Below are 72089 nucleotides of genomic sequence, written 5' to 3'. Positions count from 1 at the left end.
AAAAATAAGAAAACCCTACCAAAACCCTAGAATTTTTCGAAAAATGCTTATCTTGGGGAGGAAGGAAAGGATTTCAATCTTTGCCATTTTTGAAACCTTGAGGGTTAAGGAAACCCTAATTCGAAAATTGTAGGGCAAGGGAAAGGGTTAAAACCCTTTCCTTATTTTCGAAACTTAGGGTTCAAGAAAACCCTAAAATCGAAAATCCCTAAGTCCAAAAAGATTTAATTGACATAAACCCTAATTGATCAAATTCAAACAATTGTAATCCGTTCAATAGAAAAAAGCCAAGGCTCTGATACCAGTGATGGGTTTTGAGCATAACAAACAAAAACCTATGTGTGCATGCAACCCTAATTCTTGATCTATGTTTTCTCTAATTGAACATACAAATTTTGAACTTTAAATGGAAAACCCTAGGAAGCATATACTAATTTCGAAATTAATAAGTAGGGTTAGAATACATACCTTTGATTGTTATTGAAGAATAACAAGAAACTCTTGTGTTGTAGAAGCTTAGAGAGCAAGCACCACAAATGTCGTGCCTCTAGTAGATCACATCCAACACTTGCAAGAGGATGAGAGAGAAGAGAGGAGAAGGAGCTTGAGAATTTCGGCTATCTCTCTAGGGTTATGAGTGGCCAAAAATCCTAAGGGGTAGAGGCCTATTTATAGTGCAGCTAGGATGCCCTGGATAACCCTAATCTGAATATAATATTAATATTTCAAATTGGTAATTATCCAGCTCCTTATTTATCCACATGGGATAATCTAGAAACCCTAGATTATCCATATAAAAACCGTCCACCTCCTTCCCTAGGAAGGTTCTGGAACCTCTTGCTCAATTATTGAACAATTGCACTTTAACTCATGCACTTTTAATTAGTTCTTTTAATCCCAAAATTAATTCCAATTATTTTTTGATTAAATATTACTATTTCTAGTTAATATATTATTCTCATAATATATTAACAAATTATTTATTTTAATTTATTAATCAAATAATAAATTCAACCTCCCTCTCCAAAAGTCATCATGTCTAGTTCTTAGTTTTGAGGGCAACTCAAAAGGAATGTGCTACTATCGATTCAAATATATACCAATTATAGTTATGGGCTTAGACACATAATCCAACATCAACTACATTTTTTTATTACTGCATCAAGAGGTGAGTCAGTAGGTGTTAACCGGGTCAGATGAAATTAGCATGTATCAAACATATTGACCAAACCAAGTCAGCCAAAAGTGCTTACATGACTAGTCTATAAGATATCAAACACTCCCTAAGTTAAAGGGCTAAAGGCACTTGTCATTTTACAATAATTAAAACATCATAAGGCTATAAAGGGTGGTCTACAACATACTTATCAAAAAGTGTGACACATCAGCTTCATTACATTCTTACTAGTCCTTACTCACATCAGGAAATACCCACTACTTCACATCATTTATATAATTTTGTTTTTTATTTATTTTAATTACATAATTTTAATAAAAACACAATCTTTTTTTTAAATAAGATAATTTTTTAATTACATAATTTTAATAAAAACACCACCTTTATTTTATTAAAAGAAGATAATTTTTCATTAAACCAAAAAAAAATTACTAAATGGAAATTAAAAATTACATTAAAACCTAAAAACGATAAAAAAATGTTACCCTAAAATTAAAAATTACATTAAAACCTAAAAATTGGAAACCTACTCGTCCTCATCATCTTGGTTATGTTGTCTCACGTAAATGTGCTCCATCAAATCTTTGCAAAGATTGTTGTGCGTTTCTGAGTTTTTTATTTCCAAAATTCTTGTGTAGTTTTCTAAGCTACCAACTTGTATTTGTGCATGTGGATGAAGTACATCATTCAGGTTATACATATAGACAGCCTGACCCTTATCTTTGAGTAACATATTATGCAAAATGACACAAACAATCAGTACCTTATCCATTTTCCCCTATCATGTGCTCGTATCGGGTGTTTTATGTAGTGTCATTTCTTCTTGGCACACCAAAAGCCTGTTCAACATCCTTCCTTGCCAATTCTTATGCTGACTTGAACAGTTTTCTTTTTTCATCTTGTGGATATATGTATGGCTTGAAAAATGTAGCATACTCCAGATATATCATATCTCCAAGGTAATAACCAAACTTGTATTCATTTCCATTCACAACATATGGAAAATAAGGTGTTTTATCCTGCAGAATGTCATTGAATATTGGCGACGCACCTATCACATTCAGGTCATTGCTTGACCCGGCCATGCCAAAGAAAGCATGTCAAAACCATAGATTGTTTGACACTACTACTTCTAGCATTATAGTCGGCACTCCATGGTCACCCCTTGTGAATTGACCTCGTCATGCATTCATATAATTTTCTCACTCCAAATGTGTACAATCAATGCTACCAAATATTCCTGGGAAATTGTATGTACTTTCATGTGCAAAATATAATTGTTTAACATTACTTCTCGTAGGCTTCCGTAAATATATTTCACTGTATAGTTCTATAACACACTCATAAAAGTTGTATACACATTCTCGGGCGGTTCTTTCAGACATCATCAAATAATCATCTTGTGCATCGACAATGTTGCCATATGCCAAAATTCTAATTGTGGCAATACACTTTTATATAGGACTAAAATCTAGTTTACCTCTTCCATCGTATCTCCATTAAAAGTATTCGTAATTAGCTTCTAAATCATTCATTATACGCATGAATAGACGTTTGAATTGATCATTGTTATATATGCAATCATCGACAAAGTAATCACGTACAAGAAGTGTGTGTGTGTGTGTGCAGCCTCACCATTTATGTTGATTGAATTGTTGGTCCTCTTGATGGTGTTTGAGCTTTCGCATTCTTGATCCATCAATGTAACTGTCGCTTCCATCAACGTGTGGAAATACATATCATCGTCATCGGATGAAGATGACAAATTGTTTATCATTTTGGATGTCCGGTGACTTAATAATTTTTTCGGAGATAGAATATGTGTTTTGTGGTGTATGATTTAAATGATATAAATGGTATTTATAGAGAGAAGTAGGTAGTTTTTTTATTTAATTTTTTTATTGAAAAATTGCTAAAAGGTCATATGTAATGGCGAATTTAGAACAAAAAATCACATAATTCCTTATATAAATGAAACTGTAAAAATATGAAAATGTAGGTTTTTTTTTGACAAAAATAAGGTAGTTCCTTATTTTTTTATGTATATTTGTTGTATTAAAAAAAAGGTAGGTCCTAAGACCTACCTTATGCATGAGTAGCTAGGCCTTTGGTCATATGAACATTTTTTTTCTCTCTCTTCCTTGTATTGAAGCGTAGCAGCAGTCTCGAAGCCTTACACTCAGGATGCATGGGTCGGGTTGGTTAACTTCTTATGTGTAAGGTTACGCATGGAAATGTTATATACTCCATATAGCGACAAAATTGCAAGAATAGTCCATGTGGTATATCCAAAATTGCTACTTTGGGCCAAACAGGTTTGGACTAACATCAATAGTCCAAACGTTTTCATTTTGCTGCTGTTTTGGTCCAAATCAGTTTAAAAAATCTAAAAATGAAGGATTTGCCCTTTTCCATTTGTTTTTTGATTTTCTTTTTGTTATTTAATTATTTTCTATCTAAAAAAATAAAAAAATAAAAGAAAATCTCTCTCTCTCTCTCTCTCTCTCTCTCTCTCTCTCTCTCTCACCTTACTTTACTGTGTTGTCATTGTATCTCATTTTGATACTCCTGGATCCCGATTATCTCTTTTAAAAGATTTTATCAGAAAACTTCACCGAAGATACCATTATTTTTCGATTTTTCTCTCCGTTCTCCTTCTCTCTAAATAAAACGTCGATGTTCACACAGGTACTATCGGAATGGGTTGTCGGAGAGGTTCATTTGACAGAGACCTGGAAACGACTACACGTCTCTTCGATTTCATCTTCAAGTGTTTAGCTCTCTGCGACAACACTCTCCTCGCGAAAGGATTTGCAGTCGAGGAACACAAAGCCATTAAGCTTCTAGCTGAAAAATCAAACGATATCCTAGTTCAAATCAAGCCACCCCGAAGCACCAATCGTTTGTGTTTCTAATTCGATCAAACCCAAATTCCAGTACCCGACCCAGTTCTGTTTATCAATGGGTATGGTCATGGCATCGTTCTCCACCATCATCTCTGTCATTCTCGTCCTCAAACACATACAACAACAAAGAAACATCATAACAGTGAGTTCAATCAAACCCACCTTCGATGAGATGAATAACCTTGATTCCTTACTAGGTTCTTCTCATAGGACTTCAAATCAATGAGCTTTGATTTCGAAACAAAATCAAGATTAATTTCCAAAGGTTTTGATTTTCTGCTCAGGCGGAGGCGATCGTTTAGTTGACAGGTGATCCGATTGAAAACTGCTTTTCGATTTAGGGAAAAAAACCCAGCAGGAGATGTGGATTTAGTGTATGTATGTTTGTTTTTCAATTGATTGGATGAAAGATGCACAAATGATTTGGATGAAGGTTTAGATGATTTAGTGTGTGTATGTGTGTGTTTGTTTTTAGTGGATCCCGACCAAGATGCAGATGCATATTTCTTCAACCCAATAAATCTGCAAAAAATAATGGTGGAGAGAGAGAGAGAGAGAGAGAGATTTTATTTTATTTTATTTTATTATTTTTTTAGTTAGAAAATAATTAAATAACAAAAAGAAAAGCAAAAAACAAATGGAAATGGGCAAATCCGTCATTTTTAGATTTTTTAAACTGATTTGGACCAAAACTGCAACGAAATGAAAACTTTTGGACTATTTATGCTAGTCCAAACTTGTTTTGCCCAAAGTAACAATTTTGGGCATATCATAGGGACCATTCTTGCAATTTTGTCCCATATAGCCTAACAAGGGACTTACATACTTCACAATATTTAAAAGTAAAAGTGAAACGTTACTCGTTTTAGACACAAATATTTATATAACAATTTGTAATCGACATTGTCCTAGTTAATATAAACATTTAAACACTATTTGCAAATTAAAAATATACTCCTTCCGTCTCAAAATTATTGTCCACCTTACTATTTTAGTTTGTCTCAAAATTATTGTTCACTACCAAAAGTAGATATATAATTTTACCATATTACCCCTTACATTTAATAAAGTAAACTTGAATAATTACAAACGTACATTTCTCATTGGTTTTAGAAAAGGGCAAGAGGATCATTTTACTCAAAAAGACAAAACTAACGATTGTTTTTCTTAATCTATATGTTTTTTTTTTTTTTTATCTGTGGACAATAATTTTGGAACGGAAGGAGTATATATACAAATGTCATATTTGTATCTTTCAAATTTAATTCGATAAAATATTTGCAAATGGGTCAGAAGTTGACGGTACCAACGCAATTGCGTAAGGTACATGTACAGATTAAATTGGACAAAGTGCGCTTTTTGAGGCGTTTGATCCCATTTGTACAGCTCAGATACAAACAAACACCCCTAACTTACCACACTCGCTCGAACATAAACTATAACTCCACGCGTCATTAAAGTCAGACTTCAGAAGGGTAGTCTCGTGATTTTACTCGCTGTCGGACGCGTGTAAGCTGTAGAAAGCGAGTACACACTCATCATCCACTCGCCTTTCATATCCCGGAAAAAAAAAAAACGGTTAGCTTGTACAGTACAAGTCATAGATGCGTATGTGTAAAGCGGAATTACTGAAATGGTCCCTAAACTATTACATATAGGTTTTATAGAGTAAATTATAGATTTGGTCCCTGTGGTTTTCTCAAATTCGTATTATTAGTCCAACTTTGGAAAAGTGATCATGATTGGTACCTGTGGTTTGTAATTATTACACCGATGGTCCCTAAGACAGTTACCGTGCTCCGTTAAATTTTTTTAAATGGCGAAATTACCATCTTATTTATCTTTTTCTTATTTTCTTAATTTCTTTAAATTATTTTAAAACCACAACCAAGCACCACCACCACCCACCATTCACCACTACCTGTAACTCCGAAACTAAGAGAAAATTTGAAAAACTATGCCGCCATATTCCACCATCAATTACCAAAATCCCCTGAAAACCAAAAATCATTTACCATAATAGATACTTAAGGTTGCAATTTTGCCACAAAAATGTATATAAGCAAATAAAAAACCAAAAGATACAACACAATAATTAAATGATTGATTGTGCCCATCTTATGCCAACCACATGAGAAAATTCATAAAATCTGAGAATTTGGTGAAAACGTTCAACATCGGAAGCAAAAAAACAATAATAGATGGTGTTAATTGAGTTATATACAAGGTTTGTTCATTATACTCATACAAATATTGATATGCAAAGAATGATCACAAAAATTCAACACCAAGTTTTCGATTTGAGGTTGGAAAACTAACCTTTTCTGAAACAACATTGGCATCCTTCATGCAGTCTAAGATGAGGGGAATGGGGATCAACATGTGTTGAGGAGGAGGCGTGAGGGATAAGGGTCGAAGGTGTTGATGGTTAGGTTGTGGAAAAGATGAGGTGGGGGTGGATTTGTGGTGTAAGAGTGGAGTCGGAGTTGTAGGGAGAGAGGTAATAGTCATTTTATCTGAATACACTAAAGTAGACAGAGTTTTAAGAGAGAGAGAGAGAGAGAGAGAGAGAGAGAGAGAGGAGGATAGGAGAGAAAGAAAGAGAGAGAATGGACCGGTTCCGTTGAAGACGTGGTCATGGAGAAAAGTGTCGACGGAGAAGATGTGGTCGCGGAAGAGCAAATCGTCGATGACGAATTAAAAATCGAAATCTAAGACATATGGGGATGATGCATACCAATTCCAAAAGGGAGGACGACAGGCAGAGGGATGGTGTCGACATCTAAAGGCGGAGTCCGAACAAGAAAATGATGTTTGGAGTAGGATTCCGACAACGAGAGAGGTTCATGAACGATGGCTGTAGATTTAGGGTTTTAAATCCTTTACAAATAATTTCTACAAAGGTCCCTAAATTATACAAGTTTTGATATTTTTGGTCGGGTTAATACCCTAAAAGCCATTATTTATACTCCCTTGTTTCGATTTAACCCCAATGTTTTTTTGTTACTTATTTACCACCATTAAAGAGATGACTTCCCATTTATTAACCCTTACCAAGTTACCAACCGGTAATCAAGTACTTTCCGGTTGCCTCTTTTCACTCCAGTATAAATACTTGGGAACGTGCATATTAGCCACCCCCTTTATCAAATTGACTGAATAACTAGGGTTATCCAGATACGATCATCGTCAAAAGAGGGTTTTGGAAGAGGGTTTTCGAAAATTTTCAAGGGTTTGAAACACCATTGTAGAAGTGAAGGCGAGTTTGATGGCAGAATCATCACGGAGAAGGAAGAGTAAAGAATTAAAGACGACAAAGAAGACAAGGATTAGATACGTACGTGATGAAGAGTCTAATGATGATCTTCTTGACTTAGGATTGTTGGATGTTGAAGAAGATAACTTCAATCCTACATCTAATTTGTGTGACGACCCTTTTCTTAACATTTTATGTGATGATAAAATGTTAAAGAATAATCAATTTGAAAGGGACGATGAAGTTGATGTTGAAGATATCCACCAGGTAGAGCATGAGCATGAACACCTTGAAGATGAAAATGACCTGGAAGTGGGTGTCGAGTTTAGGGTGCACGATCCTCTTGTCAAGTGGAACAAAATGAAGCCTACAGTTGATGAGTTATACGAGTCTCCTGCTCAGTTAAGGTTTCACTAACTAACTACGATGTAGCTAATGGATGTTGACTTTGGTTCATGAAGAATGATAAAAGCGGGGTAATTGTTCGGTATGGAAAAAAATGCAAAAAAACCATGTCCTTTTAGGATCCATGTTTCATGGAAGTACAATGAACGTACTTTTCAGATAAAATCTATGATTGAAACACATCTTTGTGCAAGGAATTATAATTCTGAACATTTGGTTAGTTGTAATTGGTTAGCAAAACACTACATTAAGGACATATTAGGAAGCCCAAAATGACATTGCATGAGATGATGGACGATGTCCTTACAAAATACTATGTTAAAGTGTCAAAGGGGCAATATCATAGAGCTAGGGTAAGGGAAAGAGAAGTGATAGAAGGTAAACTAAAGGAACACTATGCTAAGGTATGGGATTATGCCAATGAAATCGTTAGATCTAACCCTGGAAGCACATGCAAAGTAGGAGTGACAGTAAATCCATATGGCAAGAACTAAGTTTTAAGGCATTGAAAGATGGCTGTAATAGAGGGTGCAGACGTGTGATTGGATTAAATGGATGTTTCATAAATGGACAAATCAAAGGGGGGATTTTGACTACTATTGGAAGAGATGCTAACAATCACGTCTATCTAATTGCATGGGCTGTAGTAAACGTAGATAACAAAGAAAATTGGACTTGGTTTTTACAGCTTTTGGTTGATTACTTTGGGTGTTTAGGGTGGAAGGGGTCTAGTTGTCATTTCAGATCAATACAAGGTAAACATAAATACTTTACAAAAAAATTCATGTATTCATTTATATTGTCTAACCAATATTAATGTTTTATTTACTTATTTCATGGGCTTCTAGAATCTTTGAAATCTATCCTTCCATATGTTGAACATAGGTAGTGTGCACGACACATTTATGCCAACTTCAGGAAGAGGCATACATGTTTAGAGTTGAAAAACTTATTCTATACTGCTGTAAGTAGTTCACATGAAGGAGATTTTGTGGCTAACATGGAAGAAATTAAGAAAATCACCCCAAATGGATATACTTGGTTGTGTCTAACAATCCATAATCATGATGTAGGGCATTTTTTGCACAAGGGTATGCATGTGAGGTAGTGGAAAATGGCACTTATGAGTTCTTCACCTCGATGATCATAAATATTAGGAAAAAACACTTCTAATAATGTTAGAGGAAATCAGAATCTATGTCATGGCTAGGTTTTACTATTTGGCTGATATTGCTTCTACATGGACAACTGAATCTTGTCCAGCTATCATAGAGAAAATGGAGGAGTTTGGAAAAGAGATAAGGTAAATACTTACCATTAAGTTGTTACTACTTACCATTAAGTTGTGCTTTGTACTTAACATTAAATTGTTATTTTTAATTTTTATCAATAGGAACTGGAAAGTGATAGATACTGGAGGGTATGTATTTGAGACAAGGTATGTGTATGCAACTTACAAAGTGGATTTGGAACAAAAATATTACACATGCAGACTTTGGGAGATATCTGGAATACCATGTGTGCATGGTTAAGCAGCAATAAACTACACTCACATGAATCCAACTAATTTTCTGAGCATTTGGTTCCAAAAGGAGAAATTTGTGGCTGCATATACCATAAATATATCACCGGTGAATGGACGCAACATGTGGACACCCGCTAACTATATAAAGCCATTACCTACCATTGACAAAGAGAATGCATGGTAGGCCAAAAACCAAGAGAATAAGGCATGTGTATGAGGTCAATGATTCCAAGTTACCAACTGTTAGAACTATAGTTTGTAAGACTGTTAGGTGTAACAAATGTTTACAATTGGGACATAGCTTGAAATCCTATAAGAATGAGCAAGTAATGAGGGACTCTATGCCACCTAAAAAAACAGGAAGGCTACCAAACAGGGATGGAGAGGGAACTGGAATACCAAAAAGGGATGGAGAAGGAACTTCAAAACAATGGAAAGTTAAGCTTATAATGAAAAGAAAGAAGAAGATAAACAATGATGGAGAAGGTGTTGGATATAGTGTCTAAGTCCATAACTATATTTGGTATGTACTTGACCCGACCCGGCATGGTCCATTTGGGTTGCACTTCACCCGAACAATTTATGGATAATCGTTTGAGAATAGTATAAGTTATGATTTATTAATATATTATAAGTCCTAATATATTAATATAAAATCATATTATTTAATTAGTATTGATCTATAATTAATTTAGAGATCAAAGTATGACTAATTAAATATGGGCTCTTGTATTTATATAGTGTGGGCTAATGCTTATTTGGAATGGGCTAGGCTTGCATGGAAAGTCCATGGATACTCCATGGAGCTTTAACCCATGGATCTCATGGAAATGAAAAGACATGGGTATTAGGGTTTACATGGATGTAACCCTAATCCACCACACTATATAAAGGAGGCTTTGGTTCTTGAAATTGCACTAGTTGATGTGTGTAAACCAAGAGGGCCGATTTCAAGAAGTTTGTGACTATTTTCTCAAGTTTCCAAGTTTGTGGTGATTTGTGACTTCCATTTGAGGCATCCACATTATTGGTGCTAGTCTCTCAAACTCCAAGCAATCAACTACTACTACAAGGTAAGTAATTCTACTAGTTTTATTTGATTCAAGTATCCCATGCCATGCTAGTTAGGATAAGAACCTTGGAAAAATAATTATTTGCATGTATCTTAGTCAAACATAGATCCAAGGTTTCTAGGGTTGCATGTACACCATAGGAGTGTTAGAATGCTCAAAACCCATCAGTGGTATCAGAGCCTGGTTTGTTTATTTGATACTTGATGCAAAAAAAAAAAACTTGAAAAATCGAAGTTTTGTTCAAAAGCTCGTATCAAAATTTCAAGTTTTGTATATGTACTTACGATTCTTGAAATTTTTTATATGAACACTCATAAACATATGAGTTTAGAAGATCATAGAAATTATGTGCTAATAATTGATTAGATTAATTCTTGATCTTTATATGTTTTAATGGAGTCCATAACTAGTTCTTAAGTTATGGATAAACAAAAGTCACATTTATAAATAACCATTAAAAGAACACATAGGTTACAAAAAATGAAGAGTCTTCATTTTTAATAACCATTAACTCATAAGTTATGAGAAATGAAAAGTTTTGAAAGTTTACAAAACTTGCCCTCAAGTTTTGGAACATGTAAAGTCATATTAAAAACTTTAGTTCCAACCCCTAGAATTTTAAAAGTTAAAATTCAACCCTTATACTTTATAATATTATAAGTTTAATAATATTTATATATGTATAAGATCAAGTCGTCTTACCGCTAGTACGCCTCATTCACAAAGCCGGTCTATAAGGGGGTATAAGGTTGTTGCCTATAAAATGACAACTTAATGGGTGTCCACTCTCACCCACCGCTTCCTTGATCGGTGGAGGGTCGTTAGCCGAACGGGTAGGACAAGGACTTATAAATTCTCATTAAAAGTATAATGATAATACTAAAGTAACTAAACTTTATTGAATTCCCAATCTTAGTTATTTTAGGAAAATGTGAATAAGGTGCTAATCCATGAAATTACACTTTACACTTTGTTTAAGTCGTTAGTGGAGCGTGTGTGGTTAACCGGCACACTAACTTGAACTTAACAAGGTAGGTAAAGGGTGACTTAATGTTTATCATAGTATCGATGGAGCGTGTGTGGTTAACCGGCACATCGATTGAGGGGTAATACATTAAGGGTACCAGGTAATTTGCATGGTTACTTCACACCTTGTTTTGTGTTCCTCGGCATCCCAGTCATAAAACTTGAAGGGCACACTCGAGATTGAAACATGCCATTGAAGAAAGTTCAATGAATCTCAAAGAATCTAGGAGTTTCTAAACCAATTAAAACCTAATTAAATATTTCGTTTTTCATGGTGGAAATTGGAGAATCGTCATTCACCTACCTTCAAATATCTTATAGCTTAGATTACGGCATCCCTCTTCTAAGTTATAAAATATTGTGTTGGATCCTAGCCTTAATATTACATTTGGGTGTTTTGTTAAGGACTATCTCTATATCTAATCTAATTTATTCCCTCTTTTTTTCAGATGTCTTCCAATAACAATACTTCTGGCTCAAACCCTACTAGCTCCTTCTCTCTCATGAATCTTTGTGGGAGAGTCATCTTTGATGGGTCCAACTTTACAGATTGGATCAGAAACATCAGGATGGTCACTCGGTATGAGAACAAAGAATATGTTCTCGACAAGGAGCTGAAGGTACCCGAGCCAACTGCTACTCCTGAAGAGCTTGCTGAATATGAGGTACATGAAAGAGATGCTACAAAAGTGGCATGCATCATGATGGCCACCATGACAGCCGAGCTCCAAAAGTCCTACGAGGACTATTATCCTTTTGAGATGCACCAGGACTTGATGGACCGCTACCATCAAAGTGCTCGTCAAGAGCGATATGAAATAATCTCCTCCATGATAACAACCCGAATGAAGGATGGTGAACCCATCACGGGCCACATGCAGAAAATGCAAAGGTATGTGGACCGTTTACTGAAGCTGAATGTGAACTTCCCTGAGGAGTTAGCAATAGACATCATTTTGCACTCCTTGCCATCGTGTTATGATCAATTCCGCATGACATATCACATGAACAAGGAAGAAGTCACCCTCAGCAAACTTCAAGGACTCTTGAAGACCGCCGAAAGTGGTCTAAAGGGTAAGTCGGTTGTTACTACTCCTACTCCTACTCCAACTGCGGCCAATGTCTTGGCAATCGGGCATGGCAAAGGGAAGAAGAGAAAGAACCCTTCTAAGGGTACCAAGGGTAAGACCCTTGAAGGCTCCTCTTCAAGCAAAACCAAGAAAGGTTTTGTCACTCCTTCTGCTAACCCTAATGAGGCTGAATGCTTCTATTGCCATGAAAAGTCGCACTGGAAGCGAAACTGCCCAAAGTACCAGCAAGATTTGAAGGATGGGAAAGTAAAACCCAACCATGCAGGTATATACACTATATTGTCTAATAACTCACCTCATTCTAAGTCTTGGGTCCTTGATACAGGTTGTGGTATTCACATATGTTGTGATTTGTAGGGACTAAAAAGAAGTGAGAATGTGGAGCAGGGAAAGATAAACTTGATCATGGGAAACAGGAAAGCTTCACCTGTCACCAAGATAGGAGTTTATTCCTTAGTGCTAAATAGTGGGTTTACATTAGATTTGAATAAATGTTATTATTCACCAGAAATGGCAAGAAATGTTATTTCCTTTCATGCATTGTATAAACAAGGTTTTACCTTTTATTTTGATAATAATAATGGTAGTATTAATGCTTTCTTTAATAATGTTCTTTATTTTAAAGCATTACCTTGTGATGGCGTGTATGAAACTGTATCTGGTGTAGATAATCTAGGAAATAATGTATTGTGTATTAACTCTTCCACTAGCTTAGATAAAGCATCCTTATGGCATTGTCGTCTTGGACATGTAAGCAAGAAACGTATAGGCCAACTCCAAAAGGATGGAGTCTTGGACTCATTTGACCTAAAGTCAGATGATAGTTGTGAATCTTGTTTGCTTGGTAAAATGACAAAGTCACCTTTTACTGGCACTTGTGCTAGGGGTGAAGGTTTGTTGGACCTCATACACACGGATGTGTGTGGACCCTTCAGAACCGCCACAAGAGATGCTAATCGGTTCTATGTGACTTTTACTGATGATTTTAGTAGATATGGATATGTCTACCTAATCAAGCATAAGTCAGAAACCTTTGAGAAATTCAAAGAGTTTAAGTAAGAAGTGGAGAATCAGTTGGGCAGGAACATTAAGATGCTTCGATCCGATCGTGGTGGTGAGTATCTTAGTACTGAGTTCCTTGACTATCTTAAGGAATGTGGGATTGTCTCACAATTGACACCTCCTAGGACACCACAGTTGAATGGTGTAGCTGAGAGGCGCAATCGGACCTTGTTGGACATGGTTCGTTCTATGATGAGTCGAGCTTCGCTACCAATCTCATTTTGGGGGTATGCCTTAGAGACTGCCGCCCATATCCTTAATTTAGTCCCTACAAAGAAGGTTGCCAAAACACCTCACGAGGTGTGGACTGGAAAAGTTCCCAATCTATACCACATCAAGATTTGGGGTTGCGAGGCTTTCGTGAGACGCAAGACTCACGATAAGCTCGAACCCCGAAGCGAAAGGTGTATTTTCATCGGCTACCCACAGAAATCCTTTGGTTACATCTTCTACAGACCCAGTGATAATGTGGTCTTTGTAGAAAGAAGAGGATTCTTTCGAGAGAGAGAATTCATGAGCCAAGGAGACAGTGGGAGGAAAATTAACCTTGAGGAAATTCAAGAGTCAAGTGGTGAAGGAACCTCAAACCCTAGCCCTCAACCTGAGGAGGAAACTCCTGTTGAGCCGACTGAAGAATCTATACCTCTGAGGCGTTCCACCAGAGTTAGGAATGCACCTGAGCATTATTATGGTTTTCATATTACTGCAGAAGGTGAGACACTTATCACTGATAACACACTGGTAAATCTGGATGAGCCTAACAGCTACACGGAAGCCATGGCAGGCCCTGAGGCTGCTAAATGGAAAGAGGCTATGGATAGCGAGATACAGTCCATGCATGACAATCAAGTTTGGAACTTGGTTGACAATGTACCTGATCGTAAGATAGTTGGGTGCAAATGGATCTTCAAGAAGAAGACCGACATGGATGGTAATGTACACACTTATAAGGCACGACTGGTTGCAAAGGGTTATTCTCAAACTCCGGGAGTTGATTATGATGAGACCTTTTCACCAGTGGCCAAGATTAAGTCTATTAGGGTTCTGTTAGCCATTGCTGCATTTCATGATTATGAAATATGGCAAATGGATGTCAAAACCGCTTTCCTTAATGGAAACTTGGCTGAAGATGTTTACATGGTTCAGCCAGAGGGTTTTGTCAATACAGAGTACCCCAGTAGAGTGTGTAAGCTCGAGAAATCCATTTATGGATTAAAACAGGCACCTCGCAGATGGAATCTTTGCTTTTATGAGAAAGTCAAAGAATTTGGCTTTTCAAGGAATGAAGATGAATCTTGTGTCTATATCAAGGCTAGTGGGAGTATAGTCATCTTTTTGGTATTGTATGTGGATGACATACTACTCATAGGAAATGACATCCCAACCCTGCAGGAAGTAAAGTCCTGGCTTGGGAAGTGTTTCTCTATGAAGGACCTTGGAGAAGCTGCCTATATCCTAGGGATAAGGATTTTGAGAAACAGGAGTAAAAGACTAATTGGACTTAGTCAAATCACCTATGTGGACAAAGTGTTGAAAAGGTTCAACATGCATAACTCCAAGAAAGGAGAGTTACCCATCCAGAGTAACGCCAGATTGAGTAAGACACAAAGCCCTAGTACTGAGGCTGAGATAACAGAAATGAGTCGAATACCTTATGCTTCAGCTGTAGGATCGATCATGTATGCTATGACGTGTACTCGACCTGATGTAGCCTTTGCTTTGAGCATGGTTAGCAGGTATCAGGGGAACCCTGGCAAGGCACACTGGACTGCGGTAAAGAATATCCTCAAGTACCTACGGAGGACTAAGGACTGGGTCCTTACCCTCGGTGGCAGTGAGGACTTGAGAGTTGTAGGGTATAGTGATGCTAGCTTTCAGACTGACAGGGATAATTTCCGCTCTCAGTCGGGCTGGGTCTTTACTCTAAACGGAGGGGCAATTACTTGGAAAAGTTCCAAGCAGGAGACAGTGGCTGATTCCACTTGTGAATCAGAGTATATAGCAGCAAGCGAGGCAGCAAAGGAGGCTATATGGCTAAAGAACTTCATCGGAGACCTTGGAGTTGTACCAGCTATAAAGGAGCCAATGGAGATTTTCTGTGACAGCAATAGTGCGGTTGCCTTAGCCAAGGAACCAAGAGATCATGGGAGATCCAGACACATTGACAGAAAATATCACTTCATCAGACATCGAATAGAAGAAGGAATCCTCGTGGCAAAGAGGGTATCATCGGATGAGAACCCAACAGATCCCCTCACGAAGGGACTGACTCGGGCTAAGCATCTCCAGCATGCTCGGAGCATAGGGCTGAAGGATGATATTAGTTTTAGTAGTTAGATAATCTTGAAATTTGTAAAATGTAATTGACATTTGATGATAAATAAAAGCTGTTATTTATGAGTAAAGTGTTGCTATCTCTTGTCAATCGTTTACTATTATTTCTTTTTGCATGTTTTGACTTCCAGAATAATTATGTTATGGTTTATATCATATTATTCAAACTCTCTACAGTCGGTCATATGTTGGAAGTAGATATGAATCAAGACTATCATGGGTTGGCTTGTAGAGGTCTAAGATGTTAGACAAAGCGGGGCTACAGCACTCATGAGTGCTCATAAGTTCTGAGTATTGGATTCAACCCACGCTCACTTGTATCACTTCATGGAATTTATCTCGAGTGATCGTGAAACGGTAATATCATATAAGTATTCAAACCTAGAGATATGATTTGTTGCCTATGAGTTGGTTATGCATTGATTGCACGAAAACGCATTGGTAACTCGATGTTATAAACCGTGCCTTTATGTGTAGTTCAACAAGTAGTAGAGCAAACATATGAGTCGAAGTTTATCTGTTCCTTCTAGGATTAGAAGCGATATCTGGGCCGCTCGATGATTTTGTTTTGACCTATGTACCGGGCCCGGTCAGAACTAAATTGATGTGTTCAGTTAAGTTCTATGTCAAACAAATCGGAAATCGGGAAACAAATGCTGGACAATAAGCAAGACCATGTTCCATGTATTTGTCCGGCTGATATCTAGAACAGAGAATTATATGATCACTTATCTAAAATGGCGCTTCATATTTCAACAGAGTTTAAAGAGCTACGATTGTTGATCGGTTCCTGAAGTCATACTTGCAACTATAGTTATTAGACTTATCCAAGTGGGAGACTGTTGGATATAGTGTCTAAGTCCATAACTATATTTGGTATGTACTTGACCCGACCCGGCATGGTCCATTTGGGTTGCACTTCACCCGAACAATTTATGGATAATCGTTTGAGAATAGTATAAGTTATGATTTATTAATATATTATAAGTCCTAATATATTAATATAAAATCATATTATTTAATTAGTATTGATCTATAATTAATTTAGAATTAATTTAGAGATCAAAATTATGACTAATTAAATATGGGCTCTTGTATTTATATAGTGTGGGCTAATGCTTATTTGGAATGGGCTAGGCTTGCATGGAAAGTCCATGGATACTCCATGGAGCTTTAACCCATGGATCTCATGGAAATGAAAAGACATGGGTATTAGGGTTTACATGGATGTAACCCTAATCCACCACACTATATAAAGGAGGCTTTGGTTCTTGAAATTGCACTAGTTGATGTGTGTAAACCAAGAGGGCCGATTTCAAGAAGTTTGTGACTATTCTCTCAAGTTTCCAAGTTTGTGGTGATTTGTGACTTCCATTTGAGGCATCCACATTATTGGTGCTAGGCTCTCAAACTCCAAGCAATCAACTACTACTACAAGGTAAGTAATTCTACTAGTTTTATTTGATTCAAGTATCCCATGCCATGCTAGTTAGGATAAGAACCTTGGAAAAATAATTATTTGCATGTATCTTAGTCAAACATAGATCCAAGGTTTCTAGGGTTGCATGTACACCATAGGAGTGTTAGAATGCTCAAAACCCATCAGAAGGATCCTCAAATCAAGCAACTGTTAAAGCAGGTACACATGCTGAAGATGTTCAAGCAACTGCACAGGACCAAGCTTTTGAAGTAGGGACACATGATGAAGATGTTTAAGTAACTACACAGGACCAAGCTTTTAAAGCAGGTACACATGCTGAAGATGTTCAAGCAACTGCACATGACCAAGCTTATGAAGCAAGTACGCAGGCTAAAGTTGTTATTCAAGTAACTGTAGATTTTGAAACCACTAAGGTTAATGCATGAGTTGAAGATGGTGTTCAAGCAAGTGGAAATGCTGATGTTCAAGAAAGGGTAGGTATTCAAGCAATTGCAGATGCTGCTATTTAGGAAACTGTACAAAAGGATGATCATTATCAAGAAACCCAATATGAAATGCTTTCGAAGCCCCCCCCCCCCCCCCAGAAAATGCAGCCCAACCTCCAATAATTGCTAGTCCAACCTCCAATCATTGCTTACAATGATGATGTATTGATGTTGCAGGAATGTGGTTATGAACCTCATGAGATCGCATAGGCTTTGGAAAGGGTAAATGTGATGCCTGACCCGCTGTCACCAGTGGAAATGGTATGCCAAACTCTATTTTTAAATTCTTATAAAATGCCTCATTTGTGTTTTAATTCATAAATGCATGATATGATACAAGATGTTGATGTTAATGAGATTAAAGATCACTTGAAAGCAGACTTAGAAGGGGATGTTAATGAGATTGAAGATAAATTGGAAATGATATGCCAGCCTTACTTTACATTTCTTATAATTAATATGTGATTTAAAAAAGGGTAATTAACTACATCATGTGTTACAGGGTGTAGATGTTAATAAAATTGAAGATCAATTGGAAGCAGTGCAAGGGGAAGTTGCTATACAAGATTTAGATGTTAATGCTTAGGTTATTGAAGATGATGAGGAAACTGATAGGGAGAATTACTTCATTGAAGACACACAAGTTATTGGGAGGCCTAGGAAAAGGAACATTTCTGAGAGAATTATGAAGATCAAGATGAAGAAAGCAGATTATGATAAGGATAGAGGGGGTTCTAGTATCGAGAAACCCGTTAATTTGGAGTATGAGTATTTAAGAGGGGGTATCATGGGCACTATGTATTTTGCATGCCCTTTTTGTTAACATTGCATTAGCTTTTGGTAACAACCATCCAATTGTATATCAACATCTAGAATGCAATTAGGCCTTTTTGAACATTGGTAGTTAATGGCCATTTGTAAGATTGTTGGGCAATTAGATGTTTGGTTCTAATTATAATACCCCCTTTTATATTATTAAGAATGCAAGTATTTAAAGTACGTTGCATTTACTTGTCATTTCACTTACCATAAGTTAATTGTCATTCCAGTTAATGTCCTTTACTTGCTTACACAAGTTTTAGTACATTACCATAACTACATTGTCATTGCAATGAATCACTATAATGCAATAACAAATCACATGGGTCATAAATAGCACTGGATTACCATCAAGATAATTTTACATAAACATCACAATCCGAAATCAACAATTAACCAACTAGTTCTTACATCAAACCAAAATAACAAACCTACAACACCTTTACAACAACTACTTTTACTGCAATGCCTTAACCCTACCAAAATAGAAAAAATTACAATTGTCTTAACCTAGGGGAATGCATTAAAATACAATCCTAATTATAAGAATTACCCCAATAATCACCAACATCACCAAAACAAACTTCAGCAACATGATCACTTGCAGTACCCCATTGGCAACAATTTCGTTATAGGGTTCCCTTTCATTAGCAAAAAATTCCAACTCCTTTGTGTCAAGCCACTTGAAATATTTACACCCTTTTTTGGTACCCTGCCAACAAAATCTTCATTTAATAACTTTTGAAAGATAACAAAATGGGAAAACAAAATCCATTCATTTTACCTTATAGTTAGAGCATGCCTTGAACTTTTGTCATGGGTTTTTATCGGTTCTTGAAACTGAGTGTTGCAGCTGATCACCACAATCATACTTGGTGCGATAAACCGATTTGATAGTTGAAGATGCTGAAGATGAAGCCATGGAGAAGAAGACGGGTGATATGTGAGGAAGAAGACCGAACCAAGAGTGAATGAGAGCTTTTGGGGCAAATAACGATTTTGGGTATATAAAGAGTTAGAGTTACCTGTTAAACCGATGACACCGGCTACCATTGACTTTTCATAACGAGTCAACACAATGAATGGCAACTAAGTAACAAACAAAAACATTGGGGTTAAATTGAAACGATGATGTATAAATAATTGATTTTAATGTATTAACCCTTTTTGGTCCAAGGATAAAAAGGTCTTTTAACATTATGTTTGACAGAGAAAATAAATGGAGTTTAGCCTCAGAGGTCACAAATGTAATTTCTTCAAACAATAGAGATAGAACATAGAGATAGAACATGTTAAGTTTTCAAATATTGGATAAAAATACGAATTGACCAAACCACATGAACCATAACCGTAATTTACTTGGTTTTATAGTCAACAACTTGATTCGACCACGCTTGATACTATAATCGGACAACAAACTTCTCATTATACATCTAAAATATTAATAATAGACATATTTTTATTATAAAAAAAACTAAATAATTATTAATATTGTTCTCAATTAATATCAATGAGCATCTACAATCCAACATAAAATTTTATTTTTTACATTAAAATATTATAACATTACCCTAATCTCAATTATATTTTATGTACCATTTTGATACAAATAAATGTCATAATAACAAATTTTGTGTTATATAATTTCTTTACATCAGAATAATAACAACTTTTTTTGTATTACTTTTAGCCCTCAATTTTCATGTTTATTAATTTTTTATTTAGTAAATACAATTAGATATATTCTAGATGTAATATAATTGTAATATAATGTTATATATTAAATTTATATTCCTTAATTATAAATATAAAACTTAATTTTTATATTTTAATGTATTTAAAAATTTAAATGCTTTGAGATTTTAAAACATAGTAACATGTTTTTTTTAAATATAATAAATTGAAAACTAGTTTTCATAATCTATATAAGTTAATAAAAAAAGAACATACTAGATTATATATTTATTGGAACAAAAATATGTATGGATAAAGATAAAACATTATTATATATATATATATATATATATATATATATATATATATATATATATATATATATATATATATATATATATATATATGTGATGTTTGTAAAAATCAATGTTCATTTCATCTTGTTATTTTTAGAAATCTTTTAATTTTAGAAGGATAATATTTTAAAAGGATAACAGAGTGTACATTATACATGTATTTAGTCATTTATGTTTATTTTTGTATATATTTAGTCATTTTTTTTTACAAATTTGGTCATTATATATATATATATATATATATATATATATATATATATATATGTATGACCATTAAACGTAATGGTCATATGTATACAAAATAAAAAACATAAATGATTAATATGTACAAAAAAAAATATTAATGACTAAATTTGTACCTAATCTAAATTATGTTATATTATTAAATAATTATTTTTTTAAAACTTAAATGTTTAAAACAATATATCTTCAAGCATATAATATAAAACATAAAATAAGAGTTTATCTAAAATAGAGATGTAGTCTTTGGTATTAGCAAAACTTTTATATTTATATTTTTTCTCTTTAATTTTTTTAATTTAGTTGTTATTTTTCTTCATAATTTTAAAGTTAAATTATGGTATTTTGGCCCTTATTATATTTTAATGTTAGGTTTTTTAGTATCTTACATAATTTCTTTTATAATTTACGTTTTTATTAATATTACTTTTTATTTAATGTTAGAAAGTTTTACAGTATTTATTACGTTTTAATCTCTATTCCTAATTTATATAGACGTTATTTTGTGTATAGTAATCAAGTAATGGTCACTATCCTGTATGTAAACTGTTATTGTTTAAAATTGCGTTCTATATATGAATTATAAGTTGCATTTTTGGTTCATTATTATATTTTAAACTTACATTTTGGTCCTTACATAATTTATTTTTATAGTTTTCGTTTTTATTTGTTTCTTTAAAGTATTTAATTATTTTCAAGCTTTATTTTTATCCGTCTCCATCATAAATAATTATTTGGATCAAAATTTTATTTTGATACTTTTGTAGTCCACTTGATATGTTATAATCATCACCATAGTATATATCAACTGTTAACGTTTTTAAATCACATTTTGTATATGAATTGCAAAACATACATTAAAATTATGTTTTTTTCCCTAACAAAATTTCTTTTTATAGTTTCATTTTTATTAATTACAAAAGAGTTTTCCGTTACAACGAGTCAGATGACTTAAATACTAGTTTTCATATAAAAAATGAAGTGGACCGAAGATAGGTTTTATAAAAGGTTTAAAGGATCACCTAGTTTTTTTTTAATAAAAAGAAATGGCCAAATTTTAAATACTTTTTATTAAAATTCAACATTTTTTTTAAATTGACATCATTTTTAACTTTATATTTATAAATTTTTGAAAATTTAATTTTTTCTAAAATTAGTTTTATATTTTTTAATACCTTTTTAAAAAAAATCAATTTACAACTTATTTTTATTTTTCTATAAATTTGTTTATATGAATTCGATTCTGTGAATCTTTTCTAAATTTCATATTTTCATTTTTTATGCATGTGTTTATCTATTTTTTTATAAATTCATTTTCACAAGTTTGTTCTTTAAAACATTGTGTTTGTTTATTTGTTTTTTTTCACCTGTAAAGGCTGTGAAAAGAACATGGAAGAATTTGTTTTCACGATTCGATTTTACAAATTTGTAAAGACAAAATTGGGTACAAATTGAGAAAAAAGTTGCACAAAATGTAGAAAATTAGTTTTATAAATACAAATTTGTAAAAAAGAAAAAGTAATTAAAAAAGTAAGTTGTAGAAAAAATTTAAAAAAAAACTTGTACAAAAATAATTTTTTAGATAAAACATGTAAGAACAAAACTGTGAAAAAATAGGCAAAATTAAAATTTCTTTTTTTTTAATAAATTCATAATAAAAAATAAAACTTAAGCCAAAAATATAAAACTAAAGGTGGGTAACCATTTAAACCTTCAATAACATATCATTAAGACACATTTTAGACAATTATTATGGTTGTTTATCTCTTGATGTAATTAATTATGTGCTTAATTACTTCTTGATATAATACCTCCTCTTTATAATATGATCTTTTACAAACCTTTTTCTTTCAGAAACAATGAAAAAGATTTATCCTTATGGTGGGAGGATTTTCAATAAACGTTTATTCAACTAAGCTTGTAATTTTACAACTCTTCTTATAATATTTATTTATTTTCAAATTAGCACTATATACATATTCAATCAATTGTTAAATAACCAACTCATATAAAAACAATAAAATAATAAAATGTTAGAGTTGTTCCAGAAATATAGACGATCAAGTAAATAACTCTACGAACGAATGGATTGGATCGATTTGGAAAATGGAAAGATTTGTACCCTGTCCAACCATGCCTGCTCCTCTTGGCATCTAGGGTTATGTTATGGTTACTGCCTACTATCTCTCTAATAGCGAGGGTGCTTTCGTCCTTGATGGAGTTATATGACATTCAAAGCCTTCTCTTTGAGATTTTATATTTTCATTCAAATTATATTCTATCTTAATTGAATTCAACATGTTTAATTTGAATTCATTTTATTCGCGAGGAGTTGGATGAGAAGAAACTCTCACGTCCAGTTCTGTAGTAGATATGGAATTCAAAGCAAACCATCAACTATAACCCCAAAAGAACCAGATTCCGTAAACAGCATAAAGGAAGAATGAAGGGAATATCTTATTGAGGCAATGATATTTGTTTTGGTAAATACGCTCTTCACGAACTTGAGCCCGCTTTGATCACATCTAGACAAATAGAAGCAGGTCGACGAGCAAGGACATGAAATGCACGTCGCGGTGAAAAAATATGGGTACCTATATTTCCAGATAAACAAGTTACAGTAAGACCCACAAAAACACGTATGGGTTCATGTAAAGGCTCTCCTGAATATTGGATAGTTGTTGTTAAACCAGATCGAATACTTTATGAAATGGGTGGAGTAACAGAAAATATAGTTAGAAGGGCTATTTCAATAGCAGCGTCCAAAATGTCTATACGAGCTCAATTCATCATTTCGGGATAAAAAAAGAAATAGGCCTTGGCTAAAATAAATAGCGGGTGCGAGTTTCTTTTTTTGGACAAACAATATTTCTTGCTTTCTTCGACCTTTGTATTGTAAAAAACAAATAAAAAAATGATATGATTCAACCTCCGACCCATTTGAATGTAGCTGATAACAGCGTGGATCGAGAATTGATGTGTATTCGAATTATAGGAACTAGAAATCGCCCATTTAATACATATTAGTGAGTCCATGAAAAAATCTTCTAATGTATAGATTTTTTGAAATTTTAGACTGATGAATAGTGTGTAGGTGTCATGAAAAACTTCATAAATAAGTTATATTATTTTAGATGCTCTTATATTTCTTAGCGGATTTTGCTCGACAATATGCCTTTGTCATCTTATAGCTTCTACTCAGATGTGTAATTTAATCGTTATATGGTTTTTGCGCTTTGATTTTCACTCTACCATTCTACAACATTTGCTCGACGACCTTTCTTATGTCATGCTCTATGTTTTAGTCCGACTGTTTTGATGGCTCATACTTCAAATGTTGAATATCTTTCGTATAAGAGTTGAAAGGAAAGGGTTAATCATACATATTAGACTTGATCTTGCTCTTCATTTACCATGAGATTCACATTCATGGCTATATCATCACTCATGAGTTTAACATTCTTGTTTTATCATTATTATGTATAATTGACAATGATTTTGTGAATTTCAAGGATTTAACGACTCATCTTAACCATGATATCTTTCATAAACTGATTTTAAATGTCTAGACCTCGTAATATTTTAGTTCCACATTTATGGATAATCTTGTGGGAAAATGACTGATAAGGACAATGAACTCTTGCTATTGTTCATATTTAGTCATTTTTTGTATACCATTTACCATTGAACTTGTTGTAGTTGTTTAAAAGATACCATTATTACCGGGTATTAAAGGTTTCTGGCGAGTATATCACTCCGGTCGTCTTCTCCGGCGGTTTTCCGGCCAAATGATTTTAGGAACAATTTCAGATCTAAAAGAGATTTCAAGAACAATCATTGCCATCTGTTCGTCTGTTTCTAAAAACGATTTTAGTTTTCGAGTTCTTTGTTTAGGTTCAAGAACACACTCGAAATTCTTGAGTGTGTTCATCAGTGAGTTTGAAGGTCCAAAAAGCGAAGGGTTGAAGGTCCAAAAAGCGAAGGATTGAAAGTGTGTGTCGGATCAGGTGTTCATCTTCATCTTGTCCAACAAAACCCAAGAATCAAAATCCTCAAGTTCCAGAGACTGATTTGTCTCAAACTTGTTTGTGTTTTCCTAATCTTCGTCTGTTCATAAACATTTTGGTTTGAACACAAATCTTCAAAGATCCAAACGATTTCATAAACGATTTTAGGAACGATTTCAGACCAGGAAACGATTTCAAGAACACACACACACACACACACACTTACATCTTGTTCATCAGAAATCAAAGAACAAACCCAGAAATCGAACAACTTCTTCTTGTTCTTGAAAGCCCAGAAACGCAACCCTTGAAATCGAATGTTTGATCTTTCTATTCTTGAGCCGTGAGTTCCATAAATAAAAACAGATGAAAAAGATTTTTTTAACACAACATACATCTGAAAGTCGTTTTCTGGGTAAAAGCTTCATGAAATTAAGATCTTCGCTTCTTCTAAAATCATTTATGATGAACGAACCCTAGATTTTAGGGGTTTTGATTTTCAGGTTTTGGGTTTGGATTTAGGTTTTGAAATCGATTTCAAGGAGCACACACAAAAAAAAATCCAGATTTCAGATTTGTGTTAATGTGTATGTGTGTTGAAATTACCCGAAAAATTCATAGTGTTCATCAGAAATTTTATGTTTGCTGGAAAGTTCATAGGCTTTATCGGAAAATTAATTTTGACCAGTTAAAGTTATGTTAGCCTGTCATAATGGTATATTATGACAGGTAAATAGTGTACAAATAAAAGAAAAGTGACCAAAAGTTTTTTTTTTTTTTTTACCTCCTGAGTCATTTTTTCCTAATCTTGTATAGTAAATTAGGGTTTAGGGTTTAGGGTTTAGGCTAGATATGAAGGCCTAAAGCAAAATGAATTAATATTAATAATTATAGTTTTAATCAATTTTGTTTTATCTTTATTTTTCAAACATGAAAGTATTTTTATTTATTCAAGATAATAAGTTTATGTGTATTTTACCCAATTTTATATCTCGATAAGAACCTTATTAGAAAATAAAGTCCCAATAAACACCATTTCTGCAAACGTTTTGGTCAATATACAAAGTTAGCATATTAACTAATAGTACAGGGACTCTTTTGTAATTTAAATTTTCTTTCTAACAAACTGGGGACATTGCTTAAAATGCGCCGGGAGCGCACTGCGCTCCTTCATCGTCTCCTTCACTCGCTCCCAGCATTCACTGACCTCATACATCTACTTACAGTCTCTCTCTCTCTCTCTCTCTCTCTCTCTCTCTCTCTCTCTCTCTCTCTCCATACATGTATGCATTTATATCTATATATTATATATATAAACTCTGGGTCAGATTATTAAATAGCCGAATTGGCTACGAAGATACAGCAATAGGAATTCAACCCAGATCAGCTTAGTCAAACCCCATGTCCAGTTTCCATATTTAGTCTTCAACCGAACGCTTAGGGCTCGTATTTATTGATTGGTTCCCTCAAAATCAAAAAAAATATATACATTTTGTATACACATAACATTGAATCACATAGGAAGGTTTATCTTGATCTTAATGGATCCACCTATAATCAATGAGACTTCCTTCTCAGCAGCGAATCCTTCTTCTTACAGTTTAACTGAGATTTGGCCGTTTTCCTCTATCAATGGCGGTGGCAATGAGGGATTGGGGCTGAAGATGGGTAGCAGCTTTATCAATAGATTTGTGGAACCAGGTAATAACCGCGACGAGGAATCTTCGGTGACGGAGCAGAGTGGTGGCGGAAGGAAGCGGATGGATGCTAATTCTGAAGACGAATCTTCAAAGCTTGTCTCTACTAGTAGCGGCAATGATTTGGTAATTTCCAAATTTACCTACTCTTTTCTATTTTTATTTTTATTTCTAGCTGAAACAGATGTTTCCAAACATCGACCTCCTGTTCTGGAACTGAAATTGCCGCTAAATTTCGTTCGAAAATCTCGAAGTGTTTTCCCACAAATTTCATTTCCAATCAAATTAGGGTTCACACCAACCTTTCTATGCGTTTATTTAGACGCGTTTCAGTTTTCAAACAACAAAAGATTCCAAAATCTGTTTGAATCAATCTTGAAATATTATTATTGGCATCTTGTAAACGATTTACAGTATCTTACTGTTCATGGGTCTTTTGAATTCTGAGTGTAATGATGGGTACCTTTCCATATCCGATCTTTTCGATTTTTGTGCTTACTGTAGACTTTTCATTTGGTCCTACCTTCAAATCTTTCGACTCTTCTGTGACTATTTATTTTGCGATTAAATCCATCCTTGACCATCAATTATATTCCTCTTGCTGATTGTTTCCATAAATTTAGATCCAAACGCGTTATTAATTCTATTTATGAACAGAGCAACTTGAATGGAAAAAGAACGAAGATGTCTGAATCTAAAGATGAATTGAGTGGTTTGAAAGTTGATGGAGAAAACAGTAAGCCTTCAGAACCACCTAAAGACTACATCCATGTCAGAGCAAGAAGGGGTCAAGCTACAGACAGCCATAGTCTTGCAGAAAGAGTAATTTATTTCCATTTATTATCCATTTCTTTTATATATTGATTATATTCCCACTTTTTTTATAACTCCATGTTCATTATCTAATCCCATTTTTAACAGGCTAGGAGAGAAAAGATTAGTGAAAGGATGAAAATTCTTCAAGATTTGGTCCCTGGGTGTAATAAGGTGCACCATGGATTCCGATTTCTTTGAATCTGGTTATTTTGGCCTAAAAAGATTGAAAAAACGACTAATTATTCACTTGTTTTGTTGTATTAGGTTATAGGAAAAGCACTTGTACTTGATGAAATAATCAACTACATTCAATCACTCCAACATCAAGTTGAGGTAGTTTGTCACTATTTTCATCTCAAATTTACAACCTTTTGTATGATAAAAATCCTAAATTGTTGATGTATTCCATGTTGTAGTTCTTGTCTATGAAGCTTGAAGCTGTAAATACAAGGATGCACTCTCCAATTGAAGGGTTTCCTACAAAAGATGTAAGTATTAAACACCTTTATAACATTTGACATTTACCAAATGCTGTTTTCAATCTTGTTTTCATTATTTAATTGATGTAACTGCAAAAATAAAAACAAATTTGATCTATAGAGAATCATCTCTAGGAATTTGTAGAGTCTACAAATGAGTTTGAGGAAGTATTGGACCACAAACTTTTGTCATTCACAAGCTTTAATCTTGTTTAATGGAGTTTGGACCACTTTGCACTACATCTTGACTCTTTTCTTGTGGTTCTGTTTTCACTTGCTTGGGTTATTGAGTCACAATCTGATTCCTTCTATCTGAAAGAGAAAAGGGTCACGTTTCTTTTGACTTTTTAAGGTCAAACGAGTTATAATTTTGACTTCATAATTGACTTGAATTGTTTTCTTGGTGTTTCAGATTGGGCATCCACAACCCTTTGATGCATCAGCTCTTCTGTTTGGGTCACAAGCAGCACGTGAATATGGTCAAGAATCACAACCGGAGTGGCTTCATATGCAATTAGGAAGTAGCTTTGAGAGAGCAACATAAAGTCAACATGAAGCACATCTGTTAGTCAATCAGAAAGTTTGCAATTCTGAGGTATGTAATATGTATGATTATTATTATTATTATTATTATTATTATTATATGAACTCATATCAGATTACTCGTGATATTTAGGCTATATAAAATGTATGATCTGTAAAAATTTGCAATTCTGAACGACTCTTTGGATGGATCAAAACTACTTACATGTTCTTTTTTCTTTTTGCTTTCTGCAATATGCAAAAAGACTGTTTCTGTGAAATGTACTAATTAGCAATTTAATGTTTTTTCTTAACATAACATTCGTTGTTTTAAATTCCATGATATTTGAGGTTCTTAAAAAGATTTTTAGTTTGTGCATTATGGAAACTTTTAGTATGTAAAGATGATAACAACTACCAAGCAGTAGGAGCATAATTGATGTAGGGGTCTGGTGTTTGGAAATGAATGTTAAGATAAAGGTATTTTATAACATCAAGGTAAGATGCATGAGAAATCTTAAAGTTTGCTGGAAGCATAAGCAACATAAGTACATTGCTTAAATGGAATATAATAGAAGTACGATGCCCACATGGAAAATAGATAAAGCATGAGCATTATATGCATTTGGTAATGTACTTGTTGGTATAGAAGTGTCCCAATATGATGGACATGTAATTATTGGAATGTAATACAAGAGTATGAATACAAATGAGTAGCATTCCAAATAAGCAGAGCGGAATGAAAAAATTCATTTAAGTTAAACAAACGAATGAACAAACATGAACATATAAACGGATTTTTTTTTTGTTCATGTTCATTCATTTAACAAATTACTTTGTGTTCATTAAGCCGCAAAACGAACGTAAATGAACGTAAATATTCAAATCAAAAACATAAAACTTAATCGTCAACACTTCTTATATGTTGATAGTAATACGTTGATACTTTGATCATAACACATGGGATATACCACATAAGGAAACACGGTTAGACATTACTGCTATGTCGATGGATTGCATTCATGAATTGCGAGGTTTTGATTTCAAGAGATGGACTCATCAGTAGTGTGATGCTTATTTATCATAAATCGGTGCAATTAATAAAATTCAACGAGGATTTGGTTCATCCGACACGGCACGTCATGGAAATCCTGATTTTCTATGTTCTAGAGACTTGTATGTAACTATTGAGAGTGAAGATATTATACACAATGTGTGTATTCCGCCAAAAAGTTTTCTTTTAGTTTCAAACGATCAATATGTAGAATCTGAACAAGTGATTGTTGAGATTCGCGCGAGAACATCCACTTTGAATTTGAAAGAAAAGGTTCAAAAACATATTTATTCTGACTCAAAAAACGAAATGCACCGGAATACTGATGTGTACCATGCACTCGAATTTACATATGGTAATACTCATCTCTTACCAAAAACAAATCATTTATGGATATTATTAGGGGAGCCGTGGAGATACAGTCTAAGCCCTTGTTTGATCCACGAGGATCAAGATCAAATGAACGTTTATTCTCTTTCTATCAAGCCAAGATATATTGCTAACCCCTCAATAACTAATAATCAAGTGAGACAAATTTTTTAGTTTGTATTTCTCTAAATATGATTCATGATTATTCAGAAGTGAATGGATTGCTACTGATTAGATAGCAATGTGATGCTAATAGATTGCCATTTTAGCAAGACTTCATCAAATACTTGTTTGTGTGAAGCGTGAGTCAAGGATAAGAACATGATGTGCTGTTGATACGTAGCAATGAATACATGTCATCAAATGGTTATCTATTCTGATATCATTTTGTATATTTGTTGTGATGAATGGCCGCTTCGGGAAACATACCAAAGCATCAAAAAGTGTCTTGTGATGATTTGAAATGGAGAAATATTATGTGGTCGGATCTATAGTATTCATCATAGGGAATATCGAATGGTAATGCTTCTAAGCTAATTTATTAAAAAATTTAAGTGGTGTATATATTATAAAAATGAGATATTTTAATCAAATTTTAATGAAAATGTTTTTATTTTCAAAATTAAATTTTTAAAAGAAAGTTGTTCTATATATTTTGTAAGGTTCTAAATAGTATTAAACGTAGCGTGTCAGCAAAGTCTTTTTTTTAAACGGCAAACTATCCTACTCCTAATCTAATCCTAAACACTACCTATGTCTCTTAGTGATACTTGAACCATGACCTCTCATTTGAGAGAGTCACTCCTTACCGCTAGGCCAAAGGCCTTTGGTAGTGTGTCAGCAAAGTCAACCTTCAAGTTTTACGAGACATAACAAGGTCACAACATTTAAAGGCGTGACTTAAAAGACAATTATGTATACAATTTCTTATTATATGATACTAGGTGAATATTCACGTGTTGTACATACACAATTATACAGTAAAAACATCGACATACATGTTATTAAAATAACTATATCAACTTCTTTAACTATGAAATGTTTATTCTTACATTAAATTGATTTAAAACATTGTAATTGTTTTAAATATATTATAATATAAACATACTAAAAATCACTTCATCTCAATAGCGAATATCCAGGGCCCGACCCTAGAGCACGGGCAAACTGGACGACTGCTCCGGGCCTTGTCAAAATCTGGGGCCTCTACGTGGTATGATTAATTTATGTATATATAGTTTTAAATAATATAAAATATAATATGCAGAAAAAAAATTACTTGTAGTTGAGATGGTTATGCAGTGAAGTTTGTATTGAAGAGACCCATGTTCAATTCTTGCTTTTGACATAATTTTATACATTACACTTTTAAATTTTTTTGTCGTGCCCAATAGATGACGCTTCATATTTCAAGAAGCAATCATGAACGTCTTGATGAAGTCCCCTCGTTATACATGACTTCACAATAGTTTCAAGGAGGGAATTAGCCATCATGACATCTTTTTTCTCAATTTGTTTGTTTCTTTTGGTGAGGTGTTTTTTTTAATACATACGTATCCACTATTGTTGGATCTGAGTTGGAGTTTTTGGTTGATATATCAATCTACAAATACTTAATTTTGATTTAGATTGATTTCTGATTGCAACTTACCTGCATAGATGGTCTTCAATTCTTCTTACAAATCTTCTTCAGTTCGGGTCTGACCACTGTGAGCCCTTAAAGATGCTATAAAATGGATCCTTATTGGCAGTTGATGGTTTCTGAAAGTCCTCTTGGATTTTTTTACTCTAATTCATTGGTGTTGTTGTCGAGTTTTAAATGTTAATGCCTCATTCTGTAATGCACACTTTGGTGGTTTTTTGTTTTTGGTCCTGGTCTGGACCATTTTACCTTTGGGGGTTACTTAGTCTTGTTGTGTGTTCCCTGGATCTGTTGTGTATAGAGTTAATTCAATTATTGATCTCTAACTGTATTTACAATGTTAATTCATGGAGCCTTATATATATTTTACCTAAAATTGACCATTTTACCCCATATGCTATTTAGAGGCGTTTTGGGCCTAATACAATTGCTTTTGTTGTGTTGAAATGTTAAATTACATGCATAAACTTCATTTTTTAGTGTTATGGTTGCTTACTGGTCTACTTCTCTTTGGTTCGTCTCTTAATTTTCCCTTGAGGGTAGTTTTGTTGTAAGATTGGTGGGTTTACAAGAATCATTACATCCAAGTCCAATATTCTTAAATACAAATCTTTGTTCAGTTTTTTGTTTTAATTTTTTTTGAGAAACCATATTTCCTAAATCTTTTTTGTAACACTCCATTTGAAATTAGAATAAATAAGTAAATAAATAATAAAACTCCGAAATGTAAATTATATTTTATTTTATAATATTGTAGCCAAAATCAATAATTATTTAGCAAGGTGTTGGCTTCGGGGAGTTAAACATCATAAATTTGGAATTTGGGGATTAAAAGTGTAAGTCTGGATTGGTTTTGTAAAGATTTTCAGAAGTCAGAGAGTGTTTGGTAAATGTTGGACTTAAAATTTAAGGATTTTGGAGGCTAAGGGGCTAAATGGTAACATATGGACTTAAGTTGAAAATAATTTGTAGAGGAGGGGCTATTTGGTTGAATCTGGACTTAATTAGAAAGAAAAAGGAGATGGAGGGACCGATTGTGACATTATAGGATGAAGTTTCATGGAGTTGGGGTATATAACCCGTTACCCTCCCGGTAACCCTAACCATTGTTGTCGGCGAAAACGTTCACTGTTGCTATTCCATTGCCGCCGACGACGACGGACCGTGGCTATCGCTGCTGCCGTTCGTGGCTAAAAAAGAACGAACCTCTCCCATCTCCTTCTCCATTTCTGTTCTGGTGCTACGTCGTTGTTGCGGTTCCGACGATTATTCCGCCGCCGCCCTTCCGTTCGACTGCCACACGCCACCACAGGGGTGGCCGAGATTGGGTGCGTATTCAGTGATGGATAATCATATTTCAGTGTTGTGTGTGTGATTTTCAGGCGTAAAGATGCGTGTTTCAGTCGATGGGTGGGTGTAGATGGCGGAAATATGTAAATAACCACCATGGCAGCCAACCATGGTGGCTGCCGCCATGTTACATCCTTTTGCCGACACCAGCCACCGTGAGAGGTGGTTGTGTGTGTGTGAAATGATGTTATGTGCGTGTTTATTTCAGTTGAAGTGGTGTTTGGGTGTTTCTTGGCCGAACGTCCCGAGATAAGCCACCACCACCACCGTGAGGTGGTGGCTGTCACCTCCAACCATCCCATGCCGCCATGAGGGTGGCTGAGTGTGTGTGTGTGTGTGTTCATTTGTATATTGTGTTGTACAATTGTATTTTGGCCGGAATAATTAAGGAAATCCGTCACCACCACCGTAAGGTGGTGGCCGCCGCCGCGAGCCGCCGTTGACCACCACTACCCGAGGTGGTAGTGGGTGGTGCCCGACTTAATTAACAATTAATTAACCTAAAAGCTTAACAAATGGACTAATTGGAACGCGATTGGGTTGGAAACCCTAATAGGGTTTAGAAAACCCTAATTTTTGGATATGTTAATTTGGTATTTTCGGGACCCGCATGTTTGGACCATTGGATTGGAATTATAAATTAATCCCGACCACATTGTATGTTTAACCAGTTGAGTGATGGACTTAATGGATTAAGTCCTTAATGGGTTAAGTAAGAACACTTAACCCTAATCGTCATTTTATGTGAAAACCCTAATTTTGCTTGGGCCTTTCTATTAGGCTTTGGTGATTGGGCTATTGATGGGTCATCCAAGAACAAGTATACAAACTAGAATATTTGGATGGGCTTTAGGGTAAGGCCCATGTGAGGGGTTTGGGCCCAATTTGGAAAATTGGGTCATAGACGGGCCATAATTGGGCCTTGATGATTATGAGACATTGGACCATCGGAATGCCAAGTGTTGGGACTAGAATAAATGGTTGGGCCTTAGGGTTAGACCATGTAAAGGTTTGGGCCCAATTTGGAAAATTGGGCCATATGTTGGGCTTTGGTTCATTGTTTGCCTTTTGGGGCCTTTGGATTGGGCCTTGGGCTTGAATCAAGCTAAGTTGGGGGTAAAGTAGTCTTTTACCCCAAGCATGGACTTATGGTTATGACTTGGAACCCAATTATTAATTGGGTGTTATTTTGATGTTGACAGTTCGGGAATCTGTCATCCAGCAGCTAGATTTTTATCCGTGGGACTTCAGCAGTGTGAGGTGAGTTACCTTCCTGTAGAAGTGGGTCGAAGGCACCAATGCCGACCTACTAGTAGTTGTTTATAGTTAGATAACTGTCTTTGTGATAATTGTCTGGTATGCCACTATGTGTTATGATTTATGTGCTAGTATGTTATGATATTATGTGATAGTGGTAGGGGGTAAAAGAGACCCCGTATCCGGTCGATAAGACCGAAGGGGTAGGTCGGGCACCCAGATATGCCTGGCAGTATGATTATGTATGTTATTATGTGGTAGTGGTAGGGGGTGAAATAGTCCTCGTAACCGGTCGAAAGGACCGAAGGGTAGGCCAGCACCCAAATATGTTAGGCAGTATGTGATTTATGTGTATATGCTAGGGTATTATGTGGTAGTGGTAGGGTGAAATGGTTCCCGGTTACCGGTTGAAAGAGACCGAAGGGGTAGGCCAGCACCCAGATATGCTAGGCAGTTACCGGTTGAAAGAGACCGAAGGGGTAGGCCATCACCTAGATATGCTAGGCAGTTACCGGTTGAAAGAGACCGAATGGGTAGGCCAACACCCTGATATGCTAGGCGGTTACCGGTTGAAAGAGACCGAAGGGGTAGGCCAGCACCCGGATATGCTAGGAAGTATGTGTATTGTATGGTATGTGGTATGATGGGGGAACTCACTAAGCTTCGTGCTTACGGTTTTCAGTTTTGTTTTCAAGTACTTCTTCTTCAAAAGGAAAGGAGCCGACATGATCGCAACGCATCACACTATGTTTTCCGCACATGAGATCTTTGGGATTATACTCTGATATTGTTTCATTATGACATTTTTTGATTATTGACATACTTGTTTTTGATATGGGATGACATTTTGGATGTTTTTATACTATTGATTTTATAATAACTTAATTAAAAATGAAATTTTTGGTCTTGAATTTTGGGATGTTACATGTTGGTATCAGAGCCTTGGTTTGAGGGATACGGACACACCTTCGGGGGTGTCTGGACTCAAATTGAGGGTTTGAAAGATTTTTACAAGAAAATAATTTTTCTAAAATTAAATAAAGAGTTTTTGATAAAGAACAAGGAGTGTGATGCGTGCAATCAGTCGAGCTCAAGTAAGTTTTCCCCAAGATACCCATATATGTTATGTTATGTTATGTTATGATATGAATTGAGAAAATGTGAACTGCATGCTAGATTAGGGCTAAGGATCTTGAAAGGATGCCTTATATTCCTACTGTATGTGCTTGTAGATCTGCATGCTAGTACTGATCAGTCAGTGATAGGACGACCTGTTTAGTTTATGCCTGATTGTTTGAGCTCTTGAAATTGTCTGTTAGTATGGTTCATATAGTTGAATAGAATGGATTGATTGGAGTATGTTGGTTAGTTTTTTTTGTTATCCGAATGCTGCTTGCTTTGTGCTTTGTGGGACTCTTAGTAATGTGAGCTAGCTATTAAGTGAATATGCTAAGTCACATGTGGCACAGGCTGGATAATCTCAGAGTAATGGACTTGGCCCTATTTCACAACTCTCGTCTGAGTCCAACCGTTCTAGGATTGAGTCTTTTACTCGACGGATTATCTGATCTTTGTTGCATGTGACTATATTCATGAGGTAGCTAGTTGACATTACTGGGAATCTTTCAGCAGCCTAAGACTGGGTGGGTTCGGGAACCTAGGAAAGCCTAGGATATGCTTCAGTGGGTTAGTAGTGAGGTTTAGTGAGACTTGGGTGCATCAGTTTGAGGAAGTGACTTGGAGGATTCGGGAGGATTGCTGAGGAAAGTATGGATAGGTGTGGAAGGTAGTATTGGGCCCGTACTACTGAAAGTACAGAATCCATACTCAAATTGGTGAGAGTCTTGGAGAATCCGAGAAGCTTCGTCGAGGAGAATCCTTGAATATGTTTTGATCAGTGGTTTTGTGGTTTTTCAGTTTGGAGATGAGCACTCAGGGAGGCGGTTCTGGTTCAGAATTAGGTCTTGGCTCAGGTGGTGAGCTAGTCAGGGGAAGGATTTTTAGATTTTGAGTTCGTGTTGGATTGAGGAGATGGAAGGTGTTTTCCGCACTAGTCCCTACCCCATAGGAGCCAAGGTTCGGTTCTCCTTGGATATCCTGTATCGGGCGGCAAGGAGCTGCTGGGAATTGATTTCACGATCTATTGCACTTTTTGAATTGGAGACTATGTCTTGGGAGGAGTTTGTGACCCGATTTGGGGCAGAGGATGTTCCAGATGTTGCAGTTCAACCTTTGGCAAGTGAGCTAGTGAGCGTGACAGGGTGTAAGACCCTGAAGGATATGACTTCCAGAGTTCGAGGATGCGAGATGTATTTGGAGCACCTTGGGAAGAGAGAGTCGTGCCTGGTGCGTATAGTACAGAGTCTTGGGAAGAGACCCAATAATTCTGATCATTGGGTGAAAGGCCAGCAGAGCCAGAGTCAGTGCAGCACGTACGGGAAATTGCACAAGGGAGTTTGTCATTCCAGGGGTCTAGGCTGCTACAAGTGTGGCGGGGTTGGTCATGTCAGCAGAGATTGTTCTTAGGAGGCAAGCCCGTTATGTTTTTACTGCGATCAGGTGGGCCACAAGAAGGCTGACTGTCCAAGGAGGAGGGCAAGAGCCCCAGCAGATAGGAGTCAGGCCTTGCAGGGTCAGACATGAGAAGTCGGAACTCCAGCAGGTGATGTTGCGGGTATGTATCTTTGCCTTCTTTCAATTTTACAATGTTGTGGGAATTTTGTTGTGTTTTGGAATACTGTAGCAGGTTGAGTAAGTGTATCCCTGGTTTATTTTTTTGCTCCTGATGGGGTATATCTTCAAATATTGTCATATGCCATTTGCATACCGTGAATTACTAGTGGTTAGTGTAAGGTTGTTTCCCTTTTGCTGGTTTGGGGTGTTCAGTGTTTTCTCGGTTCATGGTACAGATCGGTCAGGGGCATTATGGGAATGTCTGCGGTCAGTATCAGCAGGATGGTTATTCAGCATCGTCAGGGCTCGGTGGTTAGTAGTTGATCTTGGAGTGACTATTGGAATCACCAAGGGAAATGGCTTATTGCTAAGGTATTGGTTGGAGCATCTGTCGTTGAGCTTCAAGATTTGAGTGCGGTATCATTTTCAAGCATCAGGGGCTGTCGATTACGTTGGGATTCAGGAAGTGTCATTTGGTCTTTAGAAGTTGTGTGGTTTTTTGGGGTTCAGGTAGTGATGGAGCACTAGCATTGGTAAGCGTTGGTTACCATCGGATCTCCTGTTAGAAAGCAAAAGGGGATTGGGAATCCTTTAATTCTTATGTGTTGTGAAGATGTAGTCGAATCTAAGTGGGGGAGAATCGATCAGGTACTTAGGAGCAGAAATAGGAATGAATCTAGGATGAGTTCGCATCCCCGTCAGGGAGGAAGGCAGTCGAGTGGCCGTCTAGGTTGAGGATTGTGTGAGTTGGGAGTTCAGAAAATGTTCCAACATTTGGTACACGCTTTCCTTGGCATCAGATAGCAAGTTTTGGGGACCAAGTTAGAGGTTCAGTTAGGACTCAAGTTTAGTTAAGTGTTAGGTCGAGTGTGTGTTCGACCCAGGATGAGAATAGTTGGATTGGTGGTAAGACCAAGGTTGGCAGATAGTGCTAGAGTGTTGTAAGTCTGCGGGTGTAGCTGTAGCATTCATAAGGTTGGCAGATAGTGCTAGAGTGTTGTAAGTCTGCGGGTGTAGCTGTAGCATTTACAAGGTTGGAAGATAGTGCTAGAGTGTGTAAGTCTGCGGGTGTAGCCGTAGCATTCACAAGGTTGGCAGATAGTGCTAGAGTGTTGTAAGTCTGCGGGTGTAGCTGTAGCATTCACAAGGTTGGCAGATAGTGCTAGAGTGTTGTAAGACTGCGGGTGTATCCGTAGCATTCACTAGGGTGGTAGATAGCATGGGAGTGTTGTTAGATCGCGGAAGGAACAGTAGTACCCACCAGTTCTGGTGCAGCAGTGAGGGCGTGGTAAACCCACAGATTGGTTTACGGATTTCCCCATATGAATTAGACCGGGTTGAGCCAGTGATAAGGCCGTAGGAACACCACTGCAGTCATGGGATCAAGGAAGCGATGGACCATTTAAGGTCGTTTGTGATATAAGGCTACCATTGGTCATGTAGCAATCACTTTTAGACTTGGATTTGGTGACGTCAGGACTCGACATATGGACCCGATCAATTAGATCAGAAGGTCGTTAGAGCCACAATGACAAGATGACTAGTGGCAACTATAGACAGATGAGGATTTCGGAAGTCGCGAGGGGCGACTGTACGAGATCCTTTGCCTCAGTATCCAGGTAGGAACTCGGTATTTCAGATGACTGGCAAACGAATTGAGACCAGGGAGGCCTCGGTGGATTTTGGAAAGTAGCAAGTTGCCAGCATACTGTTTCAGTCAGTTTCAGTGTTTCGGGCAGTATTAGTGTTTTAGGATTTCATGTATGGATGGAGTACCTGATTGCTTGGGTTATGCTAAGACACTCACACCGAGATTAAATAATCCCAAAGTAATAGATTTGAACCTATTGCGCAGCTCTCGTCTGAGTCTAACCGTTGCAGGGATGGATCTTCTACTCGAAGGATTATCTGAGCTTGGCTAAGTATAAGTGATCTACAGGGATAATTAGGTATGTGATTGTGTTTTCTAGTGGGAACCTCCAGTTATTAGAAGTTGAATAGTTAGTTGAGAGATAAGTGGACTGGACTCATCAATAATGATTCAGTGTGGGCGGTCTGTCAGGGAGTCAGACCATCTCGAGACTACAGATTCAGACGGAGTAGATGTGATCATGTTGCAAGGAATTCGTTCATCTTCGGGTTTTAGAACCTTGCGAGGGATGGTTTTGGTTGCCGTGGAAAGGATAGGGTATGCTTGTGGTTGCGGCTGTGTTGCTCAAGTTGTTTGGCGTGTCAAGAGTGGTAAGGAATGATTTCGAGGACGAAATCTAATTGAAGTGGGGGAGAGTTTTAACACTCCGTTTGAAATTAAAATAAAATAAGTAAATAAATAACAAATTCTAAAACCCCGAGATGTAAATTATATTTTATTTTATAATATTGTAGCCAAAATCAATAATTATTTAGCAAGGTGTTGGCTTAGGGGAGTTAAACATCATAATTTTGGAATTTGGGGATTAAAAGTGTAAGTCCGGATTGGTTTTGTAAAGATTTTCAGAAGTCATGGAGTGTTTGGTAAATGTTGGACTTAAAATTTAAGGATTTTGGAAGCTAAGGGGCTGAATGGTAACATATGGATTTAAGTTGAAAATAATTTGTAGAGGAGGGGCTTTTTAGTTAAATTTGGACTTAATTAGAAATAAAAAGGAGAAGGAGGGACCGATTGTGACATTATTGGATGAAGTTTCATGGAGTCGGGGTATATAACCCGTCACCCTCCCGGTAACCCTGACCCTAACATTAAGAGTCAGCCGCCACCTTCTTTCTATACCTCCAGCTGTCGCTATCGGCTCCGACCACCGAAGCCTCCACCACGAACCATTACTGCCGGCGAAAACGTTCATTGTTGTTGTTCCATTTCCGCTGATGACGACGGGCCGTGGCTGTCACTGTCTCCGTTCGTGGCTAAAGAAGAACGAACCTCTCCCATCTCCTTCTCCGTTTCTATTCTGGTGCTATGTCACTGTTGCGGTTCCGACGACTATTCCGCCGCCGCGCTTCCGTTCGACTACCACACGCCACCACAGGGGTGGCCGAGATTGGGTGTGTATTTGGTGATGGATAATCATATTTTGGTGTTGTGTATGTGATTTTCAGGCATAAAGATGCGTGTTTCAGTCGATGGGTGGGTGTAGATGGCCAAAATATGTAAATAACCACAATGGCAGCTAACCATGGTGGCTGCCGCCATGTTACCTCCTTCTGCCGCCACTAGCCACCGTGAGAGGTGGTTGTGTGTGTGAAATGGTGTTATGTGCATTTTTATTTCAGTAGAAGTGGTGTTTGGGTGTTTCTTGACCGGACTTCATGAGAAAAGCCACCACCACCACCATAAGGTGGTGGCTGTCACCTCCAACCACCACCTGCCGCCACGAGGGTGGCTGAGTGTGTATGTGTGTGTGTGTGTGTTATTTTGTGTGTGTGTTCATTTGTATATTATGTTGTACAATTGTATTTTGGCCAGAATAATTAAGGAAATCCGTCACCACCACCATAAGGTGGTGGCCGCTGCCGTGAGCCGCCGTTGACCACCACTACCCGAGGTGGTAGTGTGATGTTGCCATATTTATACATACGTTTGGGCAATATTTGAATGTATTTTATACATAATTTTGGTTATTTGCATGGAATAATGATACTTATAGGATTAAATTGTATTTTGCAGCCAAAATAAGTCATTTTGAAGAATAAGGACTAAAAGTGGAAAAAGAAGAAACTTTGGAGGCTTGGAGGCTAAGGAAGAGAAAACCCACGGAGAAAGTTGTATCCACGTCGTGGATATCTCCTACACGACGTGGAAAGGAATAGGTCTGAAGATAAGTGCACGCAAAGTTGGAATCCTTGCCCGATAAGGATTTGTCTATGTCCACGACGTGGAACACTAATCCACGACGTGGAGGCTAATCTTATGAAGAATATAAATAGGACTTGATCCCTACGGTTTTGAGAGGTGGCTGGTGCTAAAGAAGTTCCAGGAGAAGAAAATTACAGAGTTCAAAGGCCTGGAAGTTGGTTTACATACCTAGGAAGAAGGAGAAGTTCATAATTAGCTTAATAGTTCGGTACATTTAAATAGGCCTTTGAATATGATTTGTATTAGTTTATCTGTTAGCATGTCCAGCTAAATCTAGCTGCTTCTGTTAGCTAGATGAAGCTGGAACTCATGGTTTTAATACTTTAGCTTTGATTTACTTGTTAGTTATGACTTGTGTTTGATTGATTGAACCTAACATGTTTGATTTAATATTTGATTGCTTTAAATTATTGTTCTATGTAGTTAGTGAATATGAATCTGTATGAATTTGAATACCTAATAATTCAGTAAACACTAGGTTATTAGAGCTAAGATCAAACCAATCTTAGATAAGTAATTGAACTATTGAATTAAGCTGTGCTAGAGAACACATATTATGACCGTAAGTGTGTTTTTTCAAATCAATCTTACATGGCTCCAATTCCATTTAATAATTGATTATGTGTTAACTATTGTGTGACCATACATAGATTTACATGAATTAATTAATGTTAGTAAATTTAGAACTGAATTGCTAATACTATCTTAATTGGTAACCAACAATAATTGTCATAACTAATTTATAAACCATTGAGGGAAAGTGGATTCGAACTAACAGAAGTGTTTTGTTTATTGATTGAATTTGTGTTAAAGAATTAAGTTTTTCTAAACTTGCAAAATTAGATAAAACCCCTTCCTTTATTAGAAATTAGGTTAATTTAATAGTAGGTAGATAAATTAGTTAAAACTATTCCCTGTGATTGACACCCGACTTACTCAAACTATTCTATAATTTGACTAGGTACACTGCCTAGGTGCATTTTAATTAGTTAAGTAGTTAGGTTATAAATTTAAAATTAGTAGGTACTTTTGTGCACATCATAGTGGGTGGTGCCCGACTTAATTAACAATTAATTAACCTCAAAGCTTAACAAATGGACTAATTGGAACGCGATTGGGTTGGAAACCCTAATTAGGGTTTAGAAAACCCTAATTTTTGGATATGTTAATTTGGAATTGTCGGGACCCGCATGATTGGACCATTGGATTGGAATTATGAATTAATCCCGACCACATTGTATGTTTGACCTAGTAGAGTGATAGACTTAATGGATTAAGTCCTTAACGGGTTAAGTAAGAACACTTAAACCTAATCGTCATTTTATGTGAAAACCCTAATTTTGATTGGGCCTTGAGTTGGGCCTTTCTATTGGGCTTTGGTGATTGGGCTATTGATGGGCCATCCAAGAACAAGTATATGGACTAGAAGATTTGGATGGGCTTTATGGTAAGACCCATGTGAGGGGTTTGGGCCCAATTTGGAAAATTGGCCATAGACGGGCCATAACTGGGCCTTGATGATTATGAGACATTGGACCATCGGAATGCCAAGTGTCACACCCCCAAACCAAGGATGGCGGAAACGTCCGGGGGTGGAGGACTTCATGTATAATATCACAACAACGAGTATAATAGTGTTCAAAGTAAATACAACCATCATAAATATAATTGAAAAGGTTACACCATAGTATATGTTTACATTTTTCAAAATCAATTACATTATGATAACAAAATGATCTGTTTGACGATTTAACGTCCCATCCTCAAAATGTTGTTGATTTCCTGTTTCACTGATTTCCTAAGAATACAAGTAGTTTTGAAAAGTGTCAACAATTAAGTTGGTGAGTTCATAAGAGTTTTCTTTGAGGAAGAAGCCGTTTTCCTTGTAAAAGCGATAGAGTATAATTCCAGAAAATCCAATATTTTCTTTGTTAAGAGTGAAATGAACGCTCCTATGTTATGCGATAATGTACCCTAGAAAGACCCGCAGATTACTTCTATAATCACCCAGCGTATATAAGTTATATAAAATTTAAGTTAAATAAACCGTCGAATATAATGGGTCTGCCCTAGGTCCACAACCAAACAAGGAACAGGAAGTAAGGCGGGCCCACCAATTCTAAGTCGATTGTGACTAGATTCTTATATAACTCTAGCATATACACTTAGCAATTATAGCTGAAGTCTAACAATTCTAGATGAAACGTAGTGTTAATAGAAATGTGATTCCAAAGAAAATCCAATATTTTCCTTATAAAAGTCATGTAGTCCTAAATCCCAGGACGGAGAGTATGAGTGTGTTTTATACTTATAACGTGTTTGTAGTTTTAAATAGATAAAACCTCTTTTAAAGTAGAATGTTCCCTGTAAACTTGAAAGATTGTTAACTCCCTATGTGAGTCGTTATAACCATACTACAATCGGATGACCTGTTACAACGTTTTTCAGACGTTAAGATTTGTTATGACTTTTGTCACCCGTAGACCTGCAGGTCCCGCTGTAGCTAGCAGCAAGGTGTGGGGTGTCAATCCCAATATAGATCTATACACAATTATCATGCTCTCCCTACAAGACACTCTGGTTATAACTTACAGGAATTTGAACCCGTACTCTAAGAGTACGATGAGTGAATTGTCTCACAACTTACGTTAACTAGTTTACATATGGTTTGAGTATAAAGCCCCTTCCGTGGAAGAAGTGAAATCACCTTTTATGAAGATAAATTAGTGATATGAATCCATAAACTATTACTATTATAGTTTATCAAGTAGCATATGAAGAAACCCATTTGTGTTGAGAGTAAAAGCTTTTTCATGTAGAATGCTTTTATCGTAAAATTCATAAACTATACTTATTGTAGTTTATTATATGTGCTCGAAATAAATGAAGAATCCTTATCATGAATGACTAAATTTCTGTTTATGATGATAAACTAACAAGAAATACATTCAACCTTTAGAACTTATTGTTATGCACTTTGCTCAACATACTACAAAGTGTTGTTAATATTGTAAGCTATGTAACTAGTTTTTAACCTTTCTGCCTTGTTTTAAAAATATCATAGAAAAATCATACGAAGTCGAAAACTGAATCCGTAAACTCTGAGAGTTCATAAAATGTGTCTAGTTTATTCATAATTTTTATTATGATTTTTAGAAGTCTTTAACTTGTGTGAAAACGTTCATATTCACATACTGGTCCGAATTCGTTTTTGAAATGATTGGCAGTTTTGTAAAAATCACCATACATTGTAGAAAAATCGTATGGAGATGTGCAAGTAGTCATTTTAAAGGTATGTACGTGAACTATTTGCATATTAAACAGTTTTTAAAGATATTAAGTTTAAGATGGTCAAATCAGTCCGTGAATAAGACTCAACTTTTCTGATGAAAGCTGTTGTTTGAGTTTAGTTGCGTTTTTTGGTATTTTTAACTTGTATTCCCCCCCTCCCCCCTAAAACTTGAAGAAAACGTGAAAATGTAGGGGTATAAACTCACCTTGAGTGATTTTAGTAGATGGATGATGAAGAAAAGAAGTGTTCAACTCAAGAACACTTGTGAGATACTTGAAGATTCGAAGATCCTAAGCACAAATATGACGATATTTGTATAAGAGATTCATGATTTGAGTGAAGGAGTGTAGAGTATTCAAATGTAGGATGAATTTACTTACCAACACTGAAGTGAAAAGCTCAAGAACAACCTTGAAATCTCGAGTTCTAGAGAGGGAAAGTGTGTGAGAGAGAGAGAGAGAGGTGTTTGCTCTTTGGTGAGAAAGTGAGTAAAGTGGAAGGAGAGAGAAGATTTTCAGCTTGTGGGTGAACCTTTACAGCTGGAGGAGGGGTGTCAAAGGACAAATAGTTGACTAGGTAGGGGGAATAGTAACTGAGGGTTGTGCTATGAAGGTATGGGGGGGGGGGGGTTGCTTGTGTCATACTCTAGATAAAGTCAACACTCTATCACAAAATCTAACATAATAGATTTTATTCTTGGACAAGGATTTCCCCCAAAATATAATTAAAAAATGAATATTTAGGGTCTTATATGCAAAAATATGAGTTTAGGTGAAAATCCCGCATTAAAATCACGAAAAACGGGCTCAAAACGGAGTTGGGGTCAAAATCCGGGAAGAAAAAGGGAAAATCCGAAGTCTGGCCGAAGCTTTGGTCTTGAGAGGGTTAGAACCGAAGGCTGGTTCGATTGGTGTATTGGAACCGAGAGGGGGAGGTTTCGGTCCGAGCAGGTCTCGCATGCGAACACATCAGAAGAGGGACCGAAGGTGCACTGAACCGAAGGTGAGTTCGACCCTATAAGAGGAGTTCGGTTCTAAGAGGTTTCGGGTCTAAGAGGTTTCGGTTCTTAAGGGAGGTTCGGTTCCTAAGAGGTTTCGGCTCCTTAAGAGGGTTCGGCTCCTTAAGAGGGTTCGACTCTTTAAAGCTGTTTTTCGCATAAACTTCCGTTTTCGAGCGGTTTTCGACTGAATCAAGGGTTGGGATGCCCCGAGTGATTATAAAAAGTTGAGAGAGATTTTGAGAGAGATTTGGGAGAGATTTCACATACTTGGAGAGATTTCACATACTTGGAGAGATTTGGGAGATATTTCACATACTTAGAGAGATTTCACATATTTGGAGAGATTTCTCATACTAAGAGAGATTTGGGAGAGATTTCACATACTTGGAGAGATTTGGGAGAGATTTCACATACTTGGAGAGATTTGGGAGAGATTTCACGTACTTGGAGAGATTTCTCATACTTGGAGAGATTTGGGAGAGATTTCACATACTTGGAGAGATTTCTCATACTTAGAGAGATTTGGGAGAGATTTCACATACTTGGAGAGATTTCTCATACTTAGAGAGATTTGGGAAAGATTTCACATACTTGGAGAGATTTAGGAGAGATTTCACATACTTAGAGAGATTTGGGAGAGATTTCACATACTTGGAGAGATTTGGAGTAGAGAGAGATAGAGCGAGAGAGGTTTGAGAGAGACTTCGTTTGTGACATTTTTGGATGTTTAGCTTCGCCACGCAAGGTTTGTAAACCTCGTTAGGCCTCGTTATGAATGTTATACGCCCCCGAGGGGTATGGGATAGTGTTTTACCAATTAGTTCCATCACTTATCCTGATTAGGGTTTGAGTATTCTCAACATATGGATTTTTCAAGTGATAACTTCTTATTAAAATAGCGAGTTGTACGGTAGTAACATAATGTATACCCTAATATGCAAGGTTGATTGAGTTGACCGGTTTGACTTGTTGATTTTATTTGACTTTGACTTGACCAGAAATTGACGGTTGTCACATCATCCCCCCGTTAGAAGGAATTTCGTCCCGAAATTAGCCTTTTGACTAGGACTACAAGAGTTTGGGGAAAAGATGTGGGTACTTTTCGTAGCACATGGAATTGATATGGTAAGGACCAAGCCATCTTTCGTTAATTGACGACGTTTGAACATCTTATTGTAATTGGTGTTAGGTCGATTAAAAACTACAAGTGATTGTTTCGGGGTGATGGTGTATTCTATGAATATGCCTTTATGCTCCCCGTCTTATTCTTGCTATTACTACTATGAATATTTTATAATGTAGTTAGCGAGTACTAGTATTACGAGTGCTTCAACAATTTGTGATGAAATTTGCAATATAAGTCCCACCAGATCTTTTACAATCGCTTGGTGTAAACTAGTCGTATATCATTAAGATTGCAAGGGCAGTCGAATGAGTGACTCCGCCTTAAGCCCACAACCAAACAAAGAACAAGAAGTAAGGCGGAATTATACATTCTAAGTCCATAGAATCTTAATGATATATGGCCATAATGTTTACACTAGACATCATAGATTCACTAGTAAAAACCATGCGTTTTTATATAGATGATAAGACTTATTCGGGTTTTGCCGTGTTCTCGAGATTTATGGTTGATATACTTTAATCGATGCTAGTTTTAGTAAAAAAAAAAATTTAATATAAACGTCGATGTTAGAAACACGTACAAATATTTACGGGCGGTTCCAGGGTGGTCTCTCCTGCAGTGATCATAAGCACCCTTCCACCATCACCGGCATTCCCTGCTCTTGGGCAGTCCCTTTAAAGTGTCCCGTTTCGCCGCACTCGTAATAGGCTGGGCTTACTCCAGTGCCAAGGACCTGGTTGATGGGTTGTGCTGGTGCCTTACAGAAATGGACAGTGTGCCCCTTCCTGTTGCAAATTTTGCAATGCATCTCCCGGCAAACCCCAGTGTGATGGAAGCTACATTTGTTGCATTTCGGAAGGGTTCCAGCGTATCGATTTATGGGTGCTGGTGTGGCATGGGTTGTGGCAGCATGAACAGCAATGATATGTTGCTTCTTAGGGTAGTCCTGGGCCGGTTGGCCCTTCTTGTTATTCCAAAACTTCCTTTTGTTGTTTTCCCCTCTTTCCTGCTCAGGGGTGGTTGTCACGGTGTCATGGCTGGCACTATGGTCGATGAGTTGTTGTGCCAACTCCTTGGCACTGTCAAAGGTAGTTGGTCTTGAGGCCAACACGTTATCTTGAATTTGGGGGGGGGGACAATCCCCAGAGGTATCGCTCCAACTTTTTGTCTTCCGGGGTGACCATAGCGGGACAAAGGAGTGCTAGATCACAGAATCAGACGGTATAGGTTGCAAGGTCAGAGCCTGTCATCTTGAGGTTCCACAGTTTTTGCTCTAGCTTTTGCACCTCGCCCCTTGGGCAATAATCTTTCAGCATCATTGCCTTCAAGTCCTCCTAGCTTATCGAGTTAGCCACTGTAAGCGTCAGTGACTTAACGTGGCTGTTCCACCAAGTAAGGGCCGGGCCGGAGAAAGTGCGAGCTGCGAATTTGACTTTGTTCGCTTTGGGGCACGCACAGATCTCGAAGACAGATTCGGTCTTCTCGAACCACTGCATCAAATCGATGACTCCCACGCTACCATTGAACGAATCGGGTTTGCCATTAGTGAAGTCCTTAAAGGAGCACTCTCTCGAACGCCCTTGGCTATCTCCTTGAGTGGAGTTATTAGTACCGCTCCTTGTCCTCCTGGAACCATCAGTGCTGATTTGGGACATAGCAGCTGCCACCACGGCCGCGACCGCAGCTTGGAACATAACAGGATCATATTGGGGAGGCGGCGGTGGTGGATTTGTTTGCGTTTCGCCAGTGCGTCTAGCAGACCTACGAGGCGGCATCTTTCTGTTATAGAATTTCAAAGACGAAATGAGTATAAGTCTTTTAGTGATGGTTATAGTCGGGCGTCGTAAAACTAGGTTATTAGTTTTCAAGTATAGTATTTCCCGATTTTTCGAATGTGGCAGACAATTCATAGTAGAGGTTTATATAAACAACTTATGAATTTAGTAGTAATGACTCGAATGTAATCTTGTAATCTTTGTTCCACGCCTGATCCACTCCCAAGATCACTTGGCATATACCAATTGTGTATAATTAAGGTCCAATAGGCTGTTGAACTTAATGAGTCTGCCCTAGGTCCACAACCAAACAAGGAACAGGACCTGAGGCGGACTCATCATTTCTAAGTCGATAGTCTCTTAATTACTCATAATCTTGAGGTATACATTAAGTAATTAGAGTCACCATAAGCAAATCGTTTGTAATACCGGTTATGAAATACGTGGTAAACTCCCAATGAAATAAAATGCATGCTAATTTTATTGATATACTCTAGTTCATAGAGTTCAGGAAAGTTTGACCCTTATATTAGGTCTATATTTCGTTAGTGTAAGGAAAAACTTTGACGACAACACGACCCCTTGAATAGTGTAGTCTCTACATTTGAAGGTCGAATTTATGTATATGACGAGGCAATGTTCAAATGCACGCCATGAGTTTGAGTCTGTAATGGTATGTCAGTAGTGTACACACTACTCGTGGCGCGTGGTGTTTCGTGGGCCATAGTATGAAGACATGAAAGTCTGCATTGTCCTATCCTCTGCTCTGGCTTCTGTTATTTGATGTCCTGCTTTTACCACGCATTTTTTCTAACGCTGTTTGACATTCCCGATACTCCCTAATCTCGGCTCGAGTTGCGGTCACTTCCCCCTGAAGGCTTTGATGTGTTCTTTTATCTGTTCGTGGCCTCCATCCAGGTGACGAAGGCGAATTGAGGTGATCTTGGTGGTAGCGCCAACCTCCATGATTTCGACTGATCGCTGCTCGTGTTTGTACGCTCAAGTGAGTGATGCGGCGTATTATGACAAGGAGAGCCTTGTCTACTAATCCTCCTCTGTTGAGGTTGTAGAAGCCTCATCCATGTCATAGGGAGGGTGTTAACCTTGTTCCTAACTCCGTCTCTGTAAATCTACGACTTATTGAGGCGTCGGACCATGGAAGCCTCGTCGGGGTCTTCTCCCATTTCTTCTTTTCCTTTGTTTTCCTTCGGTTTCTCTTCCTCTCGCTCCTCTTCCGAATTGTCTTCGGGGTCTTCCTCTATTATTTCTTCAGGATCCTCTTCGAATTTCTCTCTGATCCAACCACTATTTTCCTGGTTAGGAAGAATAGGGTCTCTTGGTAGTTGAGCTCCCGTCACGTTGCTCGTGCGAGAATAGGAGTAGAAGAGATAATTAATAGACGTCTAATCATATAATTACTTATAGGGGGTAATCCTTATTAGTCACGTCTATAATCACATAGTACATACCAGTCATACATAATCTGAGATAGAATAGACCTTCGAATAAATGACTCTACTCTAAGTCCACAACCAAACAAGGAACAGGAAGTAGAGAAATAATCATAGATTCTGAGTCTATAATATCTTTAATTATGTATAACCTTAGTGTATGCACTCAGTCATTATAGACCTACTAATAGGGGTCTTTAGTTTTCACATGAGTTGGTTATAGTATCACCAAATACTCCCATAGTATTTTAATGTTTGTCTTATGTTTTCAATGTTTCTTTGTAGATAGAGTTGGTAAGTTTTTAGACTTGTTGCAACACCACAACCATTCCCGGGCATATGCTAATCACTTCTGGGATAGACATAGTTGATCAGGCTATGTCATTCCCAGACCTGACTATACATCCCCAAGCCTACTTGTGCCGTTCAACAATCACCACTTTTGTTTTGTTCTAGTATGATGCTGACCTGAGTATGTATGCATGCATGTATACTTTTAACAAGAAACTATTTATTTCTAAAAGTATAGTCATTTGAAAATGTTTAATCAGAGACTTTAATCCCAATGCATTTATAGTTTGTATATCTTATGTGGTTCGATATACTTAGTTCACTATAAACAATGCTCGGATACCAATCTGTCACACCCCCAAACCAAGGATGGCGGAAACGTCCGGGGGTGGAGGACTTCATGTATAGTATCACAACAACGAGTATAATAGTATTCAAAGTAAATACAACCATCATAAATATAATTGAAAATGTTACACCGTAGTATATGTTTACATGTTTCAAAATCAATTACATTATGATGACAAAATGAACTGTTTGACGATTTAACGTCCCATCCTCAAAATGTTGTTGATTTCCTGTTTCACTGATTTCCTAAGAATACAAGTAGTTTTGAAAAGTGTCAACAATTAAGTTGGTGAGTTCATAAGAGTTTTCTTTGAGGAAGAAGCCGTTTTCCTTGTAAAAGCGATAGAGTATAATTCCAGAAAATCCAATATTTTCTTTGTTAAGAGTGAAATGAACGCTCCTATGTTATGCGATAATGTACCCTAGAAAGACCCGCAGATTACTTCTATAATCACCCAGCGTATATAAGTTATATAAAATTTAAGTTAAATAAACCGTCGAATATAATGAGTCTGCCCTAGGTCCACAACCAAACAAGGAACAGGAAGTAAGGCGGGCCCACCAATTCTAAGTCGATTGTGACTAGATTCTTATATAACTCTAGCATATACACTTAGCAATTGTAGCTGAAGTCTAACAATTCTAGATGAAACGTAGTGTTAATAGAAATGTGATTCCAAAGAAAATCCAATATTTTCCTTATAAAAGTCATGTAGTCCTAAATCTCAGGACCGAGAGTATGAGTGTGTTTTATACTTATAACATGTTTGTAGTTTTAAATAGATAAAACCTCTTTTAAAGTAGAATGTTCCCTGTAAACTTGAAAGATTGTTAACTCCCTATGTGAGTCGTTATAACCATACTACAACCGGATGACCTGTTACAACGTTTTTCAGACGTTAAGATTTGTTATGACTTTTGTCACCCGTAGACCTGCAGGTCCCGCTGTAGCTAGCAGCAAGGTGTGGGGTGTCAATCCCAATATAGATCTATACACAATTATCACGCTCTCCCTACAAGAGACTCTGGTTATATCTTATAGGAATTTGAACCCGTACTCTAAGAGTACGATGAGTGAATTGTCTCACAACTTACGTTAACTAGTTTACATATGGTTTGAGTATAAAGCCCCTTCCGTGGAAGAAGTGAAATCACCTTTTATGAAAATAAATTAGTGATATGAATCCATAAACTATTATTATTATAGTTTATCAAGTAGCATATGAAGAAACCCATTTGTGTTGAGAGTAAAAGCTTTTTCATGTAGTATGCTTTTATCGTAAAATTCATAAACTATACTTATTGTAGTTTATTATATGTGCTCGAAATAAATGAAGAATCCTTATCATGAATGACTAAATTTCTGTTTATGATGATAAACTAACAAGAAATACATTCAACCTTTAGAACTTATTGTTATGCACTTTGCTCAACATACTACAAAGTGTTGTTAATATTGTAAGCTATGTAACTAGTTTTTAACCTTTCTGCCTTGTTTTAAAAAATATCATAGAAAAATCATACGAAGTCGAAAACTGAATCCGTAAACTCTGAGAGTTCATAAAATGTGTCTAGTTTATTCATAATTTTTATTATGATTTTTAGAAGTCTTTAACTTGTGTGAAAACGTTCATATTCACAGACTGGTCCGAATTCGTTTTAGAAATGATAGGCAGTTTTGTAAAAATCACCATAAATTGTAGAAAAATCGTATGGAGATGTGCAAGCAGTCATTTTAAAGGTATGACCCTGATCTATTTTCATATTAAACAGTTTTGAAAGATATTAAGTTTAAGATGGTCAAATCAGTCCGTGAATAAGACTCAACTTTTCTGATGAAAGGTGTTGTTTGAGTTTAGTTGAGTTTTTGGTATTTTTAACTTGTATCCCCCCCCCCCCCCTAAAACTTGAAGAAAACATGAAAATATAGGGGTATGAACTCACCTTGAGTGATTTCAGTAGATGGATGATGAAGAAAAGAAGTGTTCAACTCAAGAACACTTGTGAGATACTTAAAGATTCGAAGATCCTAAGCACAAATATGACTATATTTGTATAAGAGATTCATGATTTGAGTGAAGCAGTGTAGAGTATTCAAATGTAGGATGAATTTACTTACCAACACTGAAGTGAAAAGCTCAAGAACAACCTTGAAATCTCGAGTTCTAGAGAGGGAAAGTGAGAGAGAGAGAGGTGTTTGCTCTTTGGTGAGAGAGTGAGTAAAGTGGAAGGAGAGATGAGATTTTTAGCTTGTGGGTGTACCTTTACAACTGGAGGAGGGGTGTCAAAGGACAAATAGATGACTAGGTAGGGGGAATAGTGACTGAGGGTTGTACTATGAAGGTATGGGGGGGGGGGGTTGCTTGTGTCATACTCTAGATAAAGTCAACACTCTATCACAAAATCTAACATAATAGATTTTATTCTTGGACAAGGTTTTCCCCCAAAATATAATTAAAAAATGAATATTTAGGGTCTTATATGCCAAAATATGAGTTTGGGTGAAAATCCGGCGTTAAAATCACGAAAAACGGGCTCAAAACGGAGTTGGGGTCAAAATCCGGGAAGAAAAAGGGAAAATCCGAAGTCTGGCCGAAGCTTTGGGCTTGAGAGGGTTAGAACCGAAGGCTTTTTCGGTTGGTGTATTGGAACCGAGAGGGGAGGTTTCGGTCCGAGCAGGTCTCGCATGCGAACACATCAAAAGAGGGACCGAAGGTGCACTGAACCGAAGGTGAGTTCGGCCCTATAAGAGGAGTTCGGTTCTAAGAGGTTTCGGGTCTAAGAGGTTTCGGTTCTTAAGGGAGGTTCGGTTCCAAAGAGGGTTCGGCTCCTTAAGAGGGTTCGGCTCTTTAAAACTGTTTTTCGCATAAACTTCCGTTTTCGAGCGGTTTTTTTCTAAATCAAGGGTCGGGATGCCCCGAGTGATTATAAAAAGTTGAGAGAGATTTTGAGAGAGATTTGGGAGAGATTTCACATACTTGGAGAGATTTCACATACTTGGAGAGATTTGGGAGAGATTTCACATACTTAGAGAGATTTGGGAGAGATTTCATATATTTGGAGAGATTTCTCATACTTAGAGAGATTTGGGAGAGATTTCACATACTTGGAGAGATTTGGGAGAGATTTCACGTACTTGGAGAGATTTCTCATACTTGGAGAGATTTGGGAGAGATTTCACATACTTGGAGAGATTTCTCATACTTAGTGAGATTTGGGAGAGATTTCACATACTTGGAGAGATTTCTCATACTTAGAGAGATTTGGGAGAGATTTCACATACTTAGAGAGATTTCACATACTCGGAGAGATTTGGGAGAGATTTCATATACTTAGAGAGATTTGGGAGAGATTTCACATACTTGGAGAGATTTCGAGTAGAGAGAGATAGAGCGAGAGAGGTTTGAGAGAGACTTTGTTTGTGACCTTTTTGGATGTTTAGCTTCGCCACGCAAGGTTTGTAAACCTCGTTAGGCCTCGTTATGGATGTTATACGCCCCCGAGGGGTATGGGATAGTGTTTTACCAAGTAGTTCCATCACTTATCCTGATTAGGGTTTGAGTATTCTCAACATATGCATTTTTCAAGTGATAACTCCTTATTAAAATAGCGAGTTGTACGGTAGTAACATAATGTATACCCTAATATGCAAGGTTGATTGAGTTGACCGGTTTGACTTGTTGATTTTATTTGACTTTGACTTGACCAGAAATTGACGGTTGTCACACCAAGTGTTGGGACTAGAATAAATGGTTGGGCCTTAGGGTAAGACCATGTAAAGGTTTGGGCCCAATTTGGAAAATTAGGCCATATGTTGGACTTTGGTTCATTGTTTGACTTTTGGGACCTTTGGATTAGGCCTTGGGCTTGAATCAAGCTAAGTCGGGGGTAAAGTAGTCTTTTACCCCAAGCATGGACTTATGGTTAGGAATTGGAACCCAATTATTAATTGGGTGTTATTTTGATGTTGACAGTTCGGGAATCTGTCATCCATCAGCTAGAGTTTTGTCCGCGGGACTTCAGCAGTGTGAGGTGTGTTACTTTCCTGTAGAAGTGGGTCGAAGGTACCAATGCCGACCCAATAATAGTTGTTTATAGTTAGATGATTGTCTTTGTGAAAATTGTATGGTATGCCACTATCTGTTATGATTTATGTGCTAGTATGTTATGATATTATGTGATAGTGGTAGGGGTGAAATAGACCCCGTATCCGGTCGATAAGACCGAAAGGGTAGGTCGGGCACCCAGATATGCCTGGCGGTATGATTATGTGGTAGTGGTAGGGGTGAAATAGTCCCCGTAACCGGTCGAAAGGATCGAAGGGGTAGGACAGCACCCAGATATGCTAGGCAGTATGTGATTTATGTGTATATGCTAGGGTATTATGTGGTAGTGGTAGGGGTGAAATGGTTCCCGGTTACCGGTTGAAAGAGACCGAAGGGGTAGGCCAGCATCCAGATATACTAGGCAATTACCGGTTGAAAGAGACTGAAGGGGTAGGCCAGCACCCAGATATGCTTGGCAGTTACCGATTGAAAGAGAGCGAAGGGGTAGGTAAGCACCCTGATATGCTAGGCGATTACCGGTTGATAGAGATCGAAGGGGTAGGCCAGCACCCAGATATGCTAGGCAGTATGTGTATTGTATGGTATGTGGTATGATGGGGGAACTCACTAAGCTTCGTGCTAACGGTTTTCAGTTTTGGTTTCAGGTACTTCTTCTTCAAAAGGAAAGGAGCTGACATGATCGCAGCGCATCACACTATGTTTTCCCCACATGAGATCTTTGGGATTATACTCTGATATTGTTACATTATGACATGTTTTTATTATTGACATACTGGTTTTGATATGGGATGAAATTATTGATGTTGTATACTATTGATTTTATAAGAACTTAATTAAAAATGAATTTTTTGGTCTTGAATTTTGGGATGTTATATTTTAATATTTAAAGGGCCTCATTTTTTTTTGTCTAGGCCTCAAATTAGCTTGGACCGACCCTACGTATATCCGTGGTTTGCACATGAAATAAAGTTAAATAACTTTTTATTATATATTATTTTGAATTATTACTTTGGTTAATTAATTTAAAAATATCTTATTTGCTAAATTTTAAATTTCAATCATAATTATTATATGTAATATCAACAATCGTGTCAAGATAACATAATATACATTTTTATATTAGTTTTAATGATTAATATTGTTATTTAAGTAGAAAACTACTTTAAAAATTTTGATTATTTTTTAATTTATTTGACATTTTTTTTGTATTGAACATAATATTAAATTAACAAGTCTATTAGATTAATAATTCAAAAAATTATAGAATTAAAAAGTTGTTTTACATTATATCATATCAACAAGCCATGTTAGAATAAAAAATAATTTTAAAATTAAAGATAACTTAGGGGCTGTGTGACAACCCGAAATTTCTATCTTGTAAAGCCATTCAATTCAATCAAAAGTCAGACTTGTTTCTGCTATCTTCTAACATTGTTAAGGGCCTGTTTGAGTGTTCTAAGCCTAGTGCATTCAAGGATTAAGTGTTAGGAAGTATCTACTAGAGTTCGTTGTGCATCATTCAAGCCAAAAAACTCCATTACTTGGAGTTTACGGCCGTAAACTAGAGATTACAGCCGTAATCTCTTGTTTGGCCGTGAACTCCACCCTTAAGGGTGATATTCCTTCATTTTCCTTCACTTCTCACACTCCCAACTCAAGAACACTCAATTCTCTCTCAAGTATTATCAAGAACGCTTCTATTTCTCGACAAATTGTAAGTGAATCTTTCTATGTTAGTTGATATCCTTCTTAATCTAGTAAAACCCTATGCTTTCATCCGCGAATTCATCTCTTTTGGGTTAGATCTTCAAGAACACCAAGAACACACACTAGTTCTTTGGGCCGTGAACACCCCCTTCAAGCTTCAAAACGTAAGTATCCTTTCCATATACTAGTTATCCATTAGAAGCTCTTGAAACACGTCCAAGAATCGACCACTTTAGATTGAGCATCAAGAGTTTACGGCCATAACATCTCCCTTGGCCGTAAACCCTTCTCATGATCTTCTTAGGACATAATCATCAATGGCCGTGAACCACATGGCCGTAAACATCAATGGCCGTGAACCACATGGCCGTAAACATCAATGGCCGTGAACACATGGTCGTAAACACATTGGCCATGAACACACCTAGGCCGTAGACACACCATAGTGTGGCCGTGAACTCCCTTAACCCAATCATATGTGATTGGTACACTCCATTGTGAGTGATTCCTAGTCCTTAGGGATGTTTCCAATACATGATTAGTTGTTATATACACTAATTATATATATATATATATATATATATATATATATATATATATATATCATTATATGCTTATTAGGATCTGTTTGTGCTCAAGGCTTCACTTGACACCTAGCAATCCTATATCGATCTTACATTCGAATCACTCACTACAGGTGAGTTTATACCCCTTAACTTATCTTTTAAATGATTTTAAATGCTTTTATGGGGGGGGGGGGATACAAGTAGAAAACATTATAGTTATTGTATCAATCACATGTGATTAATAACTATCAAACAAGGGGATTTTTTTTTCTTCAAAACTGTGTTATCAAACAAACTGTTTCAAGTCGTTTTATAAACTCTTTTATATGTTAAACTCTTTATCATTTTACAAAACTCTTTTAAACTTATATATTGTCAAAATCATGTCTATATAGATATAGTTATATAAATAAGGTTGAAAGGGCTTAGGACTGATAACTCACCTTATTTCCTGTTCCTTGTTTGGTTGTGGACATAGGGTATCGGTTGTTTGTCCGAGTGTCGTTTGAATCTTAGTTATATATTATGTATATGTATATAGATATAAAAGTTCTTCCATTCAGTTCAATACCTTTGGGTAGCAAAGGTGTACATACATGATCAGTCATTCAAACAACAGTACTAGTAAACTATAATAGGTATAGTTTAGGAAGTTACTACTTACTGTTTCTAGAACAATGAAACTTACAAGAGTCAGTTCATACATGAGTTAGTTCAAACATACTATACACTAGAACAGAGAGAACATACTATACACTAGAACAGAGAGAACATACTACACTAATACAATAACAAAGATAACATTAATGTGAGCCACTACTTCATGGCACGACAATATACTGCTATGTCACGTTTTGTAACCAAAGTCTCCTGGAGGGAGAGCATGAATTTATGTATAGATCTATACGGGATTGACCATCCTACACCTTGCTGCTAGCTACAGTGGGACCTGCGGGTCTACGGGTGACGAATGTCATACCATTTCGACGTCTTTGATCGTCGTGTTTACTAGTCAAATCAAGTATGGTTATAATCTCATCACATTTTACCTTAATTAAACAAACTGATTTAAGGTAGTTAATACATCTGTAGTTACTTATATACAATACTACTATACATCTTCATTTCCCATTACAATCATATAGTGATCTTCTCACATAAATGGTAATGTAAACTATCTTCTGGTAATAATAGTCATACTTGGGAAAAATACTCACTTTTACAAAAGAACAAACTTACAAAACAGTCGGGTCTTGGTAGAAGACTACTTTAGTAGAAAATATAGGATTTTCTAGGAAGTATACAAACATTTACATCAATCACTTACAAACATTTACATCAAACATTTACAAACACTTTCATCAAACTCTTATAACAAACAATGACACTAAAATACTTATGAACTCACCAGCTTAAATGCTGCTCTACACTTTCAAAATAACTTGTATTCTCAGGTCACCAGTAGACAGGTACCGATGACCAGGTTTTGAGAAGACGAAGCACGTTCAAGACTCGTCTTTTATTTTTTATTCATATTTTGGTGTCTTTCAAGCTATACAAAGAACACACTTGTATTAAATTATATTATTAATGTCATGGATGATGTTGTTGCTTGTTTTACTATTATGCATTTTTATGATACTGTACATGACGTCCTCCGCCCCCGAACGTTTCCGTCGTTCTGGTTTGGGGGTGTGACAGATTGGTATCAGAGCTTTGTTTATAGTGAATTGAGTATATCAACCCATAAAATATATACAACTATAAACACAACGGGATTAAAATACTCTGACCAAGAGTTAATACTTATAAATAATAAAATATTTAACTAAAGTATACATACAAGCATTCATACTAGGATCAGTGTCGTACTAAAACAGAACAAAAGTATTGCGGCTGTTGGACAACACAAGTAGGCTTGGGGACATATAATCAGATCTGGGAGTGATATAGCCTGATCAACTATATCTTTCCGAGAAGTGATTAGCATGTGCCTAGAAATGGTTGTGGTGTTGCAGCAAGTCTAAAAACTTACCAACACTACTACAATGAAAACTTTAGAACAAAACATAAACTTAAAATACTATCGGAGTATTTTGTGTTACTATAATTACTTATGTGCAAACTAAAAGGTCTTTATTAGTATGTCAATAGTTGTTGAGTGGATACGCTAAGGTTAAATGTGACTAAGGTGTCATAGACTTAGAATCTGTGATCTTTGCTTTACTTCCTGTTCCTTGTTTGGTTGTGGACTTAGAGTTAGGGTCACTTATTCGAAGGTCTATTCTATCTTGGTTACATGTGACTGGTATGCACTACGCAAATGTTGGAGTAACTGGTAAGGATCATCCTATAATTATCTTAAGTAGTACATCTTTTAACTATTTCTTTTACCCCTATTCTCGTGTAGATAACATGGCTGGATTCCATCCCCACGGCGACCCGTATTTTCCCAACCAACGAAATAGTGGATGGCTCGATGCAGAGCCGGAAGAAAATCTTGCAATTCCGTTGGATGATGACCTCGCAGAAGACTTCCCTGAGGATTCTGACTCGGAGCCAGAAGTCAATGATCTACCCCAAGCAGCTCCAATCCCATGTCCTAACCCTCGTCCGGCTTTTCAAGGCCCGACACCTCAGTGGGCTGAGAACTTGGATAGGTGGAGCCGCGAACAGGGTCAACCCTTACCATACAACGGAGACAGAAGCTTCTACAACATAAGCAAGGGATGATCTGTAGACAGAATTCTTCCCATTTTGGTTTTCCGTGTGGCCCGCAATGTTGAGCTGGGAACGATAGCCATTCAGCAAACCATCGAGCTAGATGCTGACACAAACGCCAATGCGGATAGTATTCACAATCTTGAAGTTGCTCACGGGAGAGCTATGAGAGACAATGAGGCTTTACAGCAAGAGCTAGCTGTAACCCGAGCCGAAGTCATAGAACTCCGAGCACACCAGACAGTGTATGAGCGGCACAGCGTCAGCTGGCTGACTTGAGGGTACGTCGAAGGGGTTCCCGTCGCCATTAGGAGATGCTCTACTCATCCTTCCAATTTGTTTAAGGAATAACCTTCTTATCTATGCTCTAAGTAGCACTTTTCCCTGTAAACTTCCTGTTTATCTTAAGACCTTGAACTTTCAGTCTACTAGGTCTTTTATGCTGTCAAAATTTTCTTATTCTGGTTTGACGTAAGACCTACTCCTAGGTCATTTTCCCGAACTCGTTACATCTTTAATGCAAATATTATTGACAGATATCTAATCTCATGGGAAATCTTTATCTAAATGCTTTCATCCTTCTATTTGTTAGATCTCTATTACAATCATACTCTCATCTGTTTTGTTGGGCTATGGTGAGTTAGTCCATGGACCACTCTCATTTTCTCACTATCAAATGCTTACCAATATCTTCATCTTCGTAAACTTTTAATTGAAAGATGCCTCCACGTCGATCAACGAGACGCACTACTCCAATAACTCCAACTCCACCACCACCTCCTCCACAATACAATCCAACAGCTATCCAAGCTACAGTGAATGCGGCTGTTACGGCAGCCCTAGCTTAATTCAATGCTAGTGGTACTGGCGGGAGTGGGGCAACTTTTCATTCCACTCAAGGTGATGCTTCAGTGCGCTCTAGAGAGTGCTCGTATAAGGACTTCACCAACTGCAAGCCCAGGGCCTTTAACGGGACTGGTGGAATCATTGCCCTCTCGCAATGGTTCGAGAAGATGGAGTCGATCTTCGAGATCTGCTCTTGTCCGGAAGGGAGCAAAGTAAAATTTGCTGCCTGCACCTTCGCGGATAGAGCCCTGACATGGTGGAATAGCCATGTCAAGTCACTAACCTTAATAGTGGCTAATGCTATGGGCTGGGAAGCTCTGAAGGAGCTCATGATAGAAGAATATTGCCCGAGGGGCGAGGTTCAGAAACTTGAACAGGAACTCTGGAGCCTAACCATGATGGGCTCCGACATAGTCGCCTACACTGCCAGGTTCATCGATCTGGTGGCGCTATGTCCGGGAATGGTCCTTACGGAGGGAAAAAAGATTGAGAGGTATATATGGGGGCTGGTGCCTCCATTCCAGGGGAATGTCCTAGCTTCAAACCCCACTACCTTCGACAGTGCCAAGCGATTGGCACAACAGCTCATCGACCATGGAGTCTGCACCCCGACAACGACAACAACCCTTGCCATCCCAGAACAATCCAAGGCCGCTGACAACAAGCGGAAGTTTTGGGACAACAAGAATAAGGACAAGGCGCAGAACTCTGCCAAAAAGCAGCAGGTCGTGGCTGTTCATGCTGCGATAACACCTACTGCTACTGCGCCAGCGAAGCATTATGCGGGGAACTTGCCCAAGTGCAACAAGTGCAGCTTCCACCATAATGGACCCTACCGGGAAATGTAGTGCTCTAACTGCAACAGGAAAGGGCACACTGCCCGTTTCTGCAAGGCTCCGACAAGGACAATCACCCAGGTCCCCGACGTTGGTGTGGGCCAGGCCTGCTACTGATGTGACGAGGTGGGTCACTACAAGAGGAACTACCCTAAGGCAGGAAATGTCGGCAGAGCGGGAAGGGTTTTGGCTATAGGCCACGAGGAAGCGGTAGCAGACCCCACAGTGGTTACTGGTACGTTTCTCCTCGATAACTCATATGCATGCATACTGTTTGATAGTGGAGCGGAGAGGAGTTTCGTGAACCAGAAATCTGCACACTTACTTAAACAACAATCACGCGCACTTAAAGAACCGTTCACTGTAGAAATGGATAACGGAAAGACTGAGAACACTAGCTGCATATACATAGGATGTACCCTAACTCTAGATAGCCATTCATTTCCAATTGACCTCATGCCTGTCTCAATTAAAAGTTTCGACATCATTATCGACATGGATTGGTTGAGTTCTCATCGTGCCGACATCATGTGTTATGAGAAAGTCGTTCATCTTAATCTACCGTCTAGCGAAACCCTAGTTATCTACGATGACAAACCAGGCACGAACCTTCCTATCATCTCGAGCATACAAGCCCAGAAGTATTTACGAAAGGAATGTCATGCATTCCTTGCTTATGTTGTCGATATGAGCCAAGAGACGAAAGACATAAAGAACATACCAGAAGTACACGGCTTTCCCGACATCTTTCCAGAAGAACTACCAGGATTACCTCCACAACGTCAAGTCGAGTTAAGAATCGACTTAGTTCCAGGGGTTACCCCTGTAGCCAAATCGCCCTATCGTCTAGCACCAGCCGAGATGCAGGAGCTGTCCGGTCAACTTAACGAACTGCTCAGCAAGGGCTTTATTAGACCAAGCTTCTCACCCTGGGGAGCATCGGTCTTGCTCGTCAAGAAGAAAGACGGATCGTTCCGTATGTGCATCGACTACAGAGAACTAAACAAGCTTACCGTTAAAAATCGTTACCATCTACCTCGCATAGACGACTTGTTCGACCAACTACAAGGGGCAAATTACTTTTCAAATATTGATTTGAGATCCGGGTATCACCAGTTACGAGTGTTTGAGGAGGATGTTCCGAAGACAGCCTTCCGAACTCGTTATGGACACTACGAGTTTGTAGTGATGCCATTCGAATTGACCAATGCACCCGCAGTATTCATGGACTTAATGTATAGGGTGTGTTGTCCTTACTTGGATCAGTTCGTCATTGTATTCATCGATGACATACTTATCTACTCTCGTAGTAAGGAGGAGCATAGTCAACATCTACGTCAGGTCTACGAAACACTACGAGCAGAGAAGCTTTATGCGAAGTTCTCTAAATGCGAATTTTGGATCCGAAGAGTTGAATTCTTGGGTCACGTGGTCAGTGAAGAGGGAATTCACGTGGACCCTTACAAAATAAAGGCCATTGAGAACTGGTCAGCTCCGAAGACACCTACAAAAATTCATCAATTTCTAGGCCTCGCTGGCTACTATCGCAGGTTCATTCAGAACTTCTCTCGGATTGCAAAACTGCTTACTACATTGACCCAGAAAGGCGTGGCCTTTAACTGGGAAGAGAAAGAAGAAAAGGCGTTCCAAACGCTGAAGCGAGCCTTATGCAGCGCACCGATACTATCCCTCCCAGAAGGGATAGAAGACTTTGTGGTTTATTGCGATGCATCCAACCAAGGGCTTGGCTGTGTTCTTATGCAACGAGGTAAGGTCATCGCCTATGCCTCAAGACAGCTAAAGACACACGAAGTCAACTACACCACACATGATCTTGAGTTAGGAGCAGTGGTATTTTCTCTGAAGATCTGGAGACACTACCTGTATGGTACAAAAAGCACTATATTTACAGACCACAAAATCCTTCAGCATATATTCGGCCAGAAGGAGCTCAACACGAGACAACGACGGTGGGTCGAGCTACTCAGTGATTACGAATGCAAAATTCGTTATCATCCCGGTAAAGCCAACGTAGTAGCTGACGCCCTAAATCGGAAAGAATACTTTGGTCGTAGAGCCAAATCATTGACTATGACTATCCATTCACATCTGTCCACACAAATTAAGGAGGCTCAGCTTGAAGCCTTGAAACCTGAAAATGTGGCCGGTGAATCCCTGAGAGGGATGGATAAAAACTTAGAAGTCAAGGGTGGCGGAGCCTTATATCTCATGAATCGGATCTTGACATCGAGGCACGGTGGTTTCAGAGACTTGGTCATGACCGAAGCGCACAACACTCGATATTCCGTCCACCCAGGTTCAGATAAGATGTATCTGGATCTCAAAAAGTTATACTGGTGGCCTAACATGAAAGCAGAAATTTCTACCTTCGTGAGTAAGTGCCATACATGCGCCAAGGTTAAGGTCGAATACCAGAAACCCTGAGGTTTACTTCAACAACCAGAGATACCTGAATGGAAGTGGGAGCAGATCACAATGGACTTCATAACCAAGTTGCCCAAGACATCGGGTGGTCTCGATACCATATGGGTGATCGTAGACAGGTTAACAAAGTCCGCACACTTCCTGCCTATCAAACAAACTGCCAAGATGGAGAAACTAACAAGAAACTACATTAGGGAGATCATATGACTGCATGGTGTTCCCATATCCATTATCTCCGATAAAGATAGTAGATTCACTTCAAGGTTCTGGCAGTCGCTACAAGGTTCCCTAGGAACTAGGCTGGACATGAGTACAGCCTACCATCCGCAAACCGATGGACAAAGTGAGAGAACTATTCAAACTTTGGAAGATATGTTGCGAGTCTGTGTGATAGACTTTGGGAAGACATGGGATACTCATTTACCCCTTGTCGAGTTCTCCTACAATAACAGTTATCACACGTGCATAAAGGCTGCTCCATTTGAAGCCCTCTATGGCCGGAAGTGCAGATCCCTTCTGTGCTGGGCTGAAGTGGGTGATACACGGTTAGCTAAAGGACGAGTTCCTGACAGCACTCTCACAAGTCCAGAGATCATTCGGGAAACGACAGAGAAGATTGTTCAGATTCGTGAACGATTAAAAGCCTCTAGAGACCGACAGAAAAGCTACGCAGACAAGAGAAGGAAACCTTTGGAATTCCAGGGTGGTGACCGTGTTCTATTGAAGGTATCAACCTGGAAGGGCTTGATACGCTTCGGAAAGCGTGGAAAGCTAAATCCAAGATACGTAGGGCCTTTTGAGATCGTTGCTAGGATTGGCCATGTAGCTTACAAACTCAAACTACCTCACGAACTTACTAACGTACACCCTACTTTCCACGTTTCAAACCTGAAAAAATGTCTATCCGACGAGACTCTTGTAATCCCACTCGACGAGATCGAGATCAACGAGAGCCTCAACTTCGTGGAAGAACCAGTAGAGATCATGGACCGAGAGGTCAAGCAAATAAAGCAAAGTCGTATCCCGATAGTGAAGGTTCGATGGAATGCCAAGCAGGGACCTAAATTCACTTGGGAGCGCGAGGATCAAATGAAACTGAAATATCCTCATCTTTTTACTTAGTTATTTGTAATTGCTTAAACTCTAATTTCGGGAAGAAATTCTCTCTAACGGGAGGATGATGTGACAACCCGAAATTTCTATCTTGTAAAGCCATTCAATTCAATCAAAAGTCAGACTTGTTTCTGCTATCTTCTAGCATTGTTAAGGGTCTGTTTGAGTGTTCTAAGCCTAGTGCATTCAAGGATTAAGTGTTAGGAAGTATCTACTAGAGTTCGTTGTGCAGCATTCAAGCCGGAAAACTCCATTACTTGGAGTTTACGGCCGTAAACTAGAGATTACGACCGTAATCTCTTGTTTGGCCGTGAACTCCACCCTTAAGGGTGACATTCCTTCATTTTCCTTCACTTCTCACACTCCCAACTCAAGAACACTCAATTCTCTCTCAAGTATCATCAAGAACGCTTCTTTTTCTCGACAAATTGTAAGTGAATATTTCTATGTTAGTAGATATCCTTCTTAATCTAGTAAAACCCTATGATTTCATTCGTGAATTCATCTCTTTTGGGTTAGATCTTCAAGAACACCAAGAACACACACTAGTTCTTTGGGCCGTGAACACCCCCTTCAAGCTTCAAAACGTAAGTATCATTTCCATATACTAGTTATCCATTAGAAGCTCTTGAAACATGTCCAAGAATCAACCACTTTAGATTGAGCATATAGAGTTTACGGCCATAACATCTCCCTTGGTCGTAAACCCTTCTCATGATCTTCTTAGGCCGTAATCATCAATGGTCGTGAACCACATGGCCGTAAACATCAATGGCCCTGAACTCATGGCCGTAAACACATTGGTCGTGAACACACCTAGGCCGTAGACACACCATAGTGTGGCCGTGAACTCCCTTAACCCAATCATATGTAATTGGTACACTCCATTGTGAGTGATTCCTAGTCCTTAGGGATGTTTCCAATACATGATTAGTTGTTATATACACTAATTATATACATATATATGTCATTATAGCTTATTAGGATCTATTTGTGCTAAAGGCTTCACTTGACACCTAGCAATCCGATATCGATCTTACATTCGAATCACTCACTACAGGTGAGTTTATACCCCTTAACTTACCTTTTAAATGATTTTAAATGCTTTTATGGGGGGGGGGGGGAATACAAGTAAAAAACATTATAGTTATTGTATCAATAACATGTGATTAATAACTATCAAACAAGGGGATTTTTTTTTCTTCAAAACTGTGTTATCAAACAAACTGTTTCAAGTCGTTTTATAAACTCTTTTATATGTTAAACTCTTTATCATTTTACAAAACTCTTTTAAACTTATATATTGTCAAAATCATGTCTATATAGATATAGTTATATAAATAAGGTTGAAAGGGCTTAGGACTGATAACTCACCTTATTTCCTGTTCCTTGTTTGGTTGTGGACTTAGGGTATCGGTTGTTTGTCCGAGTGTCGTTTGAATCTTAGTTATATATTATGTATATGTATATAGATATAAAAGTTCTTCCATTCAGTTCAATACCTTTGGGTAGCAAAGGTGTACATACATGATCAGTCATTCAAACAACAGTACTAGTAAACTATAATAGGTATAGTTTAGGAAGTTACTACTTACTGTTTCTAGAACAATGAAACTTACAAGAGTCAGTTCATACATGAGTTAGTTCAAACATACTATACACTAGAACAGAGAGAACATACTATACACTAGAACAGAGAGAACATACTATACACTAGAACAGAGAGAACATACTACATTAATACAATAACAAAGATAACATTAATGTGAGCCACTACTTCATGGCACGACAATATACTGTTGTGTCACATTTTGTAACCAGAGTCTCCTGGAGGGAGAGCATGAATTTGTGTATAGATCTATATGGGATTGACCATACTACACCTTGCTGCTAGCTACAGTGGGACCTGCAGGTCTACGGGTGACGAATGTCATACCATTTCGACGTCTTTGATCGTCGTGTTACTAGTCAAATCAAGTATGGTTATAATCTCATCACATTTTACCTTAATTAAACAAACTGATTTAAGGTAGTTAATACATCTGTAGTTACTTATATACAATACTACTATACATCTTCATTTCCCATTACAATCATATAGTGATCTTCTCACATAAACGGTAATGTAAACTATCTTCTGGTAATAATAGTCATACTTGGGAAAAACACTCACTTTTACAAAAGAACAAACTTACAAAACAATCAGGTCTTGGTAGAAGACTACTTTAGTAGAAAATATAGGATTTTCTAGGAAGTATACAAACATTTACATCAAACACTTACAAACATTTACATCAAATATTTACAAACACTTTCATCAAACTCTTATAACAAACAATGACACTAAAATACTTATGAACTCACCAGATTAAATGCTGCTCTACGCTTTCAAAATAACTTGTATTCTCAGGTCACCAGTAGACAGGTACCGATGACCAGGTTTTGAGAAGACGGAGCACGTTCAAGACTCGTCTTTTATTTTTGATTCATATTTTGGTGTCTTTCAAACTATACAAAGAACACACTTGTATTAAATTATATTATTAATGCAATGGATGATGTTGTTGCTTGTTTTACTATTATGCATTTTTATGATACTGTACATGACGTCCTACGCCCCGAACGTTTCCGTCGTTCTGGTTTAGGGGTGTGACAGGCTGTGATGCGTGCAAATAGCTACACCTAATTTTATTATTTATAACCTAACTACCTTAACTAACTTATTGCACCTAGGCAGTGTACCTAGTCAAAATTATAGAATAGTTGGGTAAGTCGGGTGTCGATCTCAGGGAACGGTTTTGACTACTTAATTTATCTACTATTAAACTGACCTAATTTTAGAGCAAAGAGGGGATTTTATCTGATTTTGCAAGACCAGACGAACTTAAATCACAAAATTCAATCAATTAATTAAAAACACTCCTGTCTAGTTTGAATCCACTTCTTTATTTATGTTTAGCTAATAATTATGGATTATCAAAGTTGGTCACCAATTATTATGTAATTAGCAATTCAAGTCCAAATTTACTAATCTTTTTACCAATTCATGGAGTACCTTGTATGGTCACACATAAGTAAAACACAGAATCAGTTATTAATTATAGGTGAGCTATTTAAGATTTATCTAAGCAAACACAATTATGGTCATAAATTATGTCCTCTAGCACAGCTAAATTAGTTACTTTTATCACTTATCTAAGATTTTGGTCGATCCTAGCTCTAGCAATTCAATGTTCACTAAATCACTAGGGTTCAAGTTCATGTAATTTAATGATCACTAAGCTACACAGAACATGAATTTAAGCAACTAAGAGACTAAAATAACATGCTAGGTAATGATAATCAAACACAAGCAATTTACCAACTAATCGAATTCAATAGTCATTAAGCTAAAACATAATTCAGAAGCTTCATCTAGCTAGACAAGAGCTGCTAGATTCAGCTACTCATAGTAACAAGTAAGCAAAAGCAAATCAAATTATCAAACATGTTCATAACTATCAAACTAATTAACTAATTATGAACCTTTACTCCTTTTGATGTTGAAGGCCTTTTCCAGAACTCTTCTTCTGCTCAAAATCGTCTTCAGGTAACCTTCCAATCAGCCAAAAAACTCCCCAAGTCGTAATGGGCAAGGGAATTTATAGCTTTATGATTTCCCGAGTTCACTTCGTGAACAATAAGGATTCACGTCGTGAATGCGATCTTTTCGTATTCGACAAGGACTCTTCCACCCGGATGCATATCTTCTAGAATACTCTGCTCACATCGTGAATCATGAACAATTCACATCGTGAGCACGCATTTTTGGTGGAATTTTCATCCTTCTTCCCTTCAAGCCTCCAAAGTTCCAAATATTGTCAGTTTCAGTCCCTATCTTCGAGAATGCTTCTATTTTGGATGCAAATAACAATTTATCCTTATAAGTACCATTATTCTATGCAAATAACCAAAATATTAATGAAAACATAAATAAATATTGCCTAAAAATGCGTATAAATATGGCAATATCAGGCTGTTTAATAGTTTATGATCGAGTAAGATTTGACTGAGTCAGGGTCTGACTAGAATCAGGGGGTCTGAAACTCTGACTGAACATACCTCTGATTGAATCTATGTTGTTTCATTACGAATCTGACCGATTATGCTGAATGTTGGAAATTACTATTATACCATTTCTCTTTTATTTTCCAAAAATTGGTTGTTCTTTATCACGACACTTAACAATTTGATCAATATCATAGGTATCTCTTATTCAAATATCAAAATTTAACAAATAAAAATATATACACCTCTGAGGCATGATATAACCATGAACATGGTTACCATCCATCCAAAAAATTTGCCATGAACAATAAAAATTAAAACTATAATGTTTAAACATAAAAATTTGAAAACTTGGATTCTTTATGGATGAAGGGTGTGCATTTCATAATTGCATTCACGAAATAGGCTAAACACAAATATATACAAAACAAAAAGCTCGTATCATTGAAAAAAATAATGAACAAATACTGAAGTTTGAATGCAAAATTAACCAAATTTACATGAGACAACTACAAAAAAAAAATTTGCAAAGGAAAATAACACCACCTTTGCCGACGTTGCTCATCAACACCACCATTAACACAATAGCCCCTATTCACACTTCCTAATTACCAACCCTGCATTATTTCATGAAGGAAATCGGATAAATGGGGGACTGAAAGTGTTGGATATAGTGTCTAAGTCCATAACTTTATTTGGTATGTACTTGACCCGACCCGGCATGGTCCATTTGGGTTGCATGGCATTGCAATACTTGGATAGACTAAATGAGAGAATAAGGCACTTATGATTATTAATATATTATAAGTTCTAATATATTAATAATAGTATTATTTACTTAGTATTGATCAAGTATTAATCTAGTATTAATTTGGTGATCAAAGTGAGACTAATTAAATATATAGGGTTGATTATGACAATCATCAATTCTTTTATGGTGGATTAATGATCCATGGTTTATGGGTTTGGTTATAACCATATGGAGCTCCATGGATAGTCCATGGGAGTTACAAACCCATGGGTCATGGGAAATCAAGAGTCATGACAATTAAGGGCATTCATGTGTAAACCCTAATTGTGACAACACTATAAAAGGAACCCTATGGCTAGCAAAATCATGAGCTAGTTGACCTAGTGTTACTAGAGAGGGCATAACCGATTTTGAGGCTAAGTGACATTCTCTCAAGTTATTCCAAGTCTTGTGGTGTTGTGTGAAGCATTTGAGGCACAACATTTGGGGTGCTAGGCTCACAAAGTCTTGAAGGAATCCAAGCAACAACAAGGTATGTATTTCTACTAGTTTTTATGTTTTATGTAATCCCCATGCCATGCTAGTTAAGAAATAACCTTGAAAAAGAAATTTGCATGTATATAGAGAAAACATAGATTCAAGGTTATTAGGGTTGCATGTACACTTAGGAAGTGTTAGAATGCTCAAAAACCCATCAGTGGTATCAGAGCCAGGTTTGTTTTCTGTATACTTGATGCAAAACTGCTTAAAAATCGAAAATTCTGCATTCTGACGACTGGACTCGCCGAGTCCATGAACAAACTCATTCTACTTGCCGAGTAGAATAATGCACTCGGCGAGTAGGAGCGTGTTGGGCAGTTTTTTCGAGTTTTGTTGCTGGAAATGGATTAAGATCATTATCCCAATCTGTTTTGGACTTGTAAAATCTGTTTTTCAAAATGATAATGATTATGTTAACCCATTTTACATGGCTTTTATCAATTTTCAAGTATTGTATATAGTTATATGATTTCTTGAAATTGCTTGACATGAATTTGTGTTCTTATGAGTTTTTAGAAGATCATAGGAATTATATGTAACCTCCATGTATGTTTAATTCATGATCTTAATGGCAATGATGGTGTCCATAACTTGTCCTCAAGTTATGGATAACCAAAAGTCACTTCTTTTAATTGTGATTAAAGAACTAAAGAAGTTTCATAAAATGAAGAGTCTTCATTTTATGAACCATTAAAACTCATAAGTTACAAATTGAAGAGACTTGGAATAGTTTCAATTCTTGCCCTCAAGTTTTGGAATTTGAAAAGTCTTACACTCTAATACTTTAATTCCAAATTGAACCTTAGATTTTTAAAAGGTTTAAAAATCAACACTTATACTATTATTATAATTTTATTATATAGATATGTATAAGAATATGTCATTCTTACCGTTAGTAGGCCTCATTCACGAAGCCGGTCTATAAGGGGGGTATAAGGTTGTTGCCTATAAAATGGTGACTTAATGGGTGTCCACTCTCACCCACCGCTTCCTTGATCGGTGAAGGGTCGTTAGCCGAACGGGTAGGATACGACTTTAAATACTTGTTAAAAGTATAATGAATTATAAAGTAACTATACATTATAAATTCCCAATCTTAGTTACTTTAGGAAAATGTGAAATTGGTGCTAGCCCATAAAATTACACTTTGTACCTTACCAAGTCGTTAGTGGAGCGTGTGTGGTTAACCGGCACACTAACATGGACTAGTAAGAGTGGCAAAGGGTAACTTGACTTTATTATAGATCGGTGGAGCGTGTGTGGTTAACCGGCACATCGATTAGGTAATATTGTTGAGGGTACCAAGTCAATTTGTATGGTTATTCACACCTTGTTTGTGATCCTCGGCATCCCAGTCACAAACTTGAGAGGGCACAATCGAGATTCAAACATGCCATTGAAAAGTTCAATGTATCTCAAAAGATCTAGGAGTTTCAAAACCAATAAAACCTAATAATAAAATATTTCGTTCTTATGGTGGAAATTGGTAAATCGTCGTTTACCTACCTTCAAATATTTTATAGTATGGATTACGGCATCCCTCTTCCAACTATAAATAGCTTGTTGGATCCTAGCCTTAATATTTCATTTGGGTGAATTATTCAGGATTCCTAATCTAATGAAACTTGTCTTTCTTTCCTTTCAGATGTCTTCCAACAATGCTTCTGGCTCAAACGCAACAGACTCCTTTTCCCTTATGAACTTGTGTGGTAAGGTCATCTTTGATGGATCCAATTTCAATGAGTGGATCAGAAACATCAGAATGATTACCCGCTATGAGGACAAAGAATATGTCCTCGATAGGGAGCTTAAGGTTGTGAGTGAAGCCACTGCTACTCCTGAAGAGTTTGCGGAGTTTGTTGCACATGAAAAGGATGCTACTAAAGTAGCATGCATCATGATGGCCACCATGACTCCTGAACTTCAAAAATCCTATGAAGATTTCTACCCCTATGAGATGCACCTGGATCTGATGGAAAGGTACCATCAGAGCGCGCGTCAGGAGAGGTATGAAATCATCTCCTCCATGATAACCGCAAGGATGAAGGATGGTGAACCCATCACCGGTCACTTGCATTCGTTGACCGGTTGCTGAAGCTAAATGTTGACTTTCCTGAGGAAATGGCGATTGACATCATTCTCCATTCCTTACCTCCAAGTTATGATCAGTTTCGTATGACTTATCATATGAACAAGGAGGAAGTCACACTTAGGAAACTTCAAGGACTCTTAAGGACAGCTGAAAATGGCCTTAAGGGTAAAGCGGTTGCTACTTCTACTCCTTCAACAGCCCCTGTTCTGGCTATTGGGCAGGGAAAGGGTAAGAAGAGGAAAAGCCCTTCGAAGGGTACCAAGGGTAAGACTCTTGATGGTTCCTCTTCAAGTGGGACAAAGAAAGGTCCCATTACTCCTTCTTCAAACCCAAAGGAAACACAGTGCTTCTATTGCCAGGATAAGGGACACTTCAAGCGAAGCTGCCCTAAATATCTGCAAGATCTAAAGGATGGGAAGGTTAAACCCACCCATACAGGTATTTACACAATATTGTCTAACAACTCATCTAATGCTAATTCTTGGG

The 72089-nt window shown here is 37.2% G+C and overlaps 1 protein-coding gene and 1 long non-coding RNA gene across 5 annotated transcripts; both read left to right on the top strand.

Moving 5' to 3' along the window:
* The first annotated feature begins 26040 nt into the window (after nucleotides 1–26040).
* Nucleotides 26041–28710, top strand: LOC145108152 (basic helix-loop-helix (bHLH) DNA-binding superfamily protein). 3 transcript variants are annotated; one of them, XM_079045151.1, is made up of 7 exons: nucleotides 26041–26102; nucleotides 26478–26700; nucleotides 27232–27396; nucleotides 27496–27561; nucleotides 27655–27723; nucleotides 27807–27878; nucleotides 28282–28710. In XM_079045151.1, exons 2-7 carry the CDS (start codon nucleotides 26542–26544, stop codon nucleotides 28411–28413), a joined length of 663 nt encoding a protein of 220 aa, XP_078901277.1. In that variant the 5' UTR covers nucleotides 26041–26102; nucleotides 26478–26541; the 3' UTR covers nucleotides 28414–28710. The 3 variants fall into 3 exon arrangements, 2 of the variants coding, with proteins under 2 accessions (XP_078901277.1, XP_078901276.1); XR_013708084.1 differs by lacking the exon at nucleotides 26041–26102 and having other exon boundaries at nucleotides 26127–26700; nucleotides 28282–28464; nucleotides 28546–28710; XM_079045150.1 differs by lacking the exon at nucleotides 26041–26102 and having other exon boundaries at nucleotides 26128–26700.
* Nucleotides 28711–32575: 3865 nt separating this feature from the next.
* LOC145168781 (uncharacterized) lies at nucleotides 32576–54721 on the top strand. Of its 2 annotated transcripts, none has more exons than XR_013742089.1 (3): nucleotides 32576–32784; nucleotides 34009–34066; nucleotides 54584–54721. It is a non-coding gene; the product is annotated as an uncharacterized LOC145168781 (long non-coding RNA). The 2 variants fall into 2 exon arrangements; XR_013742088.1 differs by lacking the exon at nucleotides 54584–54721 and adding an exon at nucleotides 40401–40843.
* The last annotated feature ends 17368 nt before the right edge of the window (nucleotides 54722–72089 follow it).

The sequence above is a fragment of the Lactuca virosa genome, chromosome 4, assembly GCF_052849685.1.
Source record: "Lactuca virosa cultivar CGN04683 chromosome 4, Lactuca_virosa_CGN04683_v6, whole genome shotgun sequence".
Classification (NCBI taxonomy): domain Eukaryota; kingdom Viridiplantae; phylum Streptophyta; class Magnoliopsida; order Asterales; family Asteraceae; genus Lactuca; species Lactuca virosa.
The sequence above is the reverse complement of the archived record's forward strand: the minus strand, read 5'-3'. Positions and strand labels throughout refer to the sequence as shown.

What these genes read in the sequence shown, in the direction of transcription:
- LOC145108152 (XM_079045150.1), top strand. Translation starts at nt 26,419, where the DNA reads ATGGATCCACCTATAATCAATGAGACTTCCTTCTCAGCAGCGAATCCT. An exon ending in GCCATAGTCTTGCAGAAAGA is followed by an intron (nt 27,397 to 27,495) that starts GTAATTTATTTC and finishes CATTTTTAACAG; the next exon opens with GCTAGGAGAGAAAAGATTAG. An exon ending in AAGGGTTTCCTACAAAAGAT is followed by an intron (nt 27,879 to 28,281) that starts GTAAGTATTAAA and finishes TTGGTGTTTCAG; the next exon opens with ATTGGGCATCCACAACCCTT.